Raw genomic sequence first — 68,105 nt, 5'->3', positions numbered from 1 at the left:
TGAGAGTGGGCACCAGGATGAAAACAATGGTGTTCAGGGGTGTGTGCCAAGGTCCCCGGGGGTGGGGACGGGCCACCATTCTGGGGTCCTCCATGGGGTCCGGGACCTGAACCCCATCATAGGCCCTGCTGGGAGGGACGCTCACTTTCGGGACACGCATTCCCACACAAGGGCCCGAGGTGCTCATGGAACCTGGCCCGGCTGGGAAGGGGGGGGGGTGTTCCGGGCAGAGGAGGTTCCTGCTGCAGGAAGTTCTCAAGGTCAGGGCCATCCACTGCCAGGACAGCCCCCCCCACCCCGTTAGCAGGGTCAGGGGCCAGGCGGGCCCAGGAGAGCCATGTCCGAGAATACCCAAGCAGCCGAGGGCCGCAAGCAGGGCAGCCTGCGGCCCCAGCTCCTTTTTAATTTCATTTCCTTGCCGAGCACCAGGATCGATGGCCGCTCGCAAGGTGCCCGCATTTGCATACTTGCGGGAGGCAAGGGGAGGGCGGGCTGGGGCGGGGGAGGGGGGCAAGCCCCCAGTTGATTGAAGCCAGGCTCCTATTCGGCTAAAGGGAATTTAATTTCTAAGTGTGAGCTCGGAATAGATTGAGCCGCGTCCCGTCCGCGGGAGGGGCCTCAGAAAAGGTGTCTTTAAAGAGGCGAAGCGTGTTGGCTCCGTGTCACCTCCCTTCAGTGTCCCTGCCCAGCCCCTGGTATCGTTGGAATTATTATTGATTTTCAAGCGCCAGAGGCTTCCCAGTCTTCTGTAGGAAAGGAAAGGGAACTTGGTCTCTGTGAAGGTGACAGATGGGCTGCCCCACAACCTCCCCCTTTCCCCATGAACCTGGGGTACAAGGCCCCTGTCCCCCAGCAGTGTACCACATCCTATGGGGCCCATGATGGGTCTGGTCCCCAGAGGTCAGGGAGGTGTGGACCTTGCCCTCTGGGCTGCCCTGGGAAAATGGGGTGCTCACGGGGAGTGGTAAGTCTGAGGGGCACGCTGGGCCCCGAGAATCTGCCCTGGTCTCCATCATTGGCCCTTGAGCCGGCTGATGGCCACGCCACGACCCAGGCCCCAAGAAGGTGTGAACACACAGCCGCGGGGCCCCTGAATGCCATTAAGCACAGCGGGGCCTCCGGCACCCGGAATATCCGACAGCGGTGTAAAGCCTTCCGCTAAGCACCGAGCACATGGCACGCCGCCAGGACAGGCGAGGGGCACAGCTGGCAGGAGAAGGAACAAGGTCAAGGTCCGACGGGGAGATGCACTGGCCCGCAGGGCCCACGGCACACAGTGCTGTTTGCTTTGCTCCTTCACACTTTTCCGTACCTTGCTGAGCCGGGACGACGAGCATGCTCGCTTCCACCATCAGGGACACGTGAGAAATGGATGCGTGGCAGCCACATCCTGGCAGCTCCCTGAATGGCCACACGTGGGCCACCCAACACGCGGCACCTCCAGCCCTGGGTGTGCCCCCGAGAGACACGGCAACGGCCCTCCACGGGAAAACATGTCCACAAGTGTCCACAGCAGCACCACTCAGTCGCCAAAGGGGAACAGCCCACGTGCCCTCCACAGATGACAGACGAACCAGAGGAGCCTGTCCTGGGGAGGGAAGGGCATGACCCTGACCGCTCAGCGCAGCCCAGGGAGGGCATGTCAGTCAGCTGGGCCAGGAATGACCCTGACCGGCAGCCCTCAGAGGCGTCACGGTCCCATGAAGGGCCACACGCCGCATTGGGTCACTGGGCCACGTGGCACACGGCGGGCACGTGCGTGTGCTGCGGACCCCCTCACCTCTCAGGGTCATGGCCCCTCCTTCCTGTGATGAGAACTTCAAAGACCTACTCCCTTAGCAACTTCCAAATCCGTGACATTGTAAACCGCGGTCCTGGGCTGTGCGTCCCACTCCAGCCCCCGTCCTGCTGCACGTGGAAGCGCGTCCTCTGCCACCTCCAGCCTCCCGGCACCTGCTCTGCTCACACCGGCCCATGCTCTGCCTCTACGGGCTCAGGGGTCTTAGGACCCACATAGGAGTGGGGGCCCCTGGCGTCCGTCTTTGTCAGACGCGTGTGGCAGGTGTCACGCACTCCGGGAGCATCCGTGGTGTCACAAGCAGCAGGATTTCCCTCTTTCTTGTGGCGCATCCCTCCGTCCCGCGCGGAGCCACGTCCTCTCCATCTGTCCATCCGTCCGTCCGTGGACACGCGGCTTGTTTCCGGGCCCCGGCCCCTGTGAGCACGGGCTGCAGACGCTGCTTGACAACGGGGTTTCCCGTCCTTCAGATGAGCTCCCCGCGCAGTGGGGCCCCGGACCGGACAGAGGTTCCAGTTCTCACTTCTCTGGGAAGCTCCGTGCCGGCTCCCACAGTGACTGCCCCCGCGTGTGTTCCCCAGCCGTGCTCCAGGGCCCTGTCTCCGTGCCCTGGCCGACACTTGTCCCCTTGTCCGCGTCGTGATGGCCGTGGTAACCGGCAGCTCAGGGTGGTTTCGATCCACACGCAGCGGCTTCTCAGCCAGCCTCTCTCAGTCGCTGGGAGCTCGTAAGTGGCCTCCGCGCCGTCTCCCGGACTCGCAGCACGTTTCTGTTTAGTGCTGAATAGTATTCCGTGGCCCACAGGGACCACGGCTCAAAGTGGCCATTCCGAGCCCCTGCCGAAGGGCACCCTGGCTGCTTCCAGCTACCGCCACCGCGAGCACATGTGCTCCACAGCCGCGCGCAGGTCTTTGTGCGGACCCGAGCTTTCCACTCCTTTGGGTAAAAAAGCCAAGGAGCGCGGCGGGTGGATGGTGCACTGAGGGTCTGCTGAGCTGGGCAGGAGCCACCGAGACGCCCCCGGGTGCTCTCCGGGGCGGGGGACGTGTCCACCATGGACCGCGGTGGGGGCTGCGCGGCCCGTGAGCACCGCCGAGACCTCCGGACGCTCGCTGTGACTGGGCCAGCTGCTCAGGACGAGACGCAGAGCTCAGCGAAGTCGTTTGCACGGAAGTGGCGGCCCTGGCTGGCGCGGATCAGGGCAGCAGGGGGTCACCGCGCCTCCTCCTCGGGGCAGGGCAGCCATGGGGGCAGCGGGCCAGATGGCAAGGCCCTCGGGGGGCCCCGTGCCTGTACCCTGTGGGGCCCCGGGGAGCCTGCCCGGCTGCAATCAGAGCTGGTGACAAGCTTAAAGGCCAGATTAAAAGCACTGAGGGGACCTCGGCAGGTCGAGGTCAATAAATCTTGCCGGCCGCCACGGCCTCCCGCCCGCCCCGCTCAGCAATCTGTCCGGCTGCCTTTCAAGGGCCCAGTTGCTCCCCATTACCTCGGGGGAAGAGCCACAAATCACTATGACAGACCAATCAACAGGCCGGGGGATTTTTACACAGGCCGCCTCTTGAAGGATGGCCCTCCCTCAGCAGCACATCAGAATAAATCTCTTCAAAACTTTCCGCACACCCGTCTCGCCACCCCCGCGTGGCTGGGGCCCGGCCCCCGCTGCCGCCCCCCCGGCTCCCGCCCCTGCGGCCCGGCCCGCACACCCCGACCGAGCTGACCGCGGGTGCGGCCCGCGGCTCCGGCCGGCCCGGGCACCCTGCTTCGGCAGCAGGAAGGAAAGCTTTATGAAATAATTCATCGAAAACTTAAAACACTCAGACACGAGAAATTGCAAATGGGGAAATATGATGGATTGTGGGCTGAAAGGAGGCGACTTGCTCGGGCAAAATTGATCCCTCGGAAAATGGCTTTGTCTGCTCTGAAAAATGGGCCGTATCCAGCCAGGGCTCCAGAGCCATAATCCCGAAAATAATTTGCTTTTGATTTCCTCTCAGTCTTGGCCGCTCCCCTCCCCGCACTGGGGGCTCAGGCGGCGGCCACGCTGCCAGTGGCGCCCGCCCTGCGACGGGAGGCGCCCCATATTTCCGGGAGCTGCCCCCCAGGCCGGGGCGCTCAGAAGGAAGCGAAGGAGCCCAGCATCACCTCATCATCTCCTGGGAGAGCGCGCAGAACCCTCCCCTCCCGGGTGCCCAGCGAGCCGCTTCGATCAGCACCCAGAACCAATGGGGCCACCCCGGACCCCTCCCCTACAGATGGGGAAACTGAGGCCCCAGGGGACGGTGGTCAGGAAGAGTCAGAAGCAGATCTACACCCAGGGAGAGCTTGGCTTTGTGCACAGACGGGAGCCCCGGAATCCAGCCTGCATGGGGACGGCCCTGAAGGGTTGGCTGTCTGCTGGACTGAGCTGTGTCCTGGGGTCCGCCAAGCCAGGGGACTCCCCCAGAGTACCAGCCTGCCTGGAGCTCGTGAGGCTGTGGACCCCTGCTCGTGCCCAGGCCCACCGAGTGGGGGGTCTCCAGGCTGGAGGAGGCGGCAGTCCCTTGCTCTCCTGGTGAGCCACGCCCGGCACATCCTGTTTGACCACATCTTCCCCAATTCTGTGGACCTCCCCTGGGGGCTGGAGCTGCAGATGAAACGTTGCGGGCAGGTCTGGGTCCCGGAGGGTGTCGGCCCGCCTTTCCTCATTCCCGCGGCAGCCTTGTTTCCAGGGCCTCGGTGGGGCAGCTGCCTGCGGAGCTCTGACCAAGGGCACTGGAGCCTGGGCCTCTAGGAACAGATGCCTAGAGGTGGCTGGTCACGGGTCCCCCAGTGGAGAGGTGGCCTTCCCCTGCTGGGTAGCAGTGTCCCTCCGATGCCCCATCCTGTGCTCTTCCTTGGGGGGAAGCACATGGGGCTGGTCCCAGGGAAGACATTCCCAGGGGGAAGAAAGGGCCAGAGGGCAGGCAGCTCCCTTGTGGTCCTGTAGAAGCCAGGCGGCTTGCCTTGTGGCTGAGCGCCCCACTGCCCGCATCCCTGCAGGGGGACACGGCAAACCCTGCTCGGGCCACTCGGCTCTAGGAAAGGCTGCCCTCAGGAGAAGGTGTCCGCGTCCTGTTGGAGAAGTGAAACCTGTGGAGTGTCAGCCCATTTCCCCTTCCGCTGTGCAGAGCCCGGGGCCTGCTCCCCCGTTCGCTCTGGGGCTAACACACCTGCCTCCTCGGTGGTCTGCGAGGTCGCCCTTCCCCTGCAGGAGCTGAACACAGGACGTGCTCGGAGCCTTCTGGAGTCACCCTACTCTGAACCTTCCAAAGCGTTCCCCTGACAAGGTCGAGTACAAGCTGAGTTTGACCCCCGAGCTCAGGCAAAGCTAGGCATGGGACCTGCTGAGTCCGTGGACCTGCCTGAGGCCCAGCACGCTAGAAAGCCCCCATCCCTCACCCCAGAGGACCTGGCAGGACGGGGGGTTCAAATATCCCCCCTCATCACCTGGGAAGGAGTAGACATCCCCACAGCCGGCCCTGGGAGACCCGTGGGAAGGGCACGCCACTTCGAGACCGCTGTATTTCTGGGCACTCCTCCCTTATGGTGGGGAGGAAACGTGCTTGCCACGCTGTGACCTGTGTCCCTCCCACTCTGATGACAGACCAGCCGGTCTATCCTGGGAAGCCAGTACACAGGTGGCCCACAGGCACATTTTCCAAAAGACGGATGAACTGTGAGCCCCTGTCTGGGCCCTACCTCACCTGCTCACAGCCCCGCCTGCCTCCATCCCCCCGCCAGGCCTCTGCTGTCCTCACTGGCAGCCGCGCACAGACGTCAGCCTGGAGGGCAGGGGTGGGCCCTGTGCACAGAGAGCAGGACCGGCTCTCGGGAGCAGGGAGCTGGGACAGGCCGGGGTCTCCACCCCACAGGGCTGGGTTCCGGCAACCGGCACCCCCAACCCCGGGACTCCTGAGGCCCCGCGGAGCCTGGACCTGAGCGAGAGGGGCAGGACAGTCCACTCCTAGACCGCCAGCAGAGTCAAGTCCCTTTTGGGGAGACATAGCCTCCAGTGGGAGTCTCACATGTGCCCCATCCCACTGCTCCGTGGGACCCGGGCACTCACAGACGTGAGGCCCAGAGGCCCAGGCTGGGTGCAGGCTACCCAGGGCTGGTTGTGGCCAAGGACTCCCAGGACTGGGCTCTGGGGCGGCGAGGAGCGAGGACCGCGGCAGGCTGGAGCATCCGGGAGCAGCACGCAGGGCGACTCAGTCCCAGGCTGGGTGGGAGCCCTGCTCCCCACGAGCCGCTCCTATCTCTGGGTGACCCTGGGAAAAAGACGCCTGCCTGTGGGGAGGGAGGGAGGGGAGGAGAGGAGGGCCCAGAGGGGCTGCTACGCTCCCCTGGGTGGGGCGGTGGAGACCCAGGCTTGGGGCCGGGCTGGCCTCTGTCCTCCTGGGCTTCACCCGGCGTGGGGAGGGGGCAGCGGCGGAGGTCGGGCTGATTGTGTTAGACAGACCATTATCGACCCACCTCTGGTTTATCCCTGGTGCCTCATTTCAATAAACAGCGGTTTGAAAGAATTAGCAGCGGATCGGGCTCTCTCCACCCCCTTCCGCTTGGCCACAGTCTTCCTCGGGATGCCAACGTGGGTCCGGTGAGACTCTCATTTGTTCCTGGGACGCAGCCCCTGTGCATCGAGGGTCCGCCAGCGGCCTCGTTGTTTACGTGCCCTTACACAGACCGTGGGCAAGGCCTGCCGGATGGGGGGGACCCAGCAGAGCAGCGAGGAGATGCCCTCAGACCGCATGTTAACCCTGGGGCCAGCCTGGGGCAGGAGAGAGCAATCCCAGAGTCGCGCTCGGGACTGCGGCCAAACAGGGCCTGTGGCTTAACTCCTCCTCTGCAAAGTGGGGGAGACGGCAGCTGTGTGTGGTGTGTGTGTCTGTGCACGCGTGTGTGCATGTGTGTGCCCGTGTGAGAGTACACATGTGCATACCTGTGTGTGAGTGCACGTGCGCGTGCCTGTGTCCAAGCACGTGAGTCCCCGTGTGCAAGAGCACGTGTGTGAGCCCGTGTATGAGTTCATGTGTGCACCAGTGTGTGAGTGCACGTGTGTGCCCGTGTATGAGTGCATTCATGTATACCCATGTGTGCGTGCACGTGTGCGTGCCCGTGTGAGTGCATTGTACTCATGTGTGCACGCATGTGTACCTGTGCACACAAGTGTGCGTGTGAGCACACGTGTGAGTGCAAGTGTGCGTCCGTGCATGTGCACACATGTCTATGCACATGCACAATTGTGTGCGTCTCTGTGTCCGTGCACACATGTGTGTCTGTGCATAGCTGTGTGCACACGCACCGTGGGTGCCATGGCGTAATGTGTCACATGGCCAATTTCCTGTTTTCCACTCACAGCAACATTTTCCCAAGTTCGTCAATACTCTTCAATGGCTGCACAATCCTCCGTGGACTGGTTGTAGCATAAAACCCTTAATGGTGTCCCCCACACGTAGACGTTTGGGAGGATGCTGTCTCCTCGCTATGATAAATAATGTTGCTAAAATGGGCCACACGGGACCCAGCCCCGAGCTCCCTTGGCCCCGAGACTCCTCCTGGCACCCACGGGCCTCACGGCCCCCAGAAGCGAAGACTTGTGCCTGTCGCTCCTCCCCTCTTCCTGAGAGTCGAGAGCCGTCCCAGGTGTCTGTGTTGCTGGTCTCTCCCGCACAGGTGAGCGGGGCTGGGGGCGGGCAAGGTGGTTTGCTGACCGCGCGTCCAGAGCGGTGCCTGGCCCACGGTGATTTTCCCACCGATTCCGACAATCATTGTCTTTTTCTTTTCTTTATTTTTTAAAGATGTTTTTATTCGAGAGAGAGCTTATGAGCAGGGGGGCAGACTCTCCTCTGAGCACGGAGCCCACACGGAGCCCTGAGGTCATGACCTGAGCCGAAACCAAGACTCAGTCACCCACTGAGTGAGCCGCCCAGACGCCCCTTCATTTCAGTCGCTTTAAAGGTACGACTCAGTGGCATAAAGCACGTTCACGCTGGTGTGTGTCCATCCGCTCCATCCGTCCCCGCAACCTTCTCATCTTCCCCAACCGGACGTCTGTCCCCGTTAAACGCTGATGCCATCCCGGCCTGGAGCTCCCGCGGCTGGTGTCCTGCTTTCTGTGTCTGGGAATTTGACTATTCTCGGTGGGTCTTAGAAACGGAACCAGACGGCGTGCGGCCTTCTGCGTTGGCTTCTGTCGCGGGCCGGTCATCCTCAGTCTAGCGCACCCGCAGCACGCAGGGAAGAACACAGTGCCGGGTTTTAGTGGGGTGCTCAGGCTAGTCGCATGTACCGTGCTGGGTGTCCCCTGCCATCTGCTGTCCCTCCCTCCGTCGGCTCCCGCCCTCTCCCCATGCCTCCTGCCTCCTTCGCTGGATGGGAAGTGTTCACTGTCCCACCGTATCTCCTCCCTTGACTTATTAGTGACGACGTTCTATTTGGTGTTTTTAGTGGCCATTTGAGGGATCGAACACCCTTAACTCACCGTGGTCTACCTTCAAGCGCTATCTTATCGCCTCCGTCCACCCAAGCACCTCGTCGCGGCGGACCTCCGTGCCCTCCCCAGCCCAGGTGCCGACGTCCCACACTCCGACATACGCCATACACCCTGTGACACATTATCACAATGTTTGCCTAAAACAGTCAATTACGTAATGATTTTTTATTAGAAAGAAAGCATTTTCTATCACCCGTAGGGTTTCCATTCCCTGTGCTCTCCATTTCTTTGTGTGGATGGATCTTCCCACGGGGAATAACTCGCTCTTTGTCTGAAGGACTTCCTTTGACGCTTCCTGTGCTTCGGGTTTGCTGGGGAAGAATTCTCCCAGCTCTCTCTTGCCTGAAAAGCCCTTCTCTCACGTCGTTTGTGACAGAGACATCTGCCTTTGTAGAATTCAGTGGTGACGAATATTTTCTTTTCTTTTCTTTTCTTTTTTTTTAAAGATTTTTATTTATTTGACAGACAGAGATCACAAGCAGGCAGAGAGGCAGGCAGAGAGAGAGAGGAGGAAGCAGGCTCCCCGCTGAGCAGAGAGCCCAATGCGGGGCTCGATCCCAGGACCCTGGGATCATGACCCGAGCTGAAGGCAGAGGGTTTAACCCACTGAGCCACCCAGGCGCCCCGTGATGAATATTTTCTTTCCGAGCCTCCGAGATGCCTGCCCCGCTTCCGTGGAGGTGTCCTCTGCACGGACGCGCCCTTCCCCGCTGGCTGCTTGCCTGGCGTGCTCTTTCTTCATCGCTGGTTTTAAGAAACAAAATGAGCTTTCTTCTTATTTCCTGTGTTTGGGGTTTGTAGAGCTTCTTGGACCTGTGGGTTCACAGGTTCCATCAAGTTGGGGAAGGTTTTGGCTATTAATTCTTCACGTGCATCTCCTTCTCTGTCTTCAACCTTAAGGACTCCAGTGGCAGGTGCATGAGGCCAGCTTTTGTGGCCTTTTCTCTCTGTGTTTCTGTTGCCGTGTCTCTGAGTTCACGTGCACCTTCCCTTCTCTAGTGTTCATCTATCCCAGGCAGTGGATTTTCCTCTCCAGAGATGTAACTCCGGTCTTTGTGTCTTCCAAGCCCTCCTTTGTATGCCCAGCCTTCCCTCCTCCTCCTGGGGCGTAGGGAACATGGCACCAGCGCCTGTCCCGACAGGCTTCTTGCCTCATTCTCTCACCTCTGTCCTTTCTGACTCATTTTGTCGCTTTTGCAGTGTCTTGGGACATTTTGTCCTGCTTCTTTGCCTGCCTGGTAATTTCTGCTTGAGTGCTAGACAGTTAGATTCCCGCTAGTCAGGCAAAGGATATTTTGTGTCCCCGGAGATCCTCATGAGCTTTGTTCTGGGACATAGTTCAGTTACTGGGAACAGTTTGCCCCTTCGGACGCTAGCTGCTGAGCCCTGCTGGTCTGTTAGCGCATCACTAGCTTGGGGTTAATTTGGCCCCAGAGCTGAGCTGAGGCCCTTCTGAGCATTTCAGCTGATGTCCTGGGAATTATGAGGCCTCTCACCCGGGTCACGGACACCTCTGCACTCCTGGCCCTGTGTAAGTTCCGAGGATTCCTCTTACTTTCCCATGGTTCTCCGGCCTGGGCGCCCGCTGCACATGCCCGGCTGGGCAGGCAGGAGACTCCGGGTGATGCCCCGTGGCTCCCGGGAGCCCCCTCTGCCCGCTCAGCCTTCTCTCGGAAGACTGCTGGTGCTCTTTGGGTTCCTCCGCCCACACCAGCCCTGACAGCACCTCGTTCGCTCCCCGTCTCCCTGGATCCCTGTCCGGAGCCGCCTGTCTCCCAACGTCAGACACCTGCTCCATATCCCAGTGCGCGGCCCACAGGAGGTGGGCAGGGCTGGCCAGCTGGGAGCTGCCCCCGGAAGTGGAAGCAGCAGAGCCACAGTGTCAGCACGTGGGGGGGACTCGAGCACCCGGCTGCTCCCAGGGCTCGCCGAACAATCCCCATGTTCAGCCCAAATCCCGAGCTCAGGCAGCTTGAAGCCCAGGAGGAAGGGCTGGGGGTCTCCCTAACATGCTCTCATCTGTCCCGTGGAGACAACGAGGGTGCCCAGAGAGGCCCCTCCCCCAGAAACACCACTGGCTTATAGAGCAGGGTGTCCAGCTCCCAAGCACTGGCCACATGCACGGGGTCCCCCCATGGCCCTGCTGGGAGGCTCCGGAGATCTGGGCTGTGGCCGCTCTCTCAAGGGGCCTGGACACAGGCTGACGGCGGGCAGGGCGGTGGCGGTCTGTTTCCACCTGATATAGGAATAGTGACCCGCGTGCCGTGTTGCAAAGGAGTTCTAAGGGAAAAGTGGGTGTCTCAGGGGCTTGCAGACTCCCCAGGTGTGTGCGGCGAGTCCTGGGGGAGTCCTGGGGGCTCTGGTCTCCTAGGGACGTATCCTTGGCTTGCGGTCCCAAGACCAGTGCCTGGATGGGGACCTCCCTGGAGGGGGTGTCTGGAACTCAGCTCAGTGCTTTAAGGTTCCACATGGGTTATAGCCGTGCTGGGGGCGGGGTCGATGGGGGAGCAGGGGTCAGGGTGCCCACTGTGGGGGAGGCCAGACAGAGAGGGGAGGCTGAGGATGGGAGGGGGTCCGTCTCCTCCCTCCGACTTCCTGAGGCCCCTGGCTATGGACCCCAGGGTCTTCATGGGCACTGTGAGAGGGAGCCAGCAAGGAGAGGCATGGAGGGCCCTAGTCCTTAGGGAAGGTGAGGGTGGGCTTGGGCAGGGAAGGAGCAGGAATGTGGGGGCTGGGGGAGCAGAGGAGCCTCCATGGGCAGAGGGCCCTGTGCCCATCGCCTCCTGCCTGCTGGGCCGGCCCCAAGCCCCATGGGCGCCGTGGCGGTTCCCGATGATGGATCACAGAGACTGCCCTGATGTAGCAGATGTGGGGCTGCACTTGGCCTCAATCGCTCCCCAGGGGCCCCGATCAATGGCGGCCTGTGATGAATGGCTCCGGATTGATTTTCACTTAATTGACAATTTGGTGAACCTGTTTGCAGAGTCCCAGGTTGGGCCCGAGAGGGAGCCTCGAGGCAGTAGACAGTGGGGTCGAGGCCCTCTGGGCTGGGGTGGCCGCCAGGGGGCAGCAGAGGCCGGCCAGCCATGGGGAGGGGGCAGCCGCGCCAGGGCTCACCCCGCCCCTGCCCCCCACGGCCCCCCAGCAGCCCTTCCCCTGCCTGGGGACTCACGTTCAGGAGTGCGTGTTCAAGGCCTCTTGCCCAGTTGGAATGGCGTCTTTAGTCTGGTCGGGAACCCCCAGAAGAGGGGTTGCGGCAGCACTGATCACAGAGGAGGATTGAAATCCCCAGGCTGGGATTTGCTCCCAGCTCAGCTCATTAGCTGCATCACCAGGGTGCTGCCTCCAGGCCACTCTGACCCTCAGCTTCTCTTCGGTCAAGTAGAGCCCACTCCAGCCTGCCCATCCCCCCACAGTGCTGTCTTATCACCGCTACGTCTGTCCTTCCCCGCCAGTCGTGGGGCACCATCCCTCTCCCTGCCTCAGCCTCCTTCCAGGTCCTGGGACACACCTCGGTTCTCCCACCTCAGGACCTCTGCAGTGGATGCTCTTCAGCTGGAATGCCCCCAACCCCTGGCCTGCACACGGGGGCCCATCTGCCCTCCCTGCACCCCGGGGCAGGCCTCGCTGGGCTGACGCTGACCGCGGAGCCCAGAGCACCCAGGTTGTTCCCAGGACAACAGGAAAACAGTCCTCAAGCTCACCTCTGCTGGGGCCCCCGAAGCCGAAACCATTGTAACAGGACCCCCAGGTAATCCCCCCAGGGGCCAGCCAGACAAAAGCTCAATTAAGTCAACAGGATTGCAGGGGGGACTGGGAGGCTAGAACTGACCCCCAGGAGCAATCGAAGAACGTCCCCTTCTCAGATGTAGGTTGCCCAGGGTCTGATTTCCCTCCTGCGAAATCGATGCCACCTGGAGTCAGAGGACGGTCCTCCCTTACCCCAACGAGACAACCCAGGCACCCAAGGTCCTTGGCAGAGCTGAAACCGGCCCTTCGGCCCCTGCCCTGCCCCCACACCTGCCCTCTCCCCTGGCCCAGAACCCACACCTGCCCCCCAGGGGCTTCGTGGACAAGAACGGGGCAAGGTGCCTTGGGGGAAACTGGGGCACCAAGTGGTGAGCTCTGGGCTGTGGAGGATCCCCACCTTTCCCACACAGTATTCGTGGGTCCCTGGAGCCTGTCTCCCTCCGCCTCCAGCCTCCGAGGCTGTTCTGGGGAAGTTGATGGGCCCCTCTGGGGAGGTACTGGCCACTCTGGGGGCTCCCGTTCTGCTGTGGATGTGGGAGACAGGGGAAGGGGGCAGCAAGCCTTTGACATTATCTGGAAGTGGCCTTGGACCTGGCTCCTCTGTCCCTAGCCCCTCAGGCTGCTGTGAGTTTGAGTGGGTGATGTCATTTCGGGGAGGCTCAGTTTACTCCTCTGTAAGTGGGCTTGGGGCTCCACGGTGTAAATTGCTACAAGGATCCACAAAGACATCCGGGGCCGCAGGCTTCCCTTGGTACCTGGCGGAGTCCCACCACGCAGCTCGCGGCCATGACTGCTGCTGGTGGTGACAGCCTCCGGGCTGGGAAGCCCCCGCGTGCAGGTGTGAGGGGGTGCGGGGTGGGGGGTGGGGTGCCCCCACCCCCCACACTGTCGGAGTAGGTGGTTGGTGAGCAGTGGGGGCTGAGGAAGCCTTCGGTCCTCTGTCCAAACCCGGCATGTGGGAGCAGGGTGGGCGGGCAGAGCGGGGGGGGGCCCCGGACAGCAGACGCACGGGCTTCAGTGGACAGAGGCTGCCTGGGGCCCTGGTAGCGACCCAGAGAGGTGACCAGCACACCCCGCTGGGTTTATCATTGCTGACCCAGAGCCATCCATTCACCGCGGACTGACGCCTTGACAGTGCAGAAATTGCTAGAAACAGGGGGCACCCGGGTGGCTCAGTGGTTAAAGCCTCTGCCTTCAGCTCAGGTCATGGTCTCAGGGCCACAGACCAAGGGACTCCTGGGGCCACCAGGAGCTAGGACAGGCAAGTGGGACCCCTCCTCTAAGGCGTCTGGAGGGAGGGCGGCCCTGCGGACCTCTTGGTTTGGGGCTGCGGTTTCAGAGCTGTGGAGAGTATGTTCCTATTGCGTGAGGCTCCCTGGTCTGTGGTCACTGTTACGGGGGCCAGGTCAGTGATACAGCCCCAGGGCCGTGTGGCCCCAAAGCTGAGTGCCTGTGCCCTTGCCGCCCTGGAATCCGGCTCCACACATGACCCACACCCGCTCACGGGAGCAAGAAGTTTTGGCGACCCTCTTAGCGTCCCTGGGTCTGAGAGGTCGACAGACAAAGACAGACGAGCAGAGGAAAAGCACACGGGTGCGTCTTCAGTTTAGTCTGAGTTTTCTGTGACGAGGGAAACTTCACGGGGCAGCGAAGGCCCAAAGCAGCTGGTAACTCACGTGGTGGACGGAGGGCAGACAGGCCCGGAGAAGCACGACAGACAGGTCAAGGAGTGGGGGGCCGCGTGGTGACCTGGGGTCCGCTGAGCAAGGCCTGCTCGTTCGGGTTCTTCCAGGGGTCCCCTTGCCTTTGGAGGTAAGGGTGCTCCCGTCCCGGGTGTGGGGAGACCGCCTCTCACAGGAGGTCTCGGGACGGATTCAGGGAGAGCCTCCGCCAGCATCAAGGCTTCAATATGCCCGGGAAATGGCATTTTGGAGCAGCGGGCCCCAAACCCCGCCAGCAGCCCCCTCCACTCCCACCCCCCACCCGTTGGCCCCCGGCTCTCCTGCTCTGGACGGACCCATCCACCCAGCATGCAAGCCAAGACCCACTCCGGTGACCCCAAGTGGTGCAGGCCACACACGAGGTGCCCAGGGAGCCAGTGCAGAAGAGTGTGCCAGGTGGAGGACACAGCAGGTACAAAGGCCCTGAGGCCGGAGAGTCAAAAAGGATCCAAGGCACTGTGGGCCGGGGTGGGGATGGGTGAGTTGGGCTGTGAGGGACTGGGCATCGGGCTGCCCGCCCTGACCGTGAGTTCCCCGAGGGAGGGGCAGACCTGAGGGTCCGGGGCAGTGATGCGGCAGGTGTGCACCGGCACTGGGGCAAGCAGGGGAGCGGCCTTTCTGGGGTCACCTTTCTGAACACAGCCCCAGTAGCCGGGAGCCTCTGCCCAAAGTGTCGTGGGCTAGCCTGGGTGGCTGGGGTCCCAACTCGCTGCCCGTCTCAGCTTCACCCACGGTCTGTCCAGCAAGGCAGCCGTCCCCAGGGCCTGGGGCCCAGAAGCCCAGGCATAGACCCTCCTCGCTGGGCAAGAAAGCCTGAGCTCCTAGGACATTGGACCCAAAGGGTCCCCAGAGCCCTGCCGGGCCCCTTCCTGCCCCCCTTTCCTTCCTGAGCTCTGCCGGAGTTTGCAGGGCTCAGAGGCACCCCCGTGTGTAGTCGGGAGAGTTATGGGTGTTCATAGGGCCTCCCCTCACCAGCGGCCTCTGACCCTGGGTGGCCCCCCACCCCTCCCAGATGGGACTCCCCAGCGGCTCCCGGAGCGGTGGCTCTCTCCCGAAAGCAATCAGCCAAAAAGGCCTGAGTGCCTCCGAAATGACTTGCTTCATCAGCATAATGGAGTCCCAGGAAGCCTGGGGTTAGGGCTTTTGTCTCTGGTGCCAGAGCCTAAGCCCCTGGCTGGGCCGGAATGTGGGCGCGAGAACCACCCTGAAACCCGAGCTCCCCATTCTGTGTGGGCTTCCGCCTAGTTTGCTGGGCGGCTCTGGAAGATTCCGTTCTGTGGCAGAGCAATCTCCCCGGCGCTGGCCCTGAGGTCAACTCAAGCAGAGCCGTAGATGTTTCTGTTCCAGAATGCAAACCTCGTTCCTTCTGGTTTCTGAGACAGGTCTGCTGTATTCCAAGAGCAGGCGGGTCTAAAGTCCTGGGTCAGGGGCGCCTGGGTGGCTCAGTGGGTTAAAGCCTCTGCCTTCGGCTCAGGTCATGATCCCAGAGTCTTGTGATCAAGCCCTGCATCGGGCTCTCTGCTCAGCAGGGAGCCTGCTTCCTCCTCTCTCTCTGCCTGCCTCTCTGCCTGCTTGTGATCTCTCTCTGTCAAATAAATAAAATCTTTAAAATAAAATAAAATAAAATAAAGTCCTGGGTCGTTCTGCGAACCGCTTTCAGATGCTCCTGGGGCCAGAGGCCTGTTCCGAGGGGACGCCGGCCACCTTCCGCCCAGGGTCAGGCTGTCCTTGGTGCAGACCTCCAACGTACGTCCCTGCAGTGGCCCTGGCTTAGCTCCCAGGTTAGGGACCTAGGCTCCGAGGATGCGGGGAGGTGTGGCTGGAGAAGCTGGCCCCAGGAGCCCAGTGGTCTGACCCCTGCCCCCAACCCCAGCAGGGAAGGTCCCAGAAGCCAGTTCTGGAACTGCCCAAGGCTAGCCCGCAGGATAGGGCCTAGGCAATGGCCCCAGGTCTCCTTGCGCAGGTCCTGTCCTGTGCCACCGTGCCCTGAGAACGGCTTTGTTCTTCTTACTTTGGAAATCTGCAGACATTTTCAACGAAGAGCCCAAATGTCCCAAATGTCCCTCTGTGGGCAGGCAGCTGGTGGGGGGCAGCAGGGAGCCCCGCCCAGGGCTCCTTACCGCTCACTCTGGACGAGCACAGTGACCTGAAGCAGAGCCAGGAGCGCCAACCTTTTCATCAAGAAAGATTTAATTTATCGGGAGTGCGGAGTCACAAATCATAGGCCTGGAGATTTATGGCCTCCAGGAGCGGAATTGACCACTGAGAGGAGGCGGCATTCCCAAGCTCCACACTCTCCTCTAATAAAGTCAGAAATGTACAGCGTGCCCGGCCCACACCAGGCACCGCGGCAGTGTGCGCCCGCCGGATGGAGGAGGCTGAGTCGTCACCGCATGTGGGGGAGAAAGCACAGTGGGGACCTCCCCTGCTGGGCCTCCAGGACTTGGGAGACAGCCCAGGACCCTGGCAGGGGAGGTGGCAATTCTATAAGGGAATGGGGGAAGGTTTGCGTCCTGAAAGACGTCTCCCCAGCTCTCAGCAAGGAGCCCCATGCCCGGAGGGGAGTCCTGGGGGAGAGGATACTGGAAAAGGCTAATCCCTGTCCCTCGGGACCCTCCTCTGGAAATGCCGGCTCCCCAAGGCCGCCCCGCTGGTGTGCTCCTGGCGGGGACTGTGCGGGATCAGGCCAGGGTGGGGACCTGACCCTCAGGCAGGGCTCCAGAATCAGGCGCTGGAGACTAGGCTTGAAGGCCCTCGGACGGTCCACTGAGGAAGCTCTCCAGACGCAGCTGGGAAAACCGAGGCCCAGAGGGGCAGGATCGGCAAAGCCACAGGCGGCCCCAGCGATCTCCATCAAGGGTCATTGAGGGCCAGACACTCGAGGGGGCTGTGCAGGCTGGGGTGGGCCTCCTGGTGCTCTCCTCCACACACAGGGCCTGCCTCTGCCTGGGGTCAGGCTGCCCGGGGCGGGGGCGCGGGTGGGCGGCTGCCTCATGCCCTGGTATCAGACTGGATGGCGAAGCCCTCCTGGGCCCAAGCCCGTTCCTACCAGACAGTGGTGCCCACCCCGCCCCGTCACCCAGCAGAGTTTATCTAGGTGACAAAGTTTAGGGTAACCCTTTGACCTCCACCCAGTCCAGGACACAGGTGACTTGGAGCCTCTGTCGGGGTGGGGAGCTTGGGACGAAGACCTCTCTTTGGCCGGGAGCTCAGAGAAGTGGTTTTGGAGCGGGAGGTGGAGTGTGTGCATGTGGGCCTGGGCAGCGTGTGCGCTGCGCGGGGCAGACAGGGCATGAACGTGCAAAGGGCACACACATGCACACGCGTGTCCGGCTTCGCCTGGGCTGCATGTGGATACCCGCGGGGAGACCCACCCTCGCCCAGCAGCGAGGACGCCCTGGGGTGTCCCCCTGTCCTGCCCGCTGCCTCCCCCAGATGCTGCTCAGGCCCTGGCGGAGCCCCACCCTGGCACCCCGGACCCCCTCCCTGTGGCTTTCCCCAACCTGCGGCTCTGAGACCATCCACTCGTCCAGCCCCTGCCCCCCACCCAGCACTCTACTTAATGTCTTTCTCATAAGCAGTTTTAAATTATAAGCCCAAATGAGGTCTATAAATTTGAGTTCATAAAATTCCACGCACATCATTTTCCAGCAGAAAAGGCTCTCTAAGAAATATTTTCCCTGAGACCCCCTGTGTCCCCTCCCTTTGCAATATGACATTTATTCTAATATTAAAATGGCACGTGTTCTATAAATCGTGAGTCATTAGTACTCTCCATTGATTTTCCCCACAGCCCCTCGCCCGGGGTAGGAGTCGTGTGCAAATACCAGTCTATTTGATTGAGATTCATGCCCTATTTGGGGGTCAAAGAGCGAGGCCCTGTGAGCTTGAACTTCTATCAGCCTAAAGCTGATCGATACTCAGAGATCTATCAGGGCTGGCCGCTCGCACAGATTAAGTGGCCATAAATACGGGGCGGGGGGTACGGCAGGTGGGGAGAGGGGCAGGAAATTGGGGCCATGCTCCCTGTCCAGCCAGGGTCAGGAGCTCTCCAGCCTGGGGTGCTGGACCCGGGGGGAGGGAAAGTGGGGCTCGGGGCCACATGCGGGCCGGAGAGGCTGCTGCTCTCAGCCGGGTGAAGGGCTCCCCCTGACTCTTCTGGAGGTGGGGGGTCCAGGGAACAGCCACTGGGGCCTGGGGGAATCACCACGGACCCCAGTCATGGCCCAGGGACTCCATCCGCGGAGCAGAGGGGCTCACGGGACGCCAGTGCTGGAGGACCCCACGGTGGAAGGGCACACAGGGTGGGGCCCCTTCCTTGCAGTGGTAACTGGGGATTTAAATTCTAGCTGCGGATCCTTGCCTTGGTTTAGGGGCCTCCCAGGACCGTGCTGCGGTCTGCCTGGCTGCTCCATTCCCGAACTCTGGCCACATGTCCTTCCTCCCAGGGCTGCTCCCCAGGGCGGGGTGGGGGGAAGGACAGGGGACCTCCTTCTCCCCCTGGCCCTTCAAGGCCATCTGCAGCCACCTGCCCAGCACTCCCAAGGACGTTAGCCTGCAGGGGCCTCTCCCCACCCTGCCTGGGATTCTGGTTCATTCCATCCGGCCCCCCGTCATCCCCAGGGCAAGCCCAGCTTCTCCCCTCCTGCCTGCACCCCTGGAGGCCCCTCAGGGGTAACACCGCGCACCCAGCATTGTCCAAGTACGTGGTTTGTCCCAGGTCTAGGAAAATCACGAGAAAGGGGCCAAAGCCAGCCCCTGACTTCAGCTACGGCAGACGGGCAGAAACCCCAAGGAATGTCTGTCCTGCATTTTCGGGCCCCTCCCTGAGCCCCGGAGGCCCCACCTCTCCCTGGATGTGGGGGGATCCCCTGCTCTGCGGCCATCTCTAAGGCACGTCCTTGCCGTGCCCTTGTGGTGGGGTCACACCCGGGAAGCTCCCACGCCGCAGGGGCCCGCCTCCTCATGCATCACCCGCCGGCCTGGCTGGAGGCCGCTCGATGCCTGCGATCCGGTATGTTATTAGGGAGATAAATAATTTGAACTCTGGCCTTTTACCTTTTCCCCCCAGGCAGGCGGGCCACTCCCATCCCTGCCCCGCCGGCCGCCACCCAGAGGAGTAATTTCATTAGGACCTTCCTGGCAGCTGGCAGAGACCACCCCGGGAGGCCCGCAGGCAGAATTTCTTTATGGAGATGAGCAATAGGGATATGAAAATTTAAGCCGGAGCGGATATAATTTAACTTCGCATTATTTATCGGGGACACAAATCCTTTCTAATATTGGCGGCTCGGGGAGGGCCAGGCAGGGTCGCGGGGACCTTTGTCGGGGGAAGCGTCAGCCAACGTGCTTGCTCCCCACCCCCTTGGCTTATACAAAGGCCCTGGAAGACTCGGGGCGCCGCTGGGCCACGGGCTGAACCTGCAGATACCCACAGGCGTGTGGCTACCGGGCGCGCGGCACAGGAGGGAAGGACAGGCCCGGCTGGCGTGCACAGGCTGGGGAAGGAAGGGGCAGACCCCCAGAGGACCCGCACCCCTGTGGGCACCCCGGGCTCCATGGCCTATCCCAGCGCCCCCCATCCCTGCCTCAGTCCCCACACAGTCGTATTCCCACGTGTCTCCTTCTCGAAGGACACCAGTCACTGGGTTAGGACCTACCCCAACCTGGTATCTACTCAGTTACACCTGCAAAGACCCTTTCCCACAGCAGGTTCCACTCCTGCCTCCCGGGGGCTAGGGACTGGAACACGTCTCTTCAGGGGACACAGGAGAGCAGGGGTGAGCGAGGACGGGGCTCTGACCACCCAGAGGACACAACGGCCCGGCCTGAGGTTGGGCAGCAAAGACTTAATTTGTTCAGAAACCATATTCTGTGTTCTTGAATGCTCCTAATTTTTTTTAGCATTAAAAAAAGGGCATTCAGGGGCGCCTGGGTGGCTCAGTGGGTTAAGCCGCTGCCTTGGGCTCAGGTCATGATCTCAGAGTCCTGGGATGGAGTCCCGCATCGGGCTCTGCTCAGCAGGGAGCCTGCTTCCTCCTCTCTCTCTGCCTGCCTCTCTGCCTGCTTGTGATCTCTCTGTCAAATAAATAAATAAATAAATCTTTAAAAAAAAAAAAAGGGCATTCAGTGTAATTACTTTGGTTTTTACAAAAATTCAATTAACTCGAGACTTGTGTTGTTTCCTAAGTTCCAAAGTTTAGTTTGCAAATACGGTCTGCCGCGCTGAAGAAGCTTAGCAAAAACCTTAAGAAGGATGTCCTGAACGGCCACGACTCAATTAAATGACCTTAAACCCTTAACGCGGCCTCCAGCCTTCAACCCTGCCCCCACTTCCGCCCCGGACACAAAGGGAGGGCTCCTCGCCCCGAAAACACGCGCTGCGCAGAGATGTGGAGACCGGCTTCTCGTGTTTCCGAGAGCTCACAGAGTTAATAAGAGATCGGCCTAAAAGCTGAGACCTGTTAATTAATTAAACATTTTAGTGGGAATCACAAACTAATGGGCCGAATTATTTCAACCCAGACGAAAACAGGAAGCCGCAAATGCACAGCCCCCCTAAGTCCGACACGAGGTTTTCTGTCCTCTGAGTTAGCTTGTGCCCACTCCTAACCAAACAAGTTGTTCGGGGTTCCTTTTGCAAGATACCCAGGGCAGGAGAGGTTTCCAAAACGCGGAGCTCTGTCACTGAGGGGCGGCCAGGATTTGGGCCGACCTGTGGGGGGCTGGGGCAGCAGGGTCCCCCCCTCCCCCGCTCAGCTCCCCAACCCCCACTGCAGCCCCCCCTCCACCCGGGCCCATGAAGCCCTCTCAGCCAGAAGTCAGGAAGTCAGCTCCATTGAGAAATTCCTCTGAGGGTTTGCTAAAGGACCGTGACAGGAGGCGGGCCAGCCAGGCCCCTGGGGGAGGTGGGCTGCAGCCCTCCTGGACCCTCGTGGAGCGCCTCCCCACCCGCCTGGGGCCCACGCACAAAGGGCCAGATGGACGAGAAGGGAGGCCAGATGTAGGGGCTGGGTGGGGTGAGCCACCAGGACGCGTGAGAGCTTGGATGGGCCTCTTCCCAGGGCTATGCTCCGAGTCGGCTTCTGGGCCCATTGGGTGCCCTCCAGCTCATGGGCCCGAGGGGCTGGGATAGGCCTGGTGCTGCCCATGAGGGCAGCATGAGAGGCCCCCAAGGAGGCACGATGCTAGGGCAGAGGAAATGCAGTCAGGGCTCTGAATGAGGACTGGACTGGTGGTCCAGCTTTCTTGGGGGCTGGGAAGTGCCTCTTGGTTTCCACCCCTCAGCCAGCTGCCTCCCAGGGTCTGCTGGGCTGGTCTGAGCCCACGCCCCAGAGGGGTCAGCCTCTGACCCTGGAGCAGACCCTCCCTGATGGGATGAGTGCCCCCACTCGCTGGACCCCAGAGCCTCCCCCACCCCCAGGCTGGCCGCCATGAACTCACACTTTTAAAGACTTGTGAGGAGCCTCTGAGAGCAGACGACCCTTCGGTACAGTTTGAGAAACTTCCCGTTCTCAAGCCAGGAGCCCTAGGGGGAGGGGAAGAGAGCTGGGGCTGGGGTGGGAGCCACGAAGTGACCACAGACTCCCCAGACTGTGCTAGGACCCCATCAGAGACGGTGGGGGGGCAGGGGCGGGTGTTACGGATAGGGTATGGGGAGTGGCCTTGGCATGGAACATTCTAGAAAAGAAGAGGAAGGCAACATGGGGCTTGTTCCCTTTGGTCGGGGAGATGCCCCTGGAGAGGAAAGATGCTGACCCTTTCCCAGGACCAGGTGGGTCCAGTCCGACAGCTCCAGACTCTGGAGCATGGGGGAAGGGGTAGGTGAGCGGCCCTCCTGCCCAGGCTGGACGGGGTCCCCAGGGGGCCGGAGCTGACATCCCCAGGAACCGAGCAGAAACCATGCGAGGGGCCAATAGCCAGTAGACCTCAGGTAAGGCCATCAGCAGAACACATCTCGAGGGACATTCGGGGGCCCAGGAGATGGCCCCGGAGTGACCCAAAGTGAGGACGACGCAGCTTACGGAGCCAGTGGGCACACGCGCATGCCCCGAGTGTGCAGGTGTGAGGGGCAGCAGCGGGCGGCTTCTTGGTTGGAATGAACAGCAGGGGCAGGGGCCTCGCGTTCTCCACATTTTCTACAAGGAGCTGCTGAGAAGCCGCGCACGTTGCGTTCTGAACGCTGAGAGTGGCCGCCCCTCCCGGGAGCTCGGCCGGGCCACCCCAGGCCTGCGAGACGGGTAGGGGTCCCAACGGGCCCGCAGGGATGGGGCGGTGGAGACCCTCCCAGGCACCTCTCCGGGCGGCGGGTGGTGCCCTGGCCACACCCCCCAAGCCTGTGGCCCCTCCCTCTGGGTCCGGCTGCCGGGGTCCCCTGAAGGACGGAGCGGGAGAGCGGCCGCCCCTGCTGGCGGGAGCCCGCGGAGGAGGAGGAGGCTCTATATGGCGTCAGCCCGAGACCCACCCCCAGCCCCCACCAGGCTTCATTTTAACTAATAGGACACTTAGTTTAATGAGGAGAATTTGCATAAGAGGAACTTGCTAATTAAATTTTAAACCTTGTCATTCTGAAGATTAGCGGGAGCTCTGACGGAAACATTCGTCAGGGAGAGAGCATGGCCGCCCCCTCCCCCAGGAAAGGCCTGCTGGGGGCCTCAGCTGTACACTACAGAGGGGTTTCTGGCCGAGGTGGCTGAAGGGGGGGTCTTCTGGAAGACTGGGAGATGCGCGTGCAGCCCCAGGCCCCAAGGCAGCCCCCAGGACGGGCCTGGCTACGAGGGAACGGGTCAGGGAGCTTCCTCACCAAACCCTGCGCTGGGTGCCAGGGCCTTGGGGCAGGTGTCTGCCCTGTCCCAGGGAGTCAGGCCACGTGAGATGCCAGCGCCCCATGGGGCTCAGAGATCCCAGTCCCTTTCTGCCCTGCCGGCTGTCCCTGGAGGTGCTCCCCTCCTCGCGCAGCTCAGGGCTGGTGGCAGCTGACCGGCCCGCCTCCTGTCCTCCAGGGAGGCCGAGGGAGCCTCTCCAGAGTGCAGAGGGGTCGCCCCATCAGCGGTGAGCATTGTTCTCCCGGCACAGAGAGAAAATGAGGGTGGGGGGGCCTGTTGCCCTGAGACATCTCAGGTCTCGACCTCTGCCCTTTCTGGAGCGCCAGCAGAGCTGGAGGTCTGGGCGGGCTGGCCCGGGGACAATGGTCAGGGGGCTCTTGTGGAGCTTTAGGCTGGGGAACAGGACAGAGCCACTTTGTAGACTACCACAGGCCTGGGTGGGGGCAGCAGAGCTGGGGGCTGGACATGCATTTCTCTGCTCAGCCACCAAGTCAAGCCTCTTTGGATGGGAGCCCATTCCTTGGAGAGGGCCTCCAGCTCCCAGCCAGCGGCCACCTGCACTGTTCCCCTGCCGCTGGGAACGTGCATGTCCAGGTGTCCGGTTGGGTCCCTGCGTTCTGTCTCTTGGGTGCGTACTCACGAGTGGAGTCGCCGGAGCACACGGTACCACGGTGCCCATGGTGGCAGCTTCTTAGAGCCCCAGCAGCCATGCCAGTACTTGTTAGTATCTGGTTTGCCTCGTGTTGTCGTTCTGACTCAATTTCCCCAGAGACCAGGGGGGTATCTCTTCCTGGGTTTGATGACCAGATCGCCCCCTCGCAGATGAGTGGGACGGCTTGCAGAGAGAGACACAGAGTCATCTCTTGGCCCACAGCTGATGGCCACGGACGTGGGGGACAGAATGATGGCTGCCCACAGGTTTGGGGGACACCCCTCAAGGATGGGGGACTCCTCTGGACAGGGCACCCTTAAGGTTTGGGGGAACCTTTTGGGATGGGAGATCCCTCAGGGATGGGGGCCCTTCTGTGATAGGGGAAACTCAATGACGGAAGAGCCGTCAGGAACAGGGGACCCTCGGGGACAGGGGACTGCTCCGGGCTGGGTCTTCCCAGACCAATCACCTTGAGCAATGCCCCGTAGCGCCTCCTGCCGCCCACCCGGGGGGCGCACTGGCTGGAGGGGGCTGGTGGACGTGAGACCCTGCTGCTGCCCTGTCTGTGTCCTCCACCTGGCTCAGGGGACACCCAGACCTGGGCGCTCTGTTCAGACGCAGGGAGGGCACCGGAGCCCCCAGCGCCGGTGCACACAAGCCCCGCTTCCCTCACGGCGACTGAGGCCTCCAAGTTCAGGGAGAAGGCACAGGGGTGCGGAGCGTCTGGGGGTGGCATAGGTCAGGGGGCTGTTTTCTCTGCGTCCGTGGGATTTGCCCTCAGCCCCTGAGAGGGGTTCTTTCGTTGCTGTCCCCAGCGTTGCCCAACCCTTCATCAGAGCCTGTCCCCTCAGGGCAACCCTGGAAGGGAGGGCAGGATGCTGCCCTGTGCAGAGGCTCAGAAGAGTTGGCCCCTCCCAGGGTCACCCAGCTTCCATCCCGCGGACATCAGCCCACCGCCGGCCACCCCGCACGTCACATTGCACAGCCTGGCCGAGGCGGCCACCCGAACGGTCTCTGGGAACACGTGGAGGTCAGGGCTTGGAGGGCTTAGCCCACATGCCCCCTCTCCCCCTCGGCCCCAGGCATGACCTCCACGCCTGCATCCACACACACTCCTGCAAACGCGAAGCCGTGCCCTGACTCTGGGGTCTGCAGCACCTGTCGCTTCCCCCCAGGTCGGGCCGTGGACCCCATCCCAGCGCCACCCCCGCGACAGCCGCTCCTTAGTCCCGCATGGGGTGGGCGTGCCAAGAGGGGGCTTTGCTGGTCAGGAGGGAATCTTTTTATGGTAAAAAATGAGGCTTGTGGCATCAGCTCCAGGAGTGGTGGGAACCGCCAGCGCAGGTCGCCCCGGCAGACTGATGGAAACCCTGCTTTATGAAGCCGCGGCTCCCCCATTAATTAGGGGGAGGGGGCCCTCCGCGCCGCCCGCGCACCTCGCCCGTGGCCAAAAGCTTGTCAACATTTTCCACAAAGAATGAAAATGTAAATAACTTTCAGATTATTCAATGTCACCAAGGTATGGAAAAAGGTCGCAACGCTGGGTGTCATTTATCTCGTTGTGGATTTAAAGAGCTTTTTTCTATTAAATTTCTTAAAATTAATGTTTTATGTTGCTCAGAGTAATTTGAACAATTATGGGCTTAAAGAATTGATCATTACAGCCCCTGGAATTGAGCGCTCCAGACTGATTCCTGCGAAACCCCATTGATTTATAGTCTTGGTGCTCAACCAGGAGAGTTCCCAGGGCTTGGATCCCCTCCTTTCCACATCTGGGGGGGACAAGTCCCTCAAGACAAGCCAGCTTGTGGGGGGAGTGAGGAGGGAGATGGGCAAGCCTGGGAGCAGGTGTGTCCCCTCCTCTCAGGGAGAGGCAGGTCCTGGGTTTGGGAGTGTCCTTTGAACTTTTGCCTCCTGTGTGAATTTTGTATTTAAAAGGAGAGAAAACCCTTTATGTATCGGTCGATATTGTTATTTATATCATTCACGCATTTACATTTGATAATGTCAGACATCTATGGGTTCAAAGGTTAATAAGCCTTACCCGCCACCCCCCCGGCCCCCCCAAAAGGTTAGCAAGCTCAAGTGCTGTCCCCACCCAGGTGGCCCCCCAGCCCTGGGGCACCTGATGCCTGCTGGTAACTCCGGTCTGGGTCCGGGCAATGCCCGCTGCCATGCCAGTCCCGGCGAGGGCCCCGGGCGCCCAGCTTCGTGGTGGCGCCTGGATATGGAGCTGTGTTTCCACCCGAGGGGTGCTCCACTCAGATGGGGACGCCAAGGCCAGAGACGGGGGCGAGTGAGCACCGCAGGCCGGCTGCGGGTCTGACGGCCAAACGCCTCCGCCGGGTGCCTGGGCCCATCGCGCCCGTCCCTCCAGCACACCAGCCGGGGTCTCGGGCTTCCCACACGTGGGCTGGGCCCAGCCCCCAGGGGTCTCAGAGGCTGCCAACCCCGGGGCCACCGCCCCGACTCGGCTCTGGGATTATCGACGCGCCGCCAGCTGGAGCGAGCTCGGTGGGCAACTGCCAACAGGCGGAGGGCCCCGTGGGGACACTTAGCACTTTATTAACCTGTCAGCGCCTAAAAGGCCCCGGGTGGCCTGGGGGAAGGGCTCAAGGTGGGAGGAGGGGTGTCGACTTGAGGATTTACACACGCACACCCCCGCCCCCCACGGCAGCCGGGTCAGACAGCGCCCACCCTGGTGCCCCCCCCCCCCCGCCTGGATCACAACTCAGCCCCGGCTGCTTTCCTTTCCAGAGGCTCCCCAGCCCCCGGGAGGAAGTGCGAGGTCGACCGCTGCAGGACCCCGCCCCACCAGCCCCGGGGCCTTCCCCTGCCCCACCCCGGGGAGGCCTGACCTCTGAGCACCCCCTGCCAGGCCAACCCAGGCCCGTCACACTTCCCGGTGCCACTACTCCGCTCACGGTGGGCGCTGTCTCACAGGCCACCGTCTCATCCTCCTGCTCCAGTGCGGTCTGGACACCCACAGCTGCACAGCCCCAGATGGAACGGCCTCGGGGCCCCTTCACCTAGCCCCGACTCCTCTCCTGGTACCTCCCAATTCCCAGTCCCCGGGGCTCCCGTGAGTGCCTCTTTGATGTCGTGACAGCGAGGACAGCTCCCATGGAACACCCCGCCTCCCTCCCACCATCCACCATTCCTCCCCTGCCCTGGGGGCTCAGGCTTCCACCTGCCTCCCTGCCCAGCTGTCCCGAGGGAGGCCGCAGTCCTGCCCTGCAGGGAGCACTCACCTGCTTGGTGAGCATCGACTCTCTTCTTAGCCTCCCCTTGGAGGAAATGCGAGCAGTGTCTCCACTTCGCAGGACGACAGGGCTCAGAGAGGGCAGCTCACTTGCCCAGAGTCACACAGCGAGTTAGCAAATGGCTAGGATTGGAATCCAAGTCAGGAGACACCCGGGACCTTGCGCCAGGAACCTCCGGATGGGCTGGGTCTGGCTGCCCTGCCCCCACCCCTGTTGCTGCCGCTCCCCGCTGGGAGCACACTCCCTCACCCCAGCCCCCGCCTCTCCCAGGGCCCGGGTACCCGGGCACCAGCCCACCCCCCAGTGGCTGGGCACAAGGTTTTCCCACCTCCCCTTCCAGTGCTCAGAAGTTTGGCCAAAATCCAGGGACAGAGGGGCCCAACTCACAGCAAGTGCTGTCCCTGCCACGGACGGCTTCCCGCTTTCGGAGAGCCGCTCCACCCCCCCAACGCCCCTGCGCCCGCGCACCCCCCGCCGCACTAGAGACCCGGACCTTCTCGACTGTCACTGACAAATTTATTGAAGTCTTGGAAAGAGCTGATAGTCAGAGAGTAAATAAAAAACACGGGATCTCCACAGAACTGACAGGTAGCTTGGGATGCAAGTTTGCGGGGACAGCTGGGTCTCACCCACCGCTGGCCTCGGGGTCTGGGGCAGACGGCCACAGGTGCTGGGTGGAGGAGGCCGCCCGGTCCTCCCGCAGCTAGAGCCCAGTCCGAGAGGGAGGGCCGCAGGCTGTTTGGCAACGGAAATCAGCGGGCTGGGCGTGGCCTGGACGCCGAGGGCCAGGGGCAGCGGTGACGGCGGAGGGGATGGAAATTTGGTGTAGGCGGGGAGGGAGGTCCCCACGGCCTTAACCTTAACGCGTTGCTCCTGGAGAAGAAGGGCGGCCCGGCAGGGGCGTCTCCTCCCGACAGGTGGCAGAGTCAAGAACAGAAAGCTCTAGAGCCAGGTCCCCAGGGAAGACCAGAGAGGAGCCTCCTGGGCGAGGTGGGGGTTGGGACCAGAGGGACACGGGTGTGGTCCCTGCTTGGCCGCCTCTTGCCCGGACAGAAGAGGCCCATCTCTGACCTAAAGTGGGCCTCCGTCAGGGAGGTGGAGCCCGGGAAGAGAAGCGTGGTCCGTGCTCTGCGTTTTCATTTCAGACAGTAAAGCCTCCTCCGGCCCAAAGACGCCGTGGCCCTGGGCTGGAGCGCGGCAGGGGGAAGGCCCAGCCTGGGTGGGGGGACGCTTCGTGTCTAGAAACAGCAAGCGTCCAGTTAATTGGTCGATCAAGGGAGAAATCTGCTTACAAAACACGGCTCGCTGGCGGCCACCAGGCCGGTGGCCCTGTGTCTGAGACGGAGCGGGCACGGACAGGAGCCGCTGGAGTCCCTCTGCCCCCGAGGGAGGGGAGCGGGGTTGGGCGCTCCGCAGAAAGGAGCCCTCCTTTGAGGTCTCATCCTGTCCCCTGCGGGCGCCCGTGGCACCTGCTTTCCTGCCGAGGTGCTGGGCTCTGGGAGAGGAGGGGAGGGTCGCTTCGGGCCCCCCAGCCAGGGCCAGCACTGCTTTCCACACCCCTTGCGTCCGGAGCTCGGTGGAGCCGGGGGCCTCGGTCAGAACTGGCCGTGGTCCACCTCATCCAGCCAGGAGGCGGGGCTGGCAGGGAAGTCGGGGTAGCCCCCGCTGCTCCCTGTGGATAGGTCGGAGCTGGGTCCGTTTCCCGCCAGCACCCTCATGGGCTGGGGCCCACCTGGGGCCCCCGCGGGCACCAGGCCCAAGCCAGCATCCGGGTATACTAAGCCAGAGAGAAGGGGCTGGGGGCCAGGGAGGCTCTGCAGGGCAGCTGGTGATGGGGGGACACCATAGGGGCTTCCGGAGCGCAGCTCGCGGTACTGCTCCGGGCCAACCAGGCTTCCGTGCTCCAGCGGGAAGCTGCCTGGGGCTCCCGCGGGCCTGCCCAAGGCCGGGGTGGACTCCCCCAGGCTTCCATAGAGGCCATTGGCAGGGCCCATTTCGGCCACGGCTGGCTCATCTGCAATGGAAACAGACGGCGCTGCTCAGGGCCCGCCCCTCGCCCTTCAGCCCCAGCGCCCCTCCTCTGGGGGACTCGTGGCCAGCCTGCATCGGCCAGCCCAAGCCTCTACGGCTCTCAGAACTTAGGCCTCCCTCTGCCTCCGTGCTTGTCGCCTTTGTTCAGCTCAGTCCCACCTGGTGTCTTGGGGGGATCCCCTTGCGGGATCCGGGCGAGGAACAGGCTAGCCAGGGCCCAGGGTGTCCGGATAATCTGCAAGGCTGCCTGGGGAAGGGAGGCCCCAGGCCCATTTTGCAGACGACTTAATTGAGGCTCTGAATGGCAGAGCGAGTGGCCTAAGGTCACGATGCAGCCAGAGAGGATCTCTTGCACAAACTGTCTGTGGATGGGCATTAAGGGATAAGTATGGGGTCACTCACAGACGGGATAAGATGATTAGATCCCACAGAGATGGGTGGATGGCCCCCCAACTCCAAACAGCAGATAGTTTTTTGTCACTCACCCCGAAACCACTGCCCACTTTCCTGAAAATCATTGCAAGGACCAGGAGCCACAGAAATGGTCGGACTCCTTCCCTAGAGAAAGCCTGCTGAGGGTCACGTGGGTCTTGGGGGCTGTTCCCCACCAGGGGGACAGCTGAGCGCCCCAGGGGCCAAACCGCAGGGTTTGGGGACAGGAGACCAGAGTCTGTGAACGCTTTTAAAAGAAGGCCAGGGCAGCCCCTGACTGGGAAATTCCCATTTGCAGGCTCCCAGGGACCGCAAGGCGCGGCAGCTGCGGGCCTCCCGAGTGGCGCCCTGGGGGCGAGGCGGCCCGCCGTACCCGTGAACGAGACGTCGGCGTCGCTGTCCTGCCCCTCCTCCTGCACGCTGTCCTTGTCCGACTTGGGGCCGCCGCGGGCACGCTTCATGCTGCGGAAGTACTGGCCCCAGCGCTGCCGGCCCGCGTCCTTCTTGAGCCGCTTCTCCTTGGCGCGGCGGTTCTGGAACCACACCTGCGGCGGCGAGCGGCGGAGGGCGGGTGAGCCGGGCGCGGGGCGCGGGGCGCGGGGCGCGGGGCGCGGGCGCTGACCTGCACTACGCGCATGTCCAGGCCGGTCTCCGACGAGAGCTGCTCGCGCACGTGGCGCGCGGGCTTGGGCGACGTGTTGTAGGCGCTCTTCAGCGTCTCCAGCTGCTTGGCCGTGATGGTCGTGCGTGGCCGCTTGGCCGTGGCCTCGGCCTCTGCGCCGCGAGGGATGGAGTGAGTCTGGGCCCCTCCACCGCCCGACGGCCCCCCACCCCGCCGGGGCGCGGGGACACCGCAGTAAAGGCGGAGGGGCGGCTGCCCTCTTCCCCTCCCGCCTCCGCCCGGGTTCCCCTTTGTTCCAAAGCTGTGGGTAGGGACGGATCTTCACGGTCAAGGGTCTGGGGCGATAATCCACACATTTCAGACCAACCTCCCTGCGCCCCCGAGGGTGGAAGGAGGCCGCTAAGGCCCTGGAGCCAGGCTTCCTCGGAGCGGGTGGATCGTCCCTACCGGGGCGGGCACCCACCCCTCCTGGCCGAGGGTGGGGAGGCGCTTAAGTTTGCGCCCCTGAGGGAGCGCCCTGCGGCGGGCGCTGGGCGTGGGGATCCCTCCGCGCCCCTAACAGACGGACCCCAGCCCCATTTTGCAGACGGGGAAAGGAGGTGGGTGGACCCTCCCACTGACCGCGCTGCTTGGCCGTCTCATAATCCGCCTTGCACACGAGTCGGCTGTCTTCCATGAGGTAGAACTCGTCCCCCGTGGCCAGCTGCCGCTTGCACACGACGCAGGCGAAACAGTGCAGGTGGTACACGAAGTCCTGGGCGCGGCGCACCACCTGCGTGGGCGGGATGCCCAGCTGGCACGCGGCGCACTTGGTTCCGAATCGCCTGCGGGACGCACAGGGCGCGGCTCAGCGCAGCGTCCGCGGCTCCTTCGCCGGGAGCGGGTTGGAGAACGAGGAGCGGAAAGCCGCCCAGGGCGGTTCAGGAGGGAGGCTCACCCGGGCCCTGCCCCTAGTCGTCGGCCGGGCAGCCCCCGCAGAGCCGCACAGAATACGGAGAAGGGAACCAGAGGCCCGGGGCAAGAGCCTCGCCGCCCTGACCTCCGTGTCCCAGTGGGGAAGCGGGATCCATAGGGCAGTTCCCTTAGACCCCAGAGGCCTGTGTTTGAAAAGCACCCCCTCCCCAGCATTGAAGACAAAAACAAGACCGAAATCAAGACGGAGTAAATCCAATCAAGTTCTGTAAACTTGGGGTTGTCTTTTTGAATGACTGTGTTTCTATGATTTGCAAAATTAATTACTTGGAGAGAAGTGAGCTGCCCCGCCTAGCCGCCTGTGGAGATCCCCCCCGGACCCTGGCCTGGGTAAGAGGAGGGGCCCGCCTTGCAGGAGCAGACCGCACCCCTGCCCTCCCGCACAAGCCCGCGGCCACGCTCACTTGAAGAAGTCGTCCTTGCAGTAGACGTTCTCCCCGCGGCTGAAGCAGCGCTCGGCCAGGGGCGCGTGGCAGTCAGTACACTTCAAACACTTGCTGTGCCAGTGGCGGTCCAGTGCCTTGAGGATGAAGCGGTCCAGGATGTGCTGGTCGCAGCCTGCACACAGCGGGATTTCTGCAGGCCAAGGAGCCACCGAGGTCAGAGGCACCGCACAGAGTGGGAGCACTGGAGTCCCCTTCCTAGTCCAGCCCGCGGGGCCCGGGGCTGCCACAGGAGACCCCTTCCCCGCACACCCCCTTGGTTCCCGGGTGTAGGGAGTGCATGACAACGAGGTCTGCAGCCTGGCCCACAGTTAAAATTTGGGAAAACTCAAATAGGTTTAGAAGTGTGCCCGTGAGCAGGAAGGGGCCCCGGCCATTCCATTCGGCCAGATACCGTCAACTGCAAAATGTTCCCAGCGACCATCAAGGGTGCACATTGAGCTCAAATGAAAACCCCACCACAGGAGCTGTCTAGCAGGAGGTAAGGTGCTCGTGGTCCGGGGGTGCGTACCGCCCAATCCCCATGGCTATTTTGTGCAATTAAGTATCCTTGCAGCTGGAGGTCCCTTGTTGAAGCCTGGCCACCCAACCCTGCTCAGGCACCAAGGTAAAAACTGGTGTCCTCCCCATCTCTGGGAGCCCTCGCAGGTCCTTGTACACGGACTGGACAATTGGATCGCTGTCACCATTCTCAAGTGTCGGTGCCTGACATGAGTTCCTTGACACTCGGCTCTGCCACCGTGTGTCTGCAGGCCTCTGGGGGAACAAGGCTGGGGAAACTCGAGGGGTGGTCTGCGGGAGCCACTGGCCCACGTGGGGCTTTGCAGGGAGCTCACCGGGTGAATCTCCTTGTTGGTTTAGAAAAGTCTTCTGGGGAGGAAAGAACGAGCAGCAGGAGCTGGAGCCTGCGCAAACGTTGCACCCACCTGGCTATGCTCCCCTCCCCGGCCAGAGATCCCTCCGGCTCCAGGCCAGCCGGCAGTGGGTGGGAGGACCAGAGAAGGGCCTCCCTGCGTCCCAGGCTGAAAGCGCACTGATTGACTGACCTCCCTCGCCCAGCAGCAGGAGACTCGCCGAGGATGCGGTCCCGCATCGGACCAAACTGCGGCCCCAGTGCCAGTGGAGCATGGGGAGGCGCCCTGCTCCGGGGGTTGGAGTGGGCGGGGGGCCCTCCATGGCGGCGCCGGCAGAAGGGCGAGCGCAGCCGGCCTAGATCTGGTGGCTAGACAGGCCCGCGAGCGCGGATTCAGCACCGTGGCCGGGACAGCGCCGGGCCGAGCTGCCCTCCGCCCCGCGTCCAGCAAAAGCTGCTCCCACGGGCCCCTGTTGCTCCCCGACGCGCCCTGCGACCCGGGCCTTACGCTGCATGGTGACTCCAGCCTCGGCGGGGTCTCTACCCTCAGCAATGGTGGGGCGCAGTGGAGCCTCGCGCCCGCCCGCCCGCTCAGGGCCAGCTCTCCTGAGCGATCGCGTTGGGAGTGCGCCTCCCCTCTCTCCCTCTCCCTCCACCTCCCACCCCTTCCTCCCAGCCCCTGCGGCCAACCCCTCCCAGGAACCGTTGGAAAAATAAATAAATAAATAAATAAATAAATAAATAAATAAATAGGGGACGAAAGAGACCCCACAGCTGGATGTAAGCTCTTTCCCACCTGCTGGGTCCCTGACACTCCCCACGCGGCCAGGCCCGCCTCTGTCTCCATCCTGTGGTCCCGCCGGCGACGAAGCCCGGGAGAAGGACTGGCGATTGCCCTTCTCCAGAGCCAAAGCGTGGGAGGGAGCCGCGGGGGCAGGACTGGTGCGGCAGGAGCTGGGGTCTTTCCTCCGGAAGGGTCCTGAGGACCAGCCTGGGGGCCGCTGATGAGCAGGTCCGTGTGGGGCAGACAAGGAGACCTCAACTCGGGACATCTGCCAGCGGGCTCCAGCTACACACGCCGGCCCTGCCTCTGACTCTCTTCCCCCGAAAGTGTGGACTATCTGGGTGCCGTCAGCCCTGTCGGGCATCTTCTTGTCCAGTGGTCACCGGCTCCCACGGTTGCTCTCCACATGCTCTCCGGATAAGGGAGAGGCTTTCCTAAATCGGTCCTGGGACCCCAAGTACTCTCTGGCCTGGGCTGTTGGGCGCTGCGACCGCGCAACCGACAGCACAGCTCCAGGGGCCCCGACGCGCTAACTCGCTACTGAGGCGTCCGGTTGGGGACGTGCTGGGGCCCTTGCCTCCACGCCCGCCCGGGTCCCCGGTCTCCCGCCCCCTGTGTGGCCAAGCCCGGAAAGGAGCGAGGACCTCCGGGTCTCCCCGTGCAGCCGCTCAAGCCCGGGCACCCACCTCGGCGCAGGTCCTCCCTCCGCGCCAGAAGCGCCAGCAGCAGGTCGCCGCCCGCCGACTCGCGGCCCGGGCCCAGCTCCCCGCGCGCCTCCATGGGTCCCGTCGCCTGGCGCCGCGGCTCTCCGGCCCCGAACTTTCCCCGCGGCCCGGGTTGGCAACGGCTTCCGGGGCCCCAGGCCGGTGTCCGAGCTATTCCCCGCGCTGCTGGGCGCTGCGCCCGCGGGCCGCCCTGGGGCCCGGAGCCTCAGGCCGCGCGGAGGGCGGAGCGGCGGGAGGCGGGGCCGCGGCGCGGGGCGGGGCCGGGGGGTCGCTGAGACGCGCCGCGGGCGTCCGCTGGCTACGCGCGTCTTTGAGAGGGGCCTCGGGGTGCCCAGACGCCACCCGAGTAGCCGGCCCGAGGAGGGCGGGGACAGTCAGGGGAGGAGCCGGGCCAGGACTGCCCGCGGGAGCTCACCCGGGCCCCGCAGCTTCCTGCCCCGCGCTGCGGGCCGCGGGCGGAGGCCTGGGCTCCCGGCGTGCTCGAGTGCGGGAAGGCTGGGGGTCCCGGGAGGACGGTCCGGGAGGGAGCCGCGTCCCACCGCCGCTTGAGAGCCGGGTCTGGGAGGCTTGGTGACAACGTCTGGTCCGCAAGAACGCGACCCGGGACTCAGGGTGAGTGTGGCACCCAAAGGCTCAAAGCAAAGCCACCAGGAGCCAGACACGACCTTAGACCTCCCAGCTGTGACCAGCTTCTGGGCCCCACCCTGGGAACTGCCACCAGAATGGGCACAGAGAGGGGCGATTCTCGGCAGTTACAGCCGTTGTCCTCCGCCCAGTCATTGGCCAGGACTCAGGTCAGGAAGGACAGAGCTGGGGGAGTTGGAGGTCTGTCCTCACTTCCCTCCACACACCAGCTTGCACAGAAGGCAGTCCCACACCTGACCTTCCGGCATTTTGTCCCCAATCCAAAGGATAAGCCTGTAGGAACCCACCCATGCTTGCTATAGAGAGATGCACCCCCCACCCAGGGCAGATGCTCCTGCCCAGAGGACACCCCGTCCCCAATAATTAGGAAACAGCAGTGTGGGGTCTTTGCAGCGCGGGGCATGGTGAGGGCAGGGGCCTCAGGCAGTGATGGGGGTGAGCAGATTTCTGCCAGCCTCCCCATCTCTCCACCTGGGAGAGTCCCGTGGTATAGGACAGTCTTTGCCCTGCTCCGTATCCTGGCCTCCGGTCACCTCGTCTGTGCGTTTTACGAAGGAGGCAAGCCTGGAAAGATGTAGGCAGGAAAAGCACAGTGCCCTCCCAGATCCCCAGAGTCAGCCCCACGGATCTGAGCAAAGGCTCATACCACCAGCACTGCATGCTTCCCTGTGCAAGACACTGTTACCAGAGGACAGGGCCAGGGTGCACAAGCCAGTGAGCCGGGTGCTGGGCGCACTGGGATGTCGGCCGTGGAATGTCAGCTGCTGCAGAGCCCTGCCTAGAGGGACCATGTGTGGTTTGAGGGGGGAAGGGGCAGGCGGGTAGCGGGTCCAGTAGGCGGCCACCCCACATGCTCTGCATCTGGCTGGCCTGCCAACAATGCCTCCATTATTTTCCAACGTCCATGGCGATCGAGTGGTCCTTGGGAGGGCAATTTAGGTGGGAGACCCAGCCCAGGGCTTCCAGTTCTGCACTGTTGGGCAGTGTGGGAGAGCTGAGGGGTGTGGGGTCTCTGGAGGAAACTGATGTCTCCATTCTGCCCTATCCCTTCCCCTCAGGAGTTCCTGCAAGGCCCCTTCTGTTCTCGGGGTCCTCCACAACAGCCCATGGCCTCTGGAGCCACCGCAGCGAACTCCAGGCCCTCTGCCCACGGGATCTGCCAGACTTGCATCCCCTCGCCACTGTTCCCATCTCTCATGGGTGCTGCCTCCCCCCCACCCACCATGATTTCTCCAGAATTTCTTCTTCTCTGCTGTGTCTGGGCCCCTCTCTCCCCACCATCCCTCTGCCTGACTCTGCTGTCCTAGTCATTTCTCCCATTGGGGTCATCTTGCCTGGGCTGGAGGCCGAGGGGTTCGCGGAGGCCCTTACCCCGAGTCCTACCGAAGCTGCAGGCAGCAGTGGCCATGGAAGCCTGTTGCCGATCTCGGTCTCCACTGAGCTCGGTTTCTAGCAGCATGACGACTGCCAGGCCGGAGACGGGAGTCCAAGTGGTCCAGGCTGCCCCTCTCCTTCCTCCTCTGCGACCCTGGGAGGACTCAGAACTCCCCAAGGCCCAGATGCCTCGGGACCGCGACCCGGTGTGCGCAGCTCGGGCAGCGGGAGCCTCGGGCCTGGGCGCTGTCCGCGGTGCTGAATGAGCGGACCAGCCTCCCATCTCCCCAGGGCCCCTGTCCCCCACTCCTCCCCACCTTCCCTGACCACGCCCACCACTCTGTTCCCCTAGCTCCCCTCCCCACCATCCCACCTCCCTAAGTCTGCCGTGGCTGTGCCTGCCTCCCCCTGCCCTGCCCACCTCCCCGTCTCCCAAGGCCCCTTGTCCCCCAGCCCCGCTCCGCCTCCCCCAAACCCTGCCAGCCACGCTGTTCCCCCATCCTGCTTCCCTATCACCCTACCTCCCTAGGTCTGCAATCCCCTCACCTGCTCCCCCAGCAAACCACCACTGCCTGCCTTCCAGCTCCCTCCTCACTTTCCCCACCTCCCTTGGTTTCCAGTCCCTCCACCAAGCACCTGCCAGATTCCCCCTACCCACTTCCCCTCCTTAGGCCCTTGTCCGTACCCTCCAACCCCCAGTCCCTCAGCCAGCCTCACCCCACCTTTCCTCCCATCGCCAGGGGCAGCCAGTTCTGCCCAGAGGCTTGGTCCGGGCTTGGGAATTGGAAGCAGGGTGGGGGGGGGGGTGCTCCACTCTGCCCTACAGGGCAGTGTCCGGGACTCTGCCGCTTCAGCCCCACCGGCCTCCAGCCCCAGCCCCCATGCCTCTCTGGCTCTAGGTGTGGCCCGGCACGCAAGGCTGCTGCTGTCCTGAGGGACCTGTTGCCCACACAACCTTCCCCAGGTCTGCAGCAGCCCGCCCCTACGCCCACAGGGCAGCTGAGGAGGGGCACAGGGGCGCCCCCAGCAGGAACTGCTCAGGACACAAGAGCTGGGAGGGGTTACCAGACGGCGGACCCCTGCCAACTCAGCACCACACAGACCCGGAATGGCAGAATGGTCCGTGCCCTGCCTGGAGGGCACACAGGGGCTCCCTCTCTGAGGGAAGGGGTTACCTATAGCTAGCACACAGCCTGGCTCGGAAGGTGAGTCCATGGGAACCACCTCCAGCAGGTCCCTCAGAAGCCACCATGACCAGAGTGCCCGCCCCCGCCCTGCCCCCAGCAAAACAAAACAAAACAAAAGGTAGAAGCAGACGGAATCAATAGTTCAGAACCCGAGGCAGCGAACAGGTGTTGGGGGTAAAGGCCTGGCTAGAGGCCGTGCTGGGGTGTGCAGATGGGGCGGCAGTGGGGCGGCCAAGGAAGCCGTGTCCAGCACTGGCTGGGCCGGGGCTCCAGTCACCAGGGCGCCCCTGGTGCATCATGAAGTCACAGGACTCCCACGGATCCATCCCTGCTGCGTCCCATCAATCTACCGTGTGACATGCGTGAAGGCTGTGGTCCTGTGGCCGGTCCCCAACTACATCAGCCCTGAGAAGATAATCTATAATTGATCTTCCATCTTTCACTTTCCACCCAAGTCCTGGGCTGTCTTCCAAAACCAGAGGCTCAATACAAGGAACCCCAGGGTTTCAGACACCCGGTCCGCGAACTCCAGAAGGGAAGGAGGGGTCCGTTCTGCGCCCTGACCTATCCCCGCCAGAACGAGCTCACATTTTCGAAAGAATTACAGTCCTTCCAAACGTCAGATTTATTTTAAAATGTGCACATTATAGTTCACTTAAATACAAAATGTTTATTTTTCTTACAGGTAAGAAATTTCAGATGTTGCCACATCAATTAGCTTTTTATCTTTTTTTTTTTTTTTAAAGATTTTTATTTATTTATTTGACAGACAGAGATCACAAGTAGGCAGAGAGGCAGGCAGAGAGAGAGGAAGGGAAGCAGGCTCCCCACCGAGCAGAGAGCCCGACGCGGGACTCGATCCCAGGACCCCGAGATCATGACCCGAGCCGAAGGCAGCGGCTTAACCCACTGAGCCACCCAGGCACCCAATTAGCTTCTTTTTAATCAAAATCCTTTCATTAAAAATAAATACACATTTAAATTACCGAACTATTCTATTCATTAATGCTTACAACTTTAGAAAACGGACCTTAAACCTTGCCCAAAGTTAACGTCCACTTCCTAGCAGGCCATGTGAGGCATGTGGCCATGTCCACACCCACACACCAGACACATGTCCCGTGGCCACCTTGGCACACCACCTGCCCCTGACTGCTCAGGGTCTGGGGGAAACCTGGCCCCTCAGGGAGACGCAAACTTGTCGAATAATGGAGACCTCTAACTGCAACGTTACCACGAACCCTGAGAGGCCGTCCCTGGCTTTTGTGGTGGTCATGGCCTTGGCGTCTTGCCCTTCATCCCAGACGCCACGTGCAGAGATGTACTTTGGGGAGGAAACACACTGGACGTGAACCAGAAGGTAGTTTCATTTGTGGTGCTGGGCACCCCCCTGTGGATTCTGTGGGTGGATCCGGCCAGTTTCCAGGTTCCAGGTCTTCAGTAACCGGGGGCACAGCCACCGCTGGAGCACACGGGCTGAGCACACGGGCTTCCAGGGGCAACGCACAGCCCAACGGGAAGAAACCTCTGGAGAAGCCACGGAAGCCAAGCAGCTGAGGAAGCTGCAGATGGAGCCCCATCCCCCGTCCCTCATCTGTATGTCCCTGTCCCCTGCCCCATCCCACACCCCGCCCCCAGTCACCTGCCCGCATCCCCCCTTTCCCTTTTCCTTACCACATCCCTATCGGGTTCCCCTGTCCCCCCACCCTGTCCTCACCTCATCCCTCATTCCCTATGCTCTAGTGCCCCATTCTCTGTCCTCCATCCTGTCCCGCCCCCATCCCATGCCCATCCCATTCCGTCCCTCACCCCTGTCCCCTGCCACCCCATCCCCCAGCCAGTCCCTGTCCCCCATCCCATCCCCCGTCCCCCTGCAGGAACTCAAGCTCCTGACAGCTCGCCTGCCGCCCCCCAAGACACGCCCCGGGTCAGTCCCTGGTCAGCAGGCAGTAGTTTGTGATCACAGCGGGCGCTGGGCGAAGTGGAGAAGGCGGTCGTACCGTCCTAGTGACAGGAGTGGACGGACGCAGCTGTACTTGTGGACAAAGCGACGTCATAAAGCATCTCCACGAAAAGGCAGAGGCTGCTCATTTTGTCTGTTTATATCTCCAGGAGCAAAGTCACCTCCAAGTGATTTGGGTTTTACACACAGTGTGTGAAAAATCATTAAATGGTAAAAAATCAATCACCAAAGCCTGGGGGACCGGGGTCCTGGGTCAGGACCTTTTGTAGAACAGCTTCTGGGAAATGAGATTTGGAGTTCAGCCTTAAAGGTTCTGACGACCTCACACACGTCACCCCCGCCAGAACGAGCTCACCGGGCCCTGCAGCTCCGCAGGCCCAGGCTGGCCACGTGCAATCGCCCGCCAGCCTCCCGGCACAAGGGCTCGGTGCTCGGGGAATCCCAGCCAGGCTTGCAGAAGGTGACGTGCGTCTGGAAACTTGGGACGAAGGCAGCCGGGAAAATCTGTCTGTCTGGCCTGGACTCCCCCTTTCCTTAGACCGAGGAGAGCGAAAATACAGAAACATTTCTGCTCTCAGCCTTGTACAGGCGTCCAGGGAGCACGCCAGGAGGGCACGCGGGCCCACGGCAAACGCTGGCCTGCCCACCACTGGAAGTAAAACCGGGTCTCGCTGTTAATAAAATCCCTGATCTCCTATGAAAGCTGCAGGTGGCCTGGTGGGGCTGTTTCCCCAAAGGCGCTTCTGTGGTCCCACTCAGTTCCTACACGGACGGCCGGTGATGTCTGACCTTCCACCGCTTGGACCGCACTCGGAAGAAAAAGTACATCACCATCAGGAACAAGGAAGAGGCCACGTAGAGCACGACACAGAGGCTCATGTCCAGGCCAGAGAAGCCCATCCCGAGGAAGGGCACAGCCACCTCCGCCTCCCTGCGGCCCTCAGCTCCGCGCGCGCTCCGCAGTCTCCCATCCAGGCCGAGCTGCAAGCCGTCCGACAGGCGGGGTCTGGGAGGCAGCACGCTGGGTGGACGGAGACTCTCGGTGCGCTGGTCTCTCCGAGGCTTCCCTGGGGAGGCGAGGCCTTTCTCCTGCTCCCCGCCCTGGTGTGGGCCGCGTCCTTCGCTGGTGTCCCCCAGGTCTGCTGCATACGTGTCCACGAGGTTGTCACCGCTGTAGTGCTGCTTCAAGAACAGAAGCACCTGGCCCTCGTTCCAGCTGTGCACGCCCTTGATCTCCTCGTGGCAGGCTGGGCAGAGATCCGGGGTGGGCCACGGAACCTTTGGAAACTTGGGGTCCTCACTTAGATGGCCTGGGACAGGGAGGGAGAGCAACGGTGAAGGGATCTCTGGTGACCCAAATGCTCCATGTTCCGCAGACGCCTCCCCTGTCCACCCGCCTGCACCGTGACCTCCCAGTGCTCCTGGCCTCACATCCATCACTCCTGCACAGATGCCCGTCCCCCAAGCCCCCCACACAAATGGCGTTTCCCCCCCGGAACCTCTGGCAGGGCCTCGTGGCCACAGCAAGGGAAGGGTCCTCACTTGGACGGTGCCATCCACTTGGCCAGACCCCGCTCCCGCCTGTAGCTACTCTGCCTCCCCGTGACCCCGAGGCCCCTGCTCATGCCCCATCTCTGCTTGTCCTCTCCCCTCTTAAGGTGCATCTGAGGTCCACGGGCACACAGACCCCCAGAGTCCCTGCCCCTGGACACAGGCTGCCCAGACCATTCCACAGCACTTCAGGCACGCGTGGGCCCTCCCAGACCCCCAAATCCCGTCAGGACCTCTAAACCCATCCTGGGAGCTAGACCTGCTGTGGGAACCTGCGCAAAGCCAGCCACCCGTCCTGCTCCCAGGGGCGGCACGGCGACACAGCACTATCCTGCACCCACTGACCACACTGCGCGGGGTCGACTCGGCCGGCAGGACCGCTCCTCGCAGGAACCGTGACCCCCCCAGCACTCGGACAGCTGAGCGCACGCCAACTCAGACGCAGAGTGCCCCCAGGTTTAAAGTCATGCTACTTCTTGCTCAACATCCGCTCATAAGGCGGTTCAGTCACGGTCCTGCCAGCCGTCCATGGAGGCCACGGCTGAGACTCCTCCTGTCCTCGGGTGAGTGCGTTCGCTCCTCGGGGTGATGGAGCCCATGGAGCAGCAGCCTGACCTGCTCACTTCCCTTCCCCCTTCTCTTCCGTCTGGGTGAGCGACACCCTGCCCGACCCTGCAGCTCTGGCTCCCGGCCACGCAGATATGAGGACCATGAGGTGCGCCACACTGTGCCCCTTGGCTCCCAGAGTCCCCTGACCCAACGTGGGGTGCTCTGCCATCCCAAAAGTGCTTCTGTGAGTAGGCGTGGACAAAATCACATCTACTGGGTATGACCCAATGGAAACGCTCTCCTCCCGCCTGTGAGCACAGAGCTGGGAGGCAGGGGCCGGTGCCAGGGGCCCAGGCACCACCCACCAGGGTCTGCGCCAGGCATGAGGCAGAGGCGCCTACGAGGAGACCACGGAGAAGCTGCCGGGGCCTGGTGTCACACGCCACACACACAGTGAGGCCCAGGGCCGGTCTCTGAGGCCTCCAAGGAGTCTGGGCCTCCATGCAGAGGCCAGAAGTGGGCCTGGGGGGACACAGGGGGACGCAGAATTGAAGCAGGGACACGACGACTCGGGCTGCGGAAAGCCCCTTTCTGCTGCAGCGCAAGCACATGGGGGGCACGTGGGGGTCCTGGACTGGGGCTGCCTGGGACAACCCCCCCGGGCTGGGGTGCGGTGGGGGCAGGGGGGCCGCACACCCGGAGGTGGAGGGTCCCAGAACTAGAGCCGCGGTGGAGGCGTACAACCGTGGACGGACCCCCGGCAAGTGATGGTTTCAATGGCCTTGCGGGACGAGCCGCGGCAGCTCTGAGAGCGAAGAAAAACCAATTCTCTTTAGTGCTTCGGCCGGAGCGCTTCCGGACAGCGGATTAAATAAAACCAATAGTTTAGTGGTTTTTTCTACTCATCTCTATTAAGACTTACCCGTCAGCAGAATTATTTTTAAGCCTAATTTCAATCTGCCGGTGATTTGGGGGCAGAGTCTGAATTAACTGGGAGGCGACACACGTGCCGCATTCACACAAGCCGCCTTGGCGGTGCGCTTCGCTCAGAGCAGACCGCGGCGCGGCCAAGGGCTTTCCGGACAGCGGTTCGACCCTCTGCCGCCCACTGTCCGAGGGGCCTGGCAGGCTCCCCGAGGGGGAAGAGTGAGGAAAGGCGGGGACACCAGCGGCCTGGGGTGGCTGCATTCTCGGCCATCCTCCAGGAAGCCACCCGTCTACACAGCCTCACTCTGACGGCCGTCTGTGTACACGGCCTCACCCCCACTGCAGCGGCCCCTCTGGCCCCGGGCCTGGCCCCCCCAGGGTAGCTTCTGCTCACCTGCCAGACGACTGTTGACTAGGTTGTGAGTCTCCCACAGCCAGAGAATCGCTCGGTCTGTGGTTTTCACCGTGCCCACGGACTCTTCAGCCACCGCCTCGAAGTGCTCGCTGCACGCCTTACAGCCGAAGAAGGTGCGCACGTACCTCCGGATGGTCTGCAGCACAGCCTGGGGGTCATCCTCCAGACCTGTGGGGGGGGGGCGGGGGACAGAGCGCGTCGGGACTACAGGAGCATGTCCGCAGGCCCCAGGGCTCGGGCTGGCGTCAGGAGCCAGGAACGGCCCCGTGCCTGCCCCAGGGCCTGCGGGACGGCCCTGCTGGTCTGTGCGGGAAGGACACAGGGAGAAAGCAGCACCTCCTGGACGCCTGCCACGTCCAGAAGGGGTGGCTCGTGTCCCCTGGAGAGCAGATCCACGGCCCGTGTCCAGCGCAGCACACGCTCCAGGGCATGTACCACAGCTGGGAAAACCAGCCCGAGGCTGCGACGCACCAGGGCTCCCTCCAGGGCATGAGAGGGCAGCAGGAGGCGAGGACCTGTCCCCTCTCAAGAGGCTGACCCTGTCCACGAGCGGCAATGCCACATGAACTGTGTGCCCCGGGTGTGGGCGCAGGTGCCGCTGGGACACGGTGTGTAAAGACACTGAACGCAGAACATGACCGTCCGAGGACACGGCCCCCAATGGCAGAGGGAAGCAGCCACCGTCTCACTAAAATGAGGACCCCTGAGAACAGCAAACAGAGGGGCAATCACGGGGCTGGCGCCGGCGGCTCCCTTCAGACAGCTAATGCGGGGGACTGAGCCAGCGAGCGAGATGCTGTGAGATTAAAGCAGATTAAATGTCAGCATTAAAAGAAACGCAGGAAAATAATTGGGGAAAAAAAAAAAAAAGACGTGCTTTTGAGACAGAATCCATCTTAATCGAGAGCAAGCCCTCCTGCGATCCCCTCCTTCCCCACTGTGTGCGGTTCCGCTCACGGAGGGCCAGCGCCCACCCCTGTCGTGGACCTGGGCAGGCCTCCCCAGGCGCAGCAGAAGCCCCGGCTGAGCGGATGGCCACCGTCTCCTCAGCTCGGTGCGTCTCCAAGGGCGGCGCGGGCCCGTGTGCACGCGGTGAGGACACGTTGCCAGCCAGCCCTCCCGAGGCTCGGCTCCCAGCCCTCCTCTCCCCGCCACCAGCTGCCATGCGTCCCCGGGTAATCCTCCTCTTGTCACCCCGGCAAACCACTGCGGCCCGGACGCCCTAATCTTCAGAGAGGAGAAGAGCCATAAAGCCCTACCTGTGGGGGATTAGAGGACGCGGCGGTTTAGTCGATGGGGTTTAAACACGCACTAAGGAGAGGAAAAACCTTCCAAGACCTAATCCGGCCGTGTCCATCTGACCCAGTTCTCTGGGCACGAGCTGCGCTCCTTGATGTGGCTCCGGACGCGTCCCGGAGAGCTTTCCGACGGCGTGCCCTGCTGCTGGGCTGCCGTCCTGCCCGGCGCTGTGAGCTCCCGCAGAGCGGAGCGTGCCCCCTGCCAGGTCCCCGGGACATGGCCGTCCGCATCACCCCAAGGACAGCCAGGCGGCTGATGGTTCCCACACACAGCCCGTCCCCTGCAGCGACTTCACGGAGTCCCCAGCACCAGGGAGCCGCTCTACCCCACCACGGACCCGGGTTGGGTGAGGCCCGTTTGAGCAATGGGCCGTGCCACAAGACGCCCTGTACCGTCCAGCCCAGCCCCAAGGTCCTTCCTAAGCCCCGGGCCGTGGGGAGCTGGGGTGACCCGCACTGGTCCTGAGCACATAAAGCTACGGCTCTCTCAAGCCCCAGCGTTTGGTTCTCTTCGTTCTGGAGCAGGACGTACTGCACGTTTCAGTTTTTCTGGACAGACGTCGGGGAGGGAGGGAGCCCCACCTTCACTCAGCAGAGCAGCGTCCGCGTACCTGGTGGCTCTGTCGGCAAAGCGTCTGCCTTCGGCTCAGGTCATGACCCCAGGGTCCTGGGATCGAGCCCCACGGCCATGGCTGGGCCCCCTGCTCAGCGGGGAGCCTGCTTCTCCCTCGCCCACTTCCCGGCTTGTGTGTGCCGCCCTCCCGGGTCAAGTAAGTATGTAGAATCTTTAAGAGAATAAACAATAAATGAAAGGTGATCCGCCCGCAGCGGCCAGAGGCCAGCGGCCAGCTTCACAGGGGAAGCGCGCACGGCGGAGCCCGGAGCGGGGGAGCCCCTGCATGTATTCGCTGCTGCGCTGCCAACGGCTCCGCTTTAGTGACCGCCCGGTGACGAACGCTATTAACACCGACCTAACCTCTTGTGGCTTTTAACCTCTCCGTGCGGGCGGCCTCTGCGACAGCCCAGGGCTGCAGCTCCCACACGCTCGGCGGGCCCGGCCCTCCCCGGGCAGGCTGGGCTGGCTGTGCACCGCTAACCGGGCCCACAGCAGAAGTGACCGGCTGCGCACCGAGTACACGCCGACTGGCCTGCAGAGCCGGCTGCCACGTGGCAAGGAACCGGGAGCGCCGCCAGCCGACCGCCTTTAGCAAGGCCCCGAGTCCTGCCACCGCCCCACGAGCAAGCAGGGGAGGGGCTCCCCCCAGGGCAGACTCCTGATGACACCCCGGCGCCAGCCGACACTGGGCCCGCAGGCTCGCCAGACGCCAGCAGCCGGGGGCCCGGGCCCAGCGCCATCGGAGCCCCTGGCCCACAGACGTCTGCCGAAAGCGAAGCTGCCGGCCTGTCTCGGGACCACACGTACCAAGCAGACAAGTCAACGCGCTTCACTCGGTCGTGCTTTTGCGAGAAAGGAGCTCCTGGCCGGTGTGCCCGCATTCTGTGACGCTGTCCCCACAGGTCAGCCGCACACAGGCTTGAGAGTTCTGGAGGACCCGGCGCCCGCGCAGGCAAGACGCTCCCCTCCACGCTCCTTAGCCCACGCCACCCCCCGCCCCGCGCGGGGCAGCCCTGGGGACGTGTCCCCTCACACACCGCTGCTCACGACCCTGAAAGGCCCCAGCACGGTGAACGTGGCAGGTAGGCTTGGCGCGCCCTGGGCCCGCGCAGGGACAGCGCGTACCTGTGCCATCCAGCGCCTCTGGGCGGGCCCCGGCTTCGACAGTCAGAGTGTGGAACAACTGCCAGAGAGCGCACGTGTAGCCCCTGAGCTCCGGCCGGCTTCCTTGACATCCAACCCACGTTACGTGATTAGTAAGGAATATTCCAGAGATCTGGGGGCAGGGAGAGAATGAGATAACTGAAGTATTAAAGCAGTCGGCGAGCGTCCTCCGGCTTGAGCAGGCGCTGGTTGCCCCTGGTGTTGATGCGTCAGAATCGTGTCAACCGCACGTCTCCTTACGCGTGTATTTAAATTCAACACCGAACAAGCGAGAGAACCAAGCCTCTATTCCACCAAAGGAGTTCTCAAACTAGGGGGTGGAGCCTGTGCCTTTCCTCCCCCTGCAGGGACGGAGGTACGTGGTATCGGATCAACGCAGCTTCAGGCAAGTGTCAAGGGCTCCCGGCCTCGTGTGTTAGAGTCACTTAACCCAGCCCTGCCACCCACTGGGGCAGGGTGAGAGGAAACCACCCAGTGGCCTAGCGGTTCTCAGCCAGAGCAGGTGTGGCCCACGGCGGCATCGGTGGAGCACCGAGGCCCTAACAGCCCCGGGCCCACGTGCCCGCAGCCAAGTAGGGGCTCCTCATGCCAAGTCCACAGCCACGGCCCGCGTCTCCCGGCAGGCCGGCTAGCATAGGGGTTGTCCACGGGGCCTGAAGCATGTGGCTCCCACAGGGACGTGCATGCGGACAGACCCTGTAGCCGAGGAGCCTGTGGGGGCCTCCAGGTTAGGGGGAGGCCAGGGGGAGGTCAAGGCCAGCACCCAGCACATCTCTGTGCTGCCGGACAGCGCGGCACCTGTGAGCACCCGACGTGTGGCTCACGCAGGCTTGCATCCTGCCCCGGGTCGCATCCTGACTGGAAGGCTTCCGAGAGCTGGGATAGGAGGGAGAACTGGCCCAGGGGTGCTCCGGTGGGGCTTCCCTGCGTCTCACTGAGCACATGGTTTTATCAACCTCTTGCATGTAAGACTGAGGCGTTTACCACAAATACAAGTAACACAATAGGCCAAGCACCCACCGTCCGCCGTGTCACAGCACGCCTCCCGTGGCCTCCCTCCGTGTCACAGCACGCCTCCCATGGCCTCGGCCGACCGCGCCACAGGCAGAGGCAGCGTGCGCAGAGCGCATCCCAGGAACAGGGACAGTGGGACCTGCGAGGCGTGGGCTCACCCGCATCTTGTTGTTGACGAGGTCGAGGACAGCGTTGTAGGGGATCCTGTCCAGGGGAAGGCTGGCCAACCACTCCTGCAGCGTCTCCAGCAGCTTCCTGACCGGTGCCCGGCCAGGGAACAGCTGTGCAAGGAAGGACCGTACTTAAAAGACGGTTCGGGGGAGACGCCGCCCATGGCACAGCCGTCCCTGGGGACATAGGCCAGGTCGGGTCTGCCGGACACGGACCCACCAGTCTGCTGGGAGAGGTCCCAGGGCTCTCCCCTAGTACTGGGGTGGGGGGGGTCTGTCCGGAGCACAGAGTAGGGGGACGGAGGAGCCGCAGGTGGGTCCCCGGCTCTCACAGCCGCCTGTGCCTCGCCCACCAGCTCCGAGCCCCAGCCGGCAACTGCTTCACGGTGACAGACGACATGGCCACGACCTGCCTTTTGCATCAAGTGGTGGACGGCCCTGCAGCCCTTCTGGAAGCACCACGACTGGCTTACCCGCCCCGAGCTAACACACGCAGGCCCACTGCGGCACTCCATGCTCCCTCCGCCGGCCCCCTGCTGTCTGACTGCGGAACCACGTGGAAGAGACGCATCCCACAGGGGCTCTCATCCCGGAGGGTGCGCTGTGCTGTTAACGAAGCGTCTGTGCCAGCCACGCAGCCGCGGCCCCTCGTGCTCAGAGCAGCACCGGCTCTGCAACCGCCGGGCGCAGCCCTTCCCCGAGCACCTGACACGCCGCCCAGAGCTCAGAGACGGCGAGGCCCGCTGCCCCGGGGCCAGCACAGCTCCAGGCTGCAGAACCCTGTTTCCTGCGCGTGTCACAACGTGCTGCTAGCAACACGCCGGCCTCTAGCTTCCAGGTCCAGCCAAGCTTCAGAAAGAACAACGGACGGTCACCCTGACCACAGAGCTGCACGCCTGAGGCAGAGGAGGGAGGACCGCGGGGCTCTGGGCACACCTGCCTACACAACCTTTCTTCACTGGGAACACGTCACGTGACTCACTACTCCTGGGGCTGTGAGTCTGGCCTCCTTCCTTCTCTTTCCGAAGTCACGGGACACAAGTGTGCAACACACCATGGAAGTGCTGAACGGGAATTACTGTGCCAAGCCCCTTACCGCCGCGAGAGAAGCCCCTTATCTATTTTTAAGTCATCACTATGCCCAGTGTGAGGCCTGAACCCCCAACCCCAAAATCAAGAGCCGTAGAACCATCGACAGAGCCAGCCAGGTGCCCCGAGGGAAGTCCTTCCGAGCAAAGCTTCCCTCTTCGAGACAACAGGCATGACTGCGATGCCAGACACGGGGCAAAGGGCTCTGTCCTCAGGCCACTGTGACCAAGGCCTTCCCCGGCGTGAGAGCACAGAGGGGCCCCAGGCACTCCTTGGGGAAGAGGAATGACCTCTTGCTTCCCGCTGCTCTGGCCCAAGGAGAACAGCAGGCCTTGGGTTCTTGGCCCGGGAGCTAAGGGCTCCCGGCAGAAAGGTGACCCGACAGCTACAGCTCCCGACTGACGCCAACCTGCCCATGTACCCTCACCACTCCGCCCACCAGTGAAGATGGGGTGCTGCCCCCGCCCCTGCCCCCGCCCCCGGCCCACTGGACACACCCTGCACAGGGAGGGCTGCTGGGCGGCCTCCTCCTGCCCTCTGCCTGCCGAGCTTCCCTGCCCACACGTCCCCAGCCCCGCCCTGACACCTCGTCTGGTCACCCGGCAAGCAGCCACCTGGCCTCCACCACATGGCTGGGGCTCAGAACTGGCGCGTGCTGAGCAGGGGCAGGGGCAGAGCCAGCGCAGGCCCATGCCGCTGTAGACAGCAGTCCTCCAACTGAGGCCGGCTGCGCTCCCTGCCACGCCCCCGGGCGCCCTCCTGAGCCCCCCTGCAGCCCAGGTGAGATGCAGCGCACCCTGGCGAGGACGGCGACAAAGTCCTTGAGTGTCCGCAGCTCGGCCCCCGCGAGGGACTTGTGGGCGGCCAGCTCTACCCTCAGGAGGTGGTGCAGCCCCGACTCCAGGTCCGCCGTGTAGAGCTTCGCCCTGAGAGCAAATACCACGAGGCCTGCTGAGCCCCTTCGTCACCTGAACGTGCCCTCTCCCTGCGCCCGCCCCAAGGGACCCCCGCGCCCCACAGGACGACAGCGACAACTCCCCCGAAGCCGGCAGGGCTGTGTCTGAGTGAAACCCACTGCTCAGGGCTGCGCGGGCACCCGTGCACGCAGCCTCGCCCGGGCCAGCTCAGGCCGGAGGGTACCTGCCTGTCAAATTCTCTCCAAACCAGGACTTCGGGATTCTCTTCCTTGTTGGGTTTTTCAGGCAACGAAAGCAATTTTTTCCTCACATCCGGCAACGACTTCAAATAAGAGGAAAAAAACGATCGGAGGGGCTTCCCGCTGCGAGAAAGGGGGCCAGGTGTGGGCGCAGGTCAGGGCGCCTCCAGGGGCCTGGTCCCCCCCCCCCGCAGGTGTCGGAGCACGCGCCAGTCACCCAGACACCCGGGTTCCCCGAGCGAGAGGAGCCCTCCCTCCGCAACGCACAGAGCCTGCGGACCCCAGCCCACCCACGCTCTGGGCCTTCGTTGCAGACGCTGTGGGTGGCAGGGCAGGATGCTGGCAGCGCGGGCATCAGCGGGCCGGCCCCCCGACCTGGGAGGTTAAGACAGAGCCACAAATCACCGAGCTGTAGCCACGATGAGGACCAGTAACAGGTTTCCTCAGCTGTGGCTTCTGGCGTGCCCAGGGCCTCTGCCGGTACCCTGCCAGCTGCAAGTGGGGTGTCAGACAGTCAGGGCTGCGGGGACATCCGGGGACCGGGGGGCCCTCGCCCGGGTGGGGAGGAGCTCGCACTCGGACGGTATGTAAAGGTGATTCCCAAGCCCCTGAAAAGGAGCTCAGGGCTCATCAATGACATTCATGGCTCCTTCTGACTCCAATATCCGCGTCACTTCATGTGGAGAAGTGCTACCAACAGGGCTTTTAACGTAGAACAAGCATTTTTCTTCAAAATGGCATTCTGCTCAGGGACACTCTGTCGGGGATAGTTCCGGCTGCAGACGTGGCGCTGGCACCCTCTGCTGCGGGCCAGCCCCAGGGGGCTGGGCTGGGATGAGCCCACTTGCAGAGGACGGCATGAATGACCCAATCCACGGAGGTGGCCACGCCCACCCTGACTTCTGCTTCTTAAGAAGGGAAACCTACCCAAGGACCGGGGCGCATCTGAGGCTCTGGGGAGGCCGCTTCCCAGACGAGCCAGGAGCCCAGGGATGGAGGAAGCGCATCCTGGCTGGGCCGTGTCCCAGCACACTGAGATGCGCCAAGAGTGGCCAAGTCACGGCTGGCTATGTGGGCACCTCCAAGCCAGGGGCTGGGCGGGCAACCCCCAGGGCAGGCAGCCTCCTGGGGCTAGGGCAGACACCACGGGCCCCAGGACCCCATCTCACCTTCCCATCTGTGGCCCTTCCCACCCCGCTTCGGGCTGTTCACTTTCTAGTGGCACTTGGGGCGTGCAGATGGCATCCAGGCGGGTTCTGTGCTCGAAACTGTGACGAGGCGCATGGCATCTAGCCCAGAGGCGGCTCCCACACTTGGAGGGGTCCCCAGATCCTACCAGGGGTCGCAACACTCCTGAAGCCAAACGGCACTTACACATTAATTAATCCACGCGTCCCATTTGGGTAAATCAAATAACAGGAGGGAAGGGAAGAGACACCGAGTTTCTCCAGGAAGCCCTTCTCTGCGTTCAGCACTCTCTTCACCACAATGTTCTCGTATGGAAGCAGGTCTAAGATCACCTGTGGACGGAGAAAGCAACGTCACCTTCCCTGTGGGGGGCTGCATCTCAGGAAACATTACCTTCACCGATCACAAAGCAGCGTAAGCATGAAAACCATGAACAGTGTCATCTGGACGAAGCCCGTCCAGCCTTGCTTAGGCTGAAGGCACAGGGACAGGGACGGAGCAGCAAAAGGACCACAGCAGCAAAACCGTAGGAGCTGGAACAGCTTGAGAGAGGACCCCGGAGCCTGTCGGGCCACCAGTGCGATCAGGTGTGGAACCCACACCTGTCAACGCCTTTCAGCCAAAGAGTACGCGTGTCCCAAGTGGGGGCGCTGCCGGAAGTGCGCACCACGGTCTCAACACCCGGCCCCACTGCAGAGTGCCCTCCGGGAATGGACGCAGCCACCTACCCTGAGGAGCAGCCCCTGCCCGTCATCCCTGCATGCGGGAAGGGAGGGGCGCCCGAGGACACAAGTGCACAGCAGGGGGAGGCAGCCTTGGGACAGCGCGGGGGGTGCCAGGTGAGAATGCTGGTCCTGCTGCTGGTGGCTCCTCCTAGCCTGCCCGCCACCCGGGGAGTTCCGGTCAGGCACACAGATGGCGGCACGATGTCGCCGGAACTCGGAGGCACAGGCACAGTGCGGTGTTCAGACTGCTGACACTCGTAGCCTCCGCGTGAGCACGCACTGACGAGCGCGCCTGCCAGGAGCACACGGTGTCCCGCCTTCCCTCCCGGAGCTCCCGGAGGCGGCGACATGGCCAGGAGGCAGGCAGCACGGTGAGCGGAAGGAGGAGGAAGGCGCTGGGCACAAGCAGGAGAGCCCCAGCAGCCAGCCGCTCCCTCCGCCCTCTGAGGGACCTCCCATCCTCCACGCTGGAGTCTGGCACCAGGGGCAGAGGCTTCAGACCCCACGTATGGAAAGAGAACAGAAGAAAGCTCCACTGGAGAAATGACGTTTTATATCATCTTGGACCTGGTGGAAAAGTTAAGTGTCTCCAACACAGCCAAGAAAAAATTCTAATGGAGAGGTCTATGAGTAAGAAATAAAGAGCCTTGAGGGAAGAGGCAGGGCGCCCTGAAATCTGGGTCTGGGGGGGGTCCCACTTGGGCCCCCACTTCGCCGTCGAGGCCCCTTCTCACAGTGTTTTCTGCGAACCAGCCAATCCGCTGAGCGACACCACAACGTCCCAAGAATTAACGGGAGTGAGATTCGGGAAGGCCACAGGCAGGAGGAAGAGGTCATTACCGCGGGGGAACGGAATCGCGGCACGCTCACAGAGACGGGGACAGACACGGACACGGTACCTCACGGCCGACATAGGAGCCATGGCTCTCAAACAAGACGGCCACGTAATGGCCACCGAGAGTGTCCACAAGGGAAAGGACGTCGCTGGGCCTTTGAGAGAAACAAAGAGGCTTTCAGTGCTTCCGAGAGCAGCAGGCTGGCCCTCCCATGCAGCACCCACACTTAATGCAAATCCGTGTTCACGAAATTCGGCTCGAGTCCCAACACTCCCCTCTTCACGCAACTACGCACGGAATGGGGTCCAACGGTGGGCAAGCAGGTGGCCTGTCTCCATCTGTGTGGTTCTGCAGGAAATCGACCATTGTCCGCCTCACCGTCTGCAGCTCTCGGTCGGGCCCTGTGGGGAGTCATGCCACTGCCCCAGGGCCCCAGATGGCACTGCACGGACACGGGCAGGACGCACTGATGGTCGTCGACAGACCACGGTGGGGGCATAGGACAGAGCATACGGTGACTGGTGTGGAACCAAACAGGCACCAGGGGCCAATCTCACACAGGGCGTGGAGACGGAGTGTTCAGAACACGCCCGGTGACCCTGCTGGAGACCCGCCGTCCCCGGGAGCCTGACCTGGGCACTGGCTCCCGGTGGGGGGAGGGGGGTGTCCCTCATACAATTCACTAGGCAAGCACGTGGTTCATGAACTTCTCCAAATATTTTTTGAGTAAGGAGTTTACTTAAAAAGATTTCACTGTCAGATTTAACAAGGAAGGCAAAACCTGGAATAAAAAATTGTTGCCGAAACTATCACACTGCTTGAGCCGTCCGAGGACAGGTGGTCAGAGGTGCTGACGCAGACTCGCTGGCGCTGGCGTGGAGGCCCACAGACCCCGTCCCAAGGGCTCCCTGCTCTCCTGAAATCACCTTCGTTTTAACGGGTTTATGAGGCGACTCTGACAACAAAATATAAAACTTGTCCTTACCTTTAAAATTTTCTCCAGTTGTAAAGTCCTTTGTAAACGCCTTGAAATACTAAGAGAAAAAACACAGAACAAGTAATAAACAACCAGACCTGGTGTCTGTGCACATGTTTAATCTGTTTTTTTTTTTTAAGATTTTTAAAAAATTTATTTGACAGAGATCACAAGCAGGCAGAGAGGCAGACAGAGGGGGGGAAGCAGGGTCCCCGCAGAGCAGAGAGCCCGATGCGGGGCTCGATCCCAGGACCCTGAGATCATGACCTGAGCTGAAGGCAGAGGCTTAACCTGCTAAGCCCGAGGCACCCCTTGTGCAAATGTTTAATCTTGAAGCAAGAAAATGACCATCGCCTTAAAAGAGCTTGAGTTAATCTGCTCTAGCAAGTTCCCGTTAACTGAGAAGGAGCCGCTGTTTCCATGCACGCCGGCAGCCATCCGTGTTTCCAGGCAGACGCGTCGGGGCTCCGTGATGTATGCTCTGTGACCCAGCAGGGCCAGAAGCCAGGCCGCGCAGTCGGCGCTTTCCCTGACCCCCGGCACCAACATGCATCCTAGTGGCCGGCTCCGACCTTCGGGGCGGGTGACAAATGCCACAGGACATCTTGGGGCAGAAGAAAAGAAACTCTTCAAGTTAAAAACCTTCTTCGCTAGAAGAGATGCGGAAGAGGGTGAGAGCTGCGAACCGGGGGAAGAGCCTCTCCATTCTCGCGACTGGAAGAAAGGTCAGCGTCGAGAACGTGCCGGGGACGCCTGCCTATCGATCACAAAAGCTGCAAAGCCCCGAGCGCAAGGGGCACACGGACGGAGCAGCTGCGGGACACAGCACCCGTGAACAGAAGACGCGGCGGCGGTCGCGCAGGCAGGCGTTCTCAGGGCTCCGGAGCCACTGCCGAGGGTGCGGGAGCTCTCGGCAACCCTGTTCAGCATGAGACCGAAGGCCTGGGGCTCACAGCCGGCACAGCACCCTGCGTGTGCAGCTAAAACACAATAAAACTCACACAGGGAAGGTGAGGGTGAGGCCGCGAAGCTCTGGAGGAGCGTCCCTAGGGGCGGAGGCACAGCTGCCACTGAGCCCAGCCAAGGGAGCAGCAGGACAGCACCGGGCCCCAGGCCACCAGGAGCACAGGGTTTTGGGGCTGGAAGACTGAGGGCCTCCAAGCTTCCTCAGAGGCCGCATGTTTTCTGGGATATAAATACCATCCCGATGCACCCGTGCTCCCACGAGGGACTGCAGCGCGCACACACGTGCACACACAGGTGCACACGGCCCTTCGGAACCTCCTCAACAGATCTGTTTACTCTCGGTCTCCCCGTGGAAGAAAAGGGTAAAATCGGGGCGCCTGGGTGGCTCAGTCATTAAGCCTCTGCCTTCGGCTCAGGTCATATCCCAGGGTCCTGGGATCGAGCCCCACATTGGGCTCTCTGCTCAGCGGGGAGCCTGCCTCTCCCTCTCCCACTCCCCCTGTTTGGGTTCCCTCTCTCGCTGTGTCTCTCTGTCAAATAAATAAAATCTTAAAAAAAAAAAAAAAAAAGAACACAGTAAAACCTGCCTGTAGGGCCACCCGAAGGCCACCGGCCAGGGTCGCTCTGACAACCTGACCCACCATATACATGGTGCCCCAGAGGGCCCCGAGCCTGACACGGGCCACACAGGCAGGGGAGCAGGGAGGACAGACCTGACCTGGGGAGCCCACAGCGGCTCCCTAGCATGGCCATGCCCACCGGGTCTGTGGGCTGCAGACCCCACCCTCCTCTGCTACTGCTACAGCCCCCCAACAACACGTACAGCCCGAAAGGGTGGAACGCCAGGGGTGACCCTGTGCAAACGAGTTCCTGCCAAGCCCCAAGTGACACCCCCCACATGCCCGGGTGCAGGAGTTACACACGCAGTCGATCTCGTGGGCAGGTGCCCCTCGGGCGGAACGGGAGGAGGGCCAGGGTGGGAGAAGCGCCGGCCGCGGGACAGGCGGGGTGCTCACCCGGAAGGTGGGGTAGAAGTGGATGTCATAGGCTCGGCACACCTCGTAGTTCTCCTCCTCCCCGCAGTCCAGAGCAGCAACGCGGATGGCAGCAGACCAGTCTGAAAAGCAGGAGCGCGACCTTCAGTGTGGGTGTGCGCCCGCATCCACACGGCCCACCGGCCCACGCCCCACCTCAGGTCCTGGATCTAGCCCTCACGCGCCCAGAGCATTCCTGCGTCAGGCTGGAGGGGAGAACACAGCCTCTCCAGGCTGCAGGGCTCTCCCATCGAGGACAACACGGCCAACGGACTTCTGCCCAGTGTGCAAGCCGCCCCGCTCCCACCCGAGCACGGCTCTGCCGGATGGAAGCTGGCGGGTGCCGGCCTTCCCCAGGGGCCACCGAGAGCGCCCACAGGCGGAGAGGCCCGGCCGCACGTGCTTAGCGACGACACTCCCGGGCACTCGTGCAAATGAGAACCTGTGGCCGCAGTGTCTGAGCCACATTCTCTCTGGGAAGCGACTTCTACTTTCCGTGGATGCTTCCCCCAGACCCTCGAATGCTGGCGCCGGTCCTAAGAGTAGAACAGGTGCAGTTTTACACACATATTTTGCTTATCTTTAAAGATTTTCTCATGGGAATGACGCCGCATGGGACTACCACAAGGTCTCCAGCCAGGCGGCCCCCTCCCTCCAAACATGCTTCCACTCAACAGCCCCGCCACCCGGTCACAGCCAGCAGCAGCCACGGTCACCCCGAGTCTCTCTCACACACACACTCTCTCCCCCCCCCGCCTCAGGATTCAACCTCTCCTTAAGTTTCACTGGTCAGGAGGCTGTGACTGACTGTGTGTCTTTCCATCTACAGCCCTGTGCCCCACGCACTTCCTGTCGGAGACCTTGGGCCCCCCCAACATCAGGGCTGGGCTGACCGCACGTCTCTGCTTATCTCCCAGAGCCTGCGTGCACCTGCATGGAGACTCGAGTCTGAGCCTCTGGGGAGACGGCTTCCCAGCTGGCCCTGTGGGTGGGTGACCTCTGGCTCCCTCCCTTCCTCCCTTCTTACTGACAGACCGCCCTCCCCTCCCCCAAACGTGGGCGGCATGTCATCTCACCCCCCGTCAGGGACGGGCAGGACACCTGTGCACAGAGGGGCCTAGCTCACGGCAGCCCCGAGGCGCGGTGTGCACAGGGAGACGAGTGCTTGGCTTGGCCCTGCGGCCGCCAGCCTCAAAGGCGCGGCTTCCCCAGTGCCCTCCAAAAGTGAGATTCTTCTTTAAAAGATTTGATCCCGCCCCAGAGGGTGTCCCGGTTAACGCTGCCAGACACCTCCCTGCTCCTTAGGGGCAGCCCAAGGAAGGACACGGAGCGCGGCGGTCAGCACACACCGCAGCAGGACGCTCCCCAGGCGGGGCTCCCAGCGGGACCCAGGCGCTCCACGGACACTGCCCATGGGGCCACCAGGGGCGGTGGGTGGGTCCACTCCTGGTCCCCAGCAGCTAAGGGAGTGCCACGTGGGGGCTCCCGTACTGCCGGGCGTGCTGACGGGGCACCCCCGCGCTAATGCCGTCATCTGGTTAACAATCACGTCGCACAGGTCTGCCCAGGGCCTGGCTACGATCTTGAACTTCAGAGGCTGCATTGAACACAGGCCTGGGAGGAGAGAAGCTACCAGACATGACCAGATCCCGTACCACACGAGTAGTTCTGGATGTGGCCAAGTCCGTACCTTCCCAGTTTCCCAACTAAGGCACCACTTGTGCTAAACTACTCGCCTTCCTCCTCCGTCCTCATGAAGCCAGTGACCAGTGTCCACGCCGTGGGAAGACCCACCGCCGGCTTTCACCACCGAGGACCGAGTACTGTCCTGCTCATGTTGCTTCCCGAAACCAAGTCCTGTCCCGACGCCACTTCAGAGGGCTCCAGGCAAGAATCACAGAACCTTCGGGAACCACAGGTCACATCTTTCCGGAGTCTCAGATTACACGGAACTAAGGAAGGACAGTTAATACTCGCATCCAATTAGGGCAGCAGATGGCCCAGAGCGGGCAGCTCGGTGCGGTGCCAGCAGTGCCCTCCACCGCGGCGCCCCCCCATCCCACCCCCTCCACCGCGGCGGCCCCCACCTGCACACGGGGCCCTCCAGGGCGGTGGCCTCCACCTGCCACACGGTGCTCTCGTCGGCGGCCTCCATCCTGCATGCGGCCTCCTGCACGCAGCTGCCTCCGCCCTCCATACGCACCCCCACTGCCCTGTTGGGGGGCCTCCCCCAGCCTGTCATCCTCGCTCCTCTTCCCATTCATCTTGCCAAAACGCCTCCTGTCTGCCTCCTCGTCCCTGCCTCACAAGCGCAGGGTTTCACTGTTTACTGGGAATTTCCATGACACGCTGTCATTTCATGCTTAAAAAAATGAAAGCACCCACTGCCCGGAAGAGCGTGTGAGAAAATGAAGACCTGCCCCAAGGGCTAACCCTGAACGTTCGGTAGAATGGCGATGAATAATCCAGCCCGGCGCGGAAGCGGGAAAGCAGCGGAAGGAACGCACTCCTCGACGTCCGCGACCGTCTGGTTTTCGCGGTGGGACTTGGTCTGACTTCCTCGTTCTCCGAGTCTGCTTACTAAGCACGTTTCACACAAAAGCGAATGCACCCCCCCAGTCTGCAGGGGGCCGGCGGACACCGAGCCCTGTGGCTACTCGTGCTGCGCTCAGTTCCCACCTGCCGGAGTTCCCGGTGTAGAGAGGCTCCAAAGAGCACCCGATGAAACGGCCCCAGGTCATGACGCTGCACGTGACAATGATGCTGAATGGAACGGCCCCAGGTCATGACGCTGCACGTGACAATGATGCTGAATGGAACGCGACCCAACGCCACAGCAGCACCAGCCACACTGCGATAACCTTCCTGAGTCTAACAGGGCACGGAGGCAGCGGGAACACGCCGGCTTCCCCCGCGGAGGTAAGAACGCCGGTCAGCCCCCGTGGACACCCTGGTAACCCCGAAGGCAAGATCGCGTGCTGCTGTGCCCCAAGAACTAGAGGTTGTCCGGCCTCAGGCTCAGCCTGCAGCCCCAGATAAGAGGAAGGGCTGGAAATTGGCCACTGGTCCCTGAGTCCCTTTGCAGCCGCCCCCCTACCGTGACTCAGCAGTGCCATCCGGGTGCCCAGCTCTGAGCACACGCAGGATAAAGTCTGTGTCCCCGGGCAGCGGCCAGCAGCCAGGCTCCTGCACCTCCTCCAAACCGGCCGTGCTGACTGCGCTGCTCTTTTTCCAGGCTGACCTCCCGGGGGCCCCAACATCCGCCAGCTGTTCCCACCTCCTGCGCTTCATGATAAGAAAAAACATTCTGATCGAGATTGAACTGTGTGATTCTTCAAATCCTAACCTTAGCTGGAAAGGACCCTGGAGGGTTGCCTAGCCCTCAGCAAGGCATGTATGTCTGTAGGCAAGATCACTTTCTGGGTGTCCTCAGAACCTTCCAGATTCTGCACATTTCTGCCATTTCATCAGCTGGTTTGTACCCTCATCTCTTCCTCATTCATTCCTCCCCTCAAGCCACAGACAGGTCCAAGCGCACTCCTGCCCCAGGACCTTTGCACCTGCTCTTTCTTGGGGGAACACGCTTTCCTGCAACTTGTACTTGCTGCCTTATTAATCAATTTCAACACAAATGTCACCTCCACAGAAAGGCCTGCCCCGACTTTCTGCCCAGGCACAGTTAAAATGGCAAGCAGAGCTCCCCACCAGTCTTGCATCCAAAACAAAGCCAACTACACCGTATTTTACAAGCTTTCTTACCAAGCCACCACCTACCGAAGTCTGCCGGGTCAAAGAGGCGGGATGTTACAGCGGAGGGTCAGAGAGATTAAGGAATCTGCCCGGGGTTCACAATCCGCTTGGTGGCGCCACTGTCACCTGCCGTCACAGGCACGCGGAGCACACGCAACACGAGTGTGCCGACTGGCATATTCTCAAGGTTCTGCTCTCCCTTTATCCTACCAGCTCCAGACGAAGACCCTCCCTCCTTCAAATCCAGCCCGCCCCCGCCATGCGGCACATGCGTGCTCCTCTGAACCGCACATGGTCACATGTGGAACGAATCAACCACTTCCTCAACGAGCCTCTGCACTGTGTCTCCTGGAGAAACACGCAGAAAATCAGTTCTTTGGAAAGACCACTTATCCTTGTATTGCCAGCATATTTTCTACATCCCTCCACCAGACCACGGCCCTACGTGCACTGGCAGGAGCTGTATCCCCTCCACGGGGAGCCCCGCTCCGAGTCGCAGGTGCAGCCGAGCAGCCGGCGCCCTGCGCAGCGACACAGCAGAGGGGTTCCTTCCCACTCCCGGTGCCCCACAGGGCTCGCCCCGACCCCCAAGAGCCACGTTGCTCTGCAAGGGCGGCCACATCACCGCCTGCATCTCATGCAGGACTCCACAATCTAAAACGCTCTGACCCACGGCAGCCCAGCTCAGCTCTGTGCCCACGACTGTGACGTGACTTTACAGGCAAGAGAGCCGGCGCCTAGGCCCCACAGGCTAAATGAGGGGCACCCAGTGCCACCTCTCTTGCCCAGGCCTCGGGGCTGCCCCAGCCACGAGGAGCCTTCTGCCCCCGAGCTGGGCCATCCTGACTTTGAGGACAGTAACCAGGAAACTGTCGCGTGGCATCACAAAAGCGCCAGGTGGCTGATGGTCCTCACCTCCTCTGCTCCTTCCTCCCCGTGACACTTGTGACACCGTTTTCACCTGAGCATGGCTGTTCCTACTCATCCCCACGCAGGGCGAGCTGCACACGACAGGCCGATCTCGCTCTGCCAGCGCAGTGCTGACGACGTGCCACCCCAGGGACATGGGGGGCGAGAGGGGGGATTTTTCTCTGTCTGACAAAGGGGAGGCCTGCGTGCAGAAGCAGGAGACGTCGCCAAGGCAGGCTGTGTTGGCGATGGGCACCAGCAGGGCCCTGGGAGCCGTCTGGGGTGGAGGCTGCCTCTACGTGCCACACTCCACGCAGATGGCAGCCGGCTGGGACCAGGTATGGCCCCAAGAGGACCCTGATGGCTCCCAAGGAGCAAGGCCATTCTCAACCAGCCACACAGTCAGGACAGGCCCACCTCTCACCTTGCTGCGTTTCACCTCACACCGCCAACAGCCACATGACACACGTCCTTCTTCTGAGGTCACGTCCTGACATGTCCTGGCCTCTGCCCCCTTTACTAAGCTCACTCCCATCAGGCCTCCAGGTGTCCCTGGAGTGGCGTGTCCTATCCCCGTACCAGCAGGCCCGTCTGGAGCAGACAGAGGGCAGGCGGTGTCAGATGGCACCAGGATACCCATCAGGTGGACCGTGCAGCCCACATCCTGCTCTGCCTCTTATCGGGTCTGGAGAACCTGAGCAGCCTCGCGGGCACAACACAGAAGCCAGATAACACCTCCCTCCAAGGGAGGTGTGAGGACAGGTGGGCTGACAGCCCTGCGCAGGGCACGGCTGCTTGGCGTCTGCGGCTAGAATGTGTCCTGAGCACTCACCACAGCCAATGGGGTGGCAGGGGACACCGCATTCATGCAGGCCAATGGCAAACTCCCAGTGACCCTGGGAACTGCCGTCCTCATAGACGCGACTGAGCAGGGTCCCAGAGGCAGGGACGGAAGGGGAGAGGCGAGCAGGCAGCTTGGGTGGGGGGGTGGCCAGCATGGGTGGCTCCAGAGTCAGGGGCTGGGCCAGTCCTGTGAGGGTGCGGGTCTCGGGAGGGACTCACACTGCAGGGGAGGAGTGACATCACTCTGACCAGCAGCGTGGGGTCCTGGTTGCACCGAGACTGCAGACTGGTTGCCACTTCCCATCTTGGCACCCAGGAATACGGGGCAAGGTGGCCCTGCGTGGGCTCTGGCAGCTATGCTGAGCGAGGTCGGGACAGTTCCTCTTCAGGTCAGTGCCCAGCCCAGCACCGGGATTCTGGGTAGACAGTGTCCTGACCCACCCTGTACCCCTAGGCAGGTCCAATGTTCACATGTGGCCCCACAGACTCTGGACGAACTGGGCACAGGTCATTGGCCCCAGAGCAATTACCCTCTAAAGTCCCCAGGGTTAGGGCCAGGGTGTAGGGCGGCTGACCCATTGGATGTGGAGCCGGAGCCCTCCCCACAAGCCCCACCCTGCCCAGGCGGTGTGCATCCCCTCCCTACTTGCTGTCCCCACTAGGCTGTCGCAGGCACAACCTCCCAAAAGACAACGGAACGAGGTCCCTTGGTCCTGCCCTGCTCTGCCCCCTGGAAGTGGGGAGCCAGCTCTCCTCTCAGGGGCGCCGCCTGCCTTCCCAGGCGAGGAGGAGTCGGGGCTGCTGGGCTCGGGGGATGTGCAAGGTCTGGACTGCAGATGTGGCCACAGGGAAACTAGAGGTGGCCCAGACTGCAGTCACCAACTCTCGGCTTTTCAGCCTCCGAAGTCTTCCAAATTTCCCAGGCACCCAGGAGGTGGACCCTGCCTTTTGAAATAGGGCACAACTACTGATGGCTTAAAAATGAAAAAGATAAAAGAAAACCTCGGTTTCCCTGGATTTTAACCACTGCTTGTCCTCATCCCGCGGTGAAAGGGCCAGAGGTGTAGCGTCACCCACGGAGTGCAGGCGCTCGGGATGCCGACTGCTGCCCAAGCGCCCCATGGGGGCTCCGAAGAAACTTCGCGCCCAGGAGGCCCCCCCTCTGCCGCCTCTGGGAAACCAGACACTTGGTAACTTTGCCAGTGTGAGGGCTCCAGACCCTGCATCCATGCGCGGCGAGTGTCAGGGCCCAATTGCCAAACAGAGGCATGACTCGTACAAACATAGGACAAATGGGCACCCAAGGTGCTCCCAAACTGAGCGCTGAAGGAGCGGGTCAGGGGCACATGGACGGAGCACCGGGCCTGCCAGGAACTGCCGGCTCCGAGACACAGCAGGCTAATGCCCAACTGGGCAGGAAGCCCCCAACTGCTGGGTTCCTCTTTCCACTGGACAGGACTCTGTTCCTCCATCAGATGAGGTGGGTGAGTCAGAGCCCTTAACCAAGAGTGAGCACGCCGTGTCCAACACTGGAACGTCCCTTGGAAAACTAGCCCCAAGGGGAGACCGTGACACGAGGCTCGATGACATGGAGAGGACACGCCAGCCCTTTTTTTTCATAGTTCCAGGTTTCAAATAATGTTTCATAACGGCAGGATATAGAAGAAAACTAGCCCAGAGGCACCTGGGTGGCTCAGTGGGTTAAAGCCTCTGCCTTTGGCTCAGGTCATGATCTCAGGTTCCTGGGATCAAGCCCCGCACTGGGCTGCTCAGAGCGGAGCCTGCTTCCCTCTCACAGTCAGTCTGCCTCTCTGCCTACTTGTGATCTCGGTCTGTCAAATACATAAATAAACTTTAAAAAAAAAAAAAAAGAAAGAAAAGAAAACTAGCCCAGTGTGGAAAGTGGCGCAGGGCAGGGACATGGGGTAGGCCCTTGAAATACACGCGGGAAATCCCCAAGCCTGCTGTGCTCCCCAGAGGGAAGACCTCCCACTTGGTGAGCTTTGACCAAAACTCATGGATCCAAAAACACAACACTGCCTACAACACAGTCCTTCTTCCTGTCCACAAACTACAAAGGGTCAACTCCAAGACCCTGCCTGCAGCGGAAAGACAAGTGTCCCCGCCCCCGCGGTTCTTCCGCCAGAATCTGCTGCCCCAGGTCTGTCAGTGCCCCCTGGAGGCGGGGGCCAGGCTCACCCAGCCCCAGTCACTCCTGGCCCTCGGTTCTCCAGGGCCAGCCGCATTTTTAAGCCGAGACACCAGATCATATAACCGCCTACTTAAAGCTGTTCCTCCTTCCTGCGGTCCGTCCAGCCTACAAGCCTGGAGCCACAGGTCCCGCTGGCTGCCTGACCCACCGGAACCTCCCCCGGTTCGCCACCGGACAGCCGTGGTGGCCCCTTGCAGTCCTCGGATGCCCGGGGTCCTGCCCGTCTCGGGGCCGTGGCACACCGGCTGTGGTGCGCCCCTCATGTTCTGAGTGTCACATGCCACCCGACGCCTTCCCCCGCCACCTAGTGCCCACGTGATCTTCCGGTTTACTCTCCTAGGACTCATGACCTTCCATTAGCCTCATTTTGTGTTTCTGTTCACTGTCCCTTCCTCTGAGGCACAAGGCTCCACTCGGATCTGCGCTGTCTTGTTCACGGTTTCTCGCACCTACCAGGGCCACACAGAACATACTCAGGACAAGTTCCAACATGCAGGACCGACGCAGGGCAGACATCAGACTCTACTTCCGCAGGGAGCACGCGGGAGCATGGACGGGGCGAGGACAGTGCCACGGGCCAGCGCACAGAGGCTGTCGGGACACCAGTCCGCAAGCACTCCGCAGAGCTCAGCCGGCTGACCGGCCCGCCCGCCCGAACCTGCCCGCCCGAACCCGGCCGCTGAGCGGAGGGGCGGGCTGACACCTCACCAGGCCTTTGTCCATCTGGGAAAGGAAGCCTGCCCGCGCTGGGCAGGAAGGCTGACGAGGAAAGCAGCAGAGGGAGAATTTCGGTTCACGTGCTGGCAGATGGAGGCATTCATGCAAACACAAAAGAGACAGTCTATTTTATCAAGTAAAATGCAAACTATTTCAAAGGTCTAGCTTCGGGGTACTTGCCTCATTCAACTCATACCCTCCCCACCTCCTGCCTTTCCCACCTGTCTAGACCCCACCATACAAAGGACAGAAACACTCTAAACTGAATGCAAACCGCTTGGTTGACAAAATGTCAGGCCACCCCAACCAGACGGGGGGGAGGGCACCAGCTGGGAGGCCCTGCAGCCTCCAGGGGCACCCACAGGAGTCTGCAAGCCACGCTCCACTCTGCTCTCAGGCCTGCCCACTTTCGGTACCACAGGCTGAAAACCTATCTGTCAAAGACGTAACCTTCTGTGTAACAGCAAACTGAAATTTATTTCAAGTTTACTCTTCTAGTAACTCTATTCTTAACGTACAGGATTGAACCTCGTACCACTACTTGCCAAGTTCTAATAAAACGTCTTTGTAAGTCTGATTTGCAGGCAAGCATCAATCTGTCCTAGAAAACGATCACAGTATGGAGTCGTTCCCCCCTGGGGTTGGAGAGAGAGCAAGAGGAGGGCTGTCTGGAAGGCACTGGGGGGGGGTCTCCCTCCAGGTGAAGCCAGGGTGGTGGGGTTTGCACGTTCCAGCCACCGGAGGACACTCTTTCCCCCTGTGCAGGCCCTTTCCTGCTTCAACAAGGTCTTCTTGGACAGGCTCCAAGTTCAAGCTCAAGTTTAAGCTACACAGGCCTGGGTAGGGGCGCCTGGCTGGCTTAGTTGAGTGTCCGACTTGGGATCTCAGCTCGGGTCTCGATCTCAGGGTTCAAACCCTGTGCTGGGCTCCACGCTGGGCAAGGAGCTTACATTTAAAAAAAAAGAAATAAACATATGTAAGTCTGGGTAGAAATCGAGCCCACATAGTGAGCAGGCAGGTCCAGCCTGAGCCATCCAGAAGTTACTGGAGGTGGATGGAATCCGGGCACACTCTGCTCAGCGTCCTCTGGGAGCAGAGGGAGGGTCTCCGTGGCGCTCCCACCCCAGCACAGGGGTGAAATGAGCTCCACACACAGTCCTGGGCGACTGTTCCAGAGCCCGATGGGACACTGCCGTCCAGGCCGCGAGCCTCTCTCCTGGCAAACGGCTGAAGCCTCACAATGCTGGCCAGAGAGAGGAAAAGCCCCCATTACCCCCACCCTGATGACCCGGATCTCACACCTGACATCACTGAGCTTGGCAGTTCCGAGTGGTGCTCCTCTGGCCACAGGCATCACACAAGTCTGGGTCTCACAGGCGTGTCTCACTCGGGGCTAACCACAGCTACCTGGGCCAGGGGTGGGGGGCACAACAGGCTTTCCTGGGGCCATAACAGGTGGATGTCACCCCCTGCCTGCCTCCCACCTTCTGTCCACCCTCTCCAGGGTCCAGGCAGACTCCCGGAAGCCTCCTGCGGCTCCCCACCTTGCACACCTCGCAGGTGCACTGACCAGTCGCTCTTGCTGGTGTCGTCACCCCTCCCCCATCAGCCACCACCCCTACTCTCCACCCTCTCTGCTTGAATGTGGGCCCATGGGGGACACCAAGCAGTCCTAGCTCATCTCCAACAGGCCATCATGGGTGGGAAGACCAGACTGCGTGGTGAGGAGCTCAAGGGGGGCAAGCCAGAGTGGACTCTGGGCAGGAATGAGCACCTGCCTCATGGCCACCACGCAGAGGGAGCCATAGGTCTCGGAGCCTCAGAGCCTGTCACTCAGCTGTGTGACCCTAAGAGAACGACCTCCAGGCATCACCATCCAGGACATGGGTGACACCAACAACCCCTCACAGAGCAGGGAGAGGAGGTGTGCGCTGTGACTGCCCACCAAGTCTTCAGCTCCCCTTTGAGCCTTACCTAGGACTCCAGGGCTGATGCAGAAAATCTGCCTGCTTCCACAAGACGGGAGTACATGCGAGACCCACAAGAACAGAGGCTGAGGCCTCGGTGACCCTGACCCTGACGGGGACACTCTTCGGGATGACCAAGTTTCCCTAGAGCTAGTTCAGAGACCGCTCCCGGGCGGAAAGCGGTGGGTGGCAGCACCACAAGGAGCTCAGGGCTAAATGATTTCCAGGAACACAGCAGGGTTCTGTTTTGCAAAGGATTTAGAACTGACAGGCCTAAGCCAGATCCACAGAAACACTGGCGACACCCAACAGTAGACCTTTTGTTTGTTAAGCCTTCTTACAGGGAAAAACACTTATTTCAAAACCTTGAAAATGTCAGTGAAGTGTTAAACTTCAACCTCTCTTTTAGAAAAACAAAGGCCCCCCTCAGCTGTTCCTGGAACTGGGAGGAGCCCCACCCCCTGCAGACCACCCCTCCTGCGTCCTGTCCCTTAGTCCCTTTGGAGCAAATGGCAGAGGCCCCTGAGGCAGCAATGGTGGAGGGATGCAGGGGAGACAGAGCTCCCCTGACCCCAGGCAATCTCACCGGGGAGCCAAGCCTATCCCACTTTCCAGAAGCCTTGAGATGGGGCTGGAGGAGTGGTGGATGGAAAAACCTGGCTGGGTGCTCTCCATTTTAAGAGCGGTGGTGAGAGGCCCCTGTGGTGGCCCAGGGCAAGGTCTGTGTGCCCCAGGGACCGCACAGCCGAATTCACAAGTGACTGATGGGGCCAAGCGGTGACAGGGGGAGGAAATGGGGAACAATGGGCATCTGCTCCCCTGTGGGCGGCCAGGGGTGGGGAAAGGGTGCTTCTTCCCTGTGATTCCATGGGGAGTTGGCTGAAATTAGGCACAAAAAGGATCCTGTGGTAGATCAAGTGGGAAGCAAAGGCTTAGACTTAGCACGCTCCTTTCCTGAGGAATTCTTGTGTGTGGCAGACATCCACGAGGAAGAGGTCATGTGCTGTGATTCCTGGTGCTCTTGGCCATGAGCCTTACCATGCAGGTGTCTCCCGAGGCCCGGTGTCCCTGAGAACAGTGATGCTGCAGGGATCCTGCTGGGCCTGGATTGGGGCCCTCGTCTAACAAGTCCCCAGGTGACCTCTCTTTGGGGATCCCAAGTGGGCCACTCCCCAGTGCCGAGGGCTCTGCCCAGGTGTTCCTGCAGCTGTCCTCACCCTCCCTCAGACCACAGCTGCTTTTCACTTCCAGCCACATCTCCCTTCCACCACAGGCCTGACTTGGACAGCGTCCAATCCTGTTAAGATAACCGTATTCAGCTAACAGCTGAGTTAATTACCCCATTAGGTATGGATTTTTGCCACCCTCATTTCTAGAAGGAACCTTCCGTCCAAGCCCCATGGCCCCTTACACGCTGGTTCAACACAGAACAGTCTGCGATATTCGAATCCGGCTCTAGCGTTTGTTTCAAACACCCAGTGAGCGAATCAAAATACGCACAAAATAGGTGACAAATGTTTTGCCACAGACAGATACCCGCATTTGCATTTGAATTTACATGTCGCTTCTGCCACTAAAAACCAAATGACAACTGAAAAGTTCTGTTATTAAAATGCTTGTTTGTTCTCAGAGAAAAGGCTTTAAGAGAACCTTTAAGGGGCAGTCTGTCCACCTCCTTAGCCTCTGACCTCGGGTCCAAACGCTGGCGGCTAAAGCCTTCAGAATCAAGAATCCCAACACGCAGGGACGCCCGGAGCCAGGCGGTTGGGCGCCTGCCTTTGGTTTGGGTCCTGATCTCAGGGTCCTGGGATCGAGCCGCGCATGCTCAGGCTCTCTGCTCATCGGGGAGCCTGCTTCTCCTTATCTGTCTGTCCGCCTCTCTGCCTGCTTGTGTTCTCTGTCAAATGAGTGAATAAAATCTGTACCAAAAAAAAAAAAAAAAAAGGCTCCCAACACTCCAAAGTAAGAGGAGAACACATTTTAAAGATAATCATTTGCTGGGGCGCCTGGGTGGCTCAGTGGGTTAAGCCTCTGCCTTCGATTTGGGTCATGATCTCAGGTCCTGGGATGGAGCCCCACTTCGGGCTCTCTGCTCAGCAGGGAGCCTTCCTCCCTCCCTCTCTCTCTGCCTGCCTACGTGTGATCTGTCTCTGTCAAATAAACAAATAAAATCTTAAAATAAAACAAACAGATAATCATTTACGATTTTGCACAAAAATCTTATTTAGGCTTTTAAGAAGTGTATGAGTCTGTCCCGTGATGGAGAAAAAAATCACAGCAGAGGAAGACGTCAGACCCAGAAACAAAAGCGCAGAGGAAAGTGCAGCAATTTGCTCGGCTCCTGCCCACGGAAACGCGTAATTAGAGGTTAGCGAGCGCCAGCTGGACCGCGGCCGGCCCTCCCGGTGCGGAGGGCAGCTCCGACTCCCGGGCCAGGGAACTCCACCTCAAAGCTCTGCCAGCTGGCGGGCGGGTGCAGCGGACGCCCCCCACCGCGCCCCAGCTGAGCCGTGCGGGGCCGGCGAGGAGCCCCGGGCCCGGCCCCCGGCGGGGGGCGAGACCGTGCGGTCCGGGGCCGGTGTGGGCGGCCCCCGCAGGCGTCCGGCGCATCCGGAGGGCTCCGAGCACCAGCCGTACGCGCCGCCGGCGGGAGAGGGTTCAAGGGCGCGCCTCACCTCGCACGTCCCCGGCCAGGGCCCGCCAGGTGGGCGCGTAGCCGATGCAGTGGCCGCACCACGAGGAGTAGAACTGCACGAGCCACGCGGCCGAGCTGTTGGCCGTGGCCCCGCGCACGCTGCCGCTGTCCAGCACCCACACGGCGTCCTCGCCCGCGCGGTACAGCCGCGCCGCGCCGCCCGTCCCGGGGCCCGCCGCCGCCGCCGCCAGCAGCACGAGCAGCGGGGGCAACCGCCGGGTTCGGGCCGCCGCCGGGGCTCCCAAGCTGCGGGCCGTCCCCGCCGCCGCCTCGGCCGCCTCGGCCGCCGCCATGTTGGGAGTGCCGCGGCGCGCCTGACCTTTCACCCTGGCAACCGGCGTCACGTGCGCCGCGCGCGCCCGGCCCCGCCCCCGAGCGTGCGCCCCGCCCCGCACCCTGCAGGGTCGCCGGGTTTAGCGACTGAAAAGGTTCCGTGTCCGAGGTGCGGGCCTCACCGCACCGTCTTCTGGCCGGAAACTCAGTCCCGAAGGGCCCCGCCTGGACTTGGGCGTCCGCTGTCCTGAGCTCGGTTTCCGGGGCATCTCAGTCTGGGCCGCGCGGGGGGCCGCGTCCCCGCCGCCGGTCCGCGCGCGCGGCGGGAGGGGAGCCGCGGGCTCCCGGGGGCAGGGCCGCTGACCGCCGACCGCTCCCCCCAGCCGGCCTGGGGACCTCCTTGTGTAGGGCCAAGGCGCCCGGTCCTCGCTTCCCGGGACCCGCGGCTCAGCGCTCTGTGTCCCCACGGCCAGAGAAACGCGGGCCCGCGTGTCTGCCCCGATGTGCCCCGATG

General features: G+C 62.1%; 2 protein-coding genes across 5 annotated transcripts; both read right to left on the bottom strand.

Annotated features, from left to right (window-relative positions):
- Positions 1–22,422: 22,422 nt before the first annotated feature.
- QSOX2 (quiescin sulfhydryl oxidase 2) lies at positions 22,423–67,620 on the bottom strand. 2 transcript variants are annotated; one of them, XR_007122140.1, is made up of 14 exons: positions 67,299–67,620; positions 54,208–54,308; positions 52,235–52,283; positions 51,717–51,770; positions 51,545–51,650; positions 51,313–51,403; positions 49,875–50,020; positions 48,489–48,623; positions 48,141–48,270; positions 46,244–46,366; positions 45,033–45,183; positions 41,973–42,161; positions 38,907–39,861; positions 22,423–22,433 (listed from the first exon to the last, which is right to left on the bottom strand). XR_007122140.1 is itself a non-coding variant. In XM_047698809.1 (13 exons), exons 1-13 carry the CDS (start codon positions 67,609–67,611, stop codon positions 39,314–39,316), a joined length of 2,136 nt encoding a protein of 711 aa, XP_047554765.1. In that variant the 5' UTR covers positions 67,612–67,620; the 3' UTR covers positions 38,431–39,313. The 2 variants fall into 2 exon arrangements, 1 of the variants encoding a protein (XP_047554765.1); XM_047698809.1 differs by lacking the exon at positions 22,423–22,433 and having other exon boundaries at positions 38,431–39,861.
- On the bottom strand, positions 27,053–35,486 carry LHX3 (LIM homeobox 3). 3 transcript variants are annotated; one of them, XM_047698825.1, is made up of 6 exons: positions 35,399–35,486; positions 30,982–31,153; positions 30,227–30,429; positions 29,606–29,757; positions 29,357–29,528; positions 27,053–28,534 (listed from the first exon to the last, which is right to left on the bottom strand). In XM_047698825.1, exons 1-6 carry the CDS (start codon positions 35,484–35,486, stop codon positions 28,116–28,118), a joined length of 1,206 nt encoding a protein of 401 aa, XP_047554781.1. In that variant the 3' UTR covers positions 27,053–28,115. The 3 variants fall into 3 exon arrangements, with proteins under 3 accessions (XP_047554781.1, XP_047554780.1, XP_047554782.1); XM_047698824.1 differs by lacking the exon at positions 35,399–35,486 and adding an exon at positions 33,344–33,437; XM_047698826.1 differs by lacking the exon at positions 35,399–35,486 and adding an exon at positions 32,382–32,388 and having other exon boundaries at positions 30,215–30,429.
- Positions 67,621–68,105: the final 485 nt, after the last annotated feature.

The sequence above is a fragment of the Lutra lutra genome, chromosome 13 (genome assembly GCF_902655055.1).
Source record: "Lutra lutra chromosome 13, mLutLut1.2, whole genome shotgun sequence".
NCBI classification, from domain to species: Eukaryota; Metazoa; Chordata; class Mammalia; order Carnivora; family Mustelidae; genus Lutra; species Lutra lutra.
Note: the sequence above shows the minus strand (reverse complement) of the source record. Positions and strands in the feature narration are given on the sequence as shown.

What these genes read in the sequence shown, in the direction of transcription:
- QSOX2 (XM_047698809.1), bottom strand. Translation starts at nt 67,611, where the DNA reads ATGGCGGCGGCCGAGGCGGCCGAGGCGGCGGCGGGGACGGCCCGCAGC. An exon ending in ACGCGTGGATTAATTAATGT is followed by an intron (nt 48,624 to 49,874) that starts GTAAGTGCCGTT and finishes CCTTTCTCGCAG; the next exon opens with CGGGAAGCCCCTCCGATCGT. An exon ending in GTTTGGAGAGAATTTGACAG is followed by an intron (nt 48,271 to 48,488) that starts GCAGGTACCCTC and finishes ATTTGCTCTCAG; the next exon opens with GGCGAAGCTCTACACGGCGG.
- LHX3 (XM_047698824.1), bottom strand. Translation starts at nt 33,437, where the DNA reads ATGGAGGCGCGCGGGGAGCTGGGCCCGGGCCGCGAGTCGGCGGGCGGC. An exon ending in TGAGACGGCCAAGCAGCGCG is followed by an intron (nt 29,758 to 30,226) that starts GTCAGTGGGAGG and finishes CTCGCGGCGCAG; the next exon opens with AGGCCGAGGCCACGGCCAAG. An exon ending in CGCCGACGTCTCGTTCACGG is followed by an intron (nt 28,535 to 29,356) that starts GTACGGCGGGCC and finishes TTTCCATTGCAG; the next exon opens with ATGAGCCAGCCGTGGCCGAA.